Source organism: Galleria mellonella, unplaced genomic scaffold (assembly GCF_026898425.1).
Source record: "Galleria mellonella isolate WM207_F2 unplaced genomic scaffold, CSIRO_AGI_GalMel_v1 utg213, whole genome shotgun sequence".
NCBI classification, from domain to species: Eukaryota; Metazoa; Arthropoda; class Insecta; order Lepidoptera; family Pyralidae; genus Galleria; species Galleria mellonella.
The window spans coordinates 841099-913187 of record NW_026442039.1 but is presented as its reverse complement, the minus strand read 5'-3'; the positions used below and the strand labels follow the sequence as shown (position 1 = coordinate 913187).

Genomic DNA, 72089 nt, shown 5'->3' with positions numbered 1-72089 from the left:
ATCTAATGATAGTCAATAACAATTTCCTATACCTTATTGATCAAGAGATTCATCTCAAAAATTTTAATACGTCGAGTCGGCGAGTTCTTTGCGTCATTCATGTTCGTTCGAGTGAAATAAATCTTTTGAGGCGTTTAGTAGATAAAACAAATTAATCACGGGTAGATAAGTGTGTCTCGCGAAGTATAATATGAGGTCGTAGTGCGTTGCCTCCAGGGATACATCCTGAGTTTGCCTGCTCGTCGGCGCCTATAAAATTTTACGAGCACACCGTATGAACCATTACGGTCCTTGTCGATGTCACTCCGGTCTGTCTAACGTTGTTTGTAACGCAAATTTAGTTGCCAAATAAAAGTTTTCCTTTTCGTTTGAATACTCATAATTCCATCGTTTCCATATTTGAGTTTTTGTTTTTCACTAAAGTTAATGAAAAAAAAACTGGACAAATATGTAGCTACAGTAGTACAGGTGGCACTATTGTTATACTCGTATCTAGGACTAGTTATATCCCGCGGTTTTGTCAGCGTGAAACAGCTAGTTTTTGATATATTATTCAGTACATAAAATGTCACATGTACTAAGTTAGGAAAAATCTACCTGTGTACTAAAATTTATTCAAATCCGTTTAGTAGTTTTTGCATGTAAGAGTATCAAACTATCATCCATCCATTCTTACAAACTTTGTCATTTTCTACATGTGTTAATGACCCATGCCATGTGGTTCCAGTATAGAATGGACCACCCCTTTCTATCCCGAGGATGACCTAAGAGGCGACTAAGCAGCGTCCCTCTTAAAATACCATCAAAAACCTAACTATGGTTGCCAACTCGTCTGCCAAGCGTGGTAACTACTGGCTATAGGGGGAGGACTAGAAGTAGACAGTTAACGGCTGATATGACGATGACGATGACGACTTATATAAATAGTATTAATAAGATGTTACACATCCTAAATAAATTCTAAACATAAATGTATAATCTGAATAAAATTGTTTAAATATATTTCATTTATATAAATATTACTTATAGAAATTATTAGCAAAAATAAAGGATCAGTTTGTTAGACAGCTACGATGTTTCTTGATCTTAAAATCGATCTCGGATGTATCTGCTTCTTGCGATTTTCGCACAGGTAGAAATTAAATGTTGTAGTTATTAGTAGTTTTGTAGTAAGTAGTTAACGCATGTTAGGTACATCAGTTAGTTATAATCTTAATTTTTCGTCATGATAGACAGGTTTTAAATATGTTTAGTTGCTTGCAAAAAATGAAATAGCTAACTATTTAGTTCCTATGATGACGATAAGAAATGCGTTTTCAGTTTGTTATAGAACAAATAGTAAATTGGGTAATCTATTTAAGTTTAACTTGCTATGTCAGTATTGCACTTTTAATAACTTTAGCTTCAGTTGATACATCAGTTCAAAAGCGTAATGTGTTCGCCTCAGGGTAATCATTGCGAACAGAGTTAACGAACTCTGAATACAAATCGAATGTAGGAGACGAACGCAGACACCGTAATATGTATGGTACCTACGTATGTGTGTAGGTACACAAAGCAGCTTACGGCTCTACACAATCCATATAAATATTTTTCCTGCCTTGTAATACATCTAAAAAATTTGTTGATATACCTAATATTTGGTATTCACAATATGATATGCCTGACAATGTATAATTAATACATTTTTGTTGTTTTTTTATCAATATTGAAAACTATACCATAAGAGTATCTATTTAGTGTATTATTACTATTTACTCTATAGATTATCCACAGTATAAACACTATAATATAATGCTCCTTCTTTAGATCTAAGTTGCATAAAAATATGCAAATTATTTTTTATAAACTAACCTGTATCTGACATGTCTATTTTATGCTATGTATGTCTATAGTTTTTATTACAAAATTCTGTCGAGTACCAATAACATAATTATTAGAATTATAAGTGTCTTTAAAAATACCTATATATAAGAAAACGGTATCCAAAATTGTCCAGCGATAGAGCACTTTGCAAATAAAGTTACACCATGCCCACGGGAAATGCCGTTCAGTAGCAATTAAAACTTTCGTACTGATCAAACTTCAACAGTCACATCTTCGAGGACAAGTTCTCTGAGAGACTCTGAAGGAGCATAAATGTGCTACGTAAAGAAGCCAAAGAGCTGCGTCAGTAAAATAACTTTATTTACTGTGACTAACGATGACTTATCGATAAGATATAAACCATATTATTGTTACTTGGCGCGATGTATATTATTCTTTCACAATAGACATAATAAAATAAGTTGGGTAAATAACTAAAACACTTTATTTTATTAGTTTTTCATTATTTATATTTATAGCTCAATGATATCTATAAATGTATTAATTATAATAAAAAATGAGATGTTTCCTCATTCGACTGCTTTTTTATATTTACAATAAATATAAATATATGTAACGCCATTGCACACTTTTGTCAATTTTAATTAGAGTGATTACTTCAGATCAAAATTAGCAAAAAGATGGTAAAAAATATATATAATAATCTTCAAAACAGCAAAAAGAGTAAGTGTCCACTTATAAAATGCATATAAATTATAATATAAGTTTCTTTTTAATAAAATAGATATCTCTCACGTATAGTAAAAGTTTCACAAATATTTCTCCATTGGGCGGTTATAGCGAATATTCCTTCAAACTTTTCATATATACATATTTAACGGTATAGTTTTGAATCTAAATATTTCTGATTTTGATAAACAGGTATACTGCGGTTGATTTTCTTTGATAGAAATTTACAATTGATTTAAAAATAATAATAAAATTACGATTCGAATAATTTAAAAGGGTTTTAAATTAAAGAAATAATGTAAATAAAGCGTTTAAAATTATTAAATAAACACAGAAATAACCACAACACTACATACTCTTTGTATTAAAAATATTTATCCAGTAACACATAATAAACATATACAAATAAATATACAGGAATTAAGAAAGACGAATAAATGCAAAATCGTGGATGTTGACTTGCGGTGTAATATAAAAGAAAACTTATTCTCGTATAGCAATAGAAAATACAGAAGTCCAACAATACTCGTTCGTCTAACTTTAAATATCTGCATAATAGGTATTTTATTTTTCGTATCCAACGTGTCAACATTACAGTGTCAACGCCTTGCGTATACCTACAAAAGTATATGAAATACAAAGTAGCTATTTGTCACGTAATAGTCAATGCTATTTCGAATATATAAAATTTTTACTAATATTTTAAATGTGAAAGTGAGTTTGCTTGTTTGTTACTTTATTGTGCATTAATGGATAAAACAATCACTATGAAATTTAGTACACACATACATAGTGTAGAATAACTCTATGTAGTATATAGATATAGGCGTTTTTTACACCGGTTAGTAAGCATATCCCGGTCACGCAAAGTCGCTGGTAAAAGCTAGCATAATAAAAAATTGTGGGTATTGTTTTACAAATATTAATCATAAAAAAGACCTACATTATTATATTCAATATATATTCATTAATTCAATTATACACAAAAATAGAAAATATTTCTATAACATCCCATTCGATCCTTAAAACAAATATTTGTATGACTCGCTTAATAAAATCTTGATACAAAATGAATTCTTCTCCGTACTTGGGTAGGCACGTTAAGGTTTTGGTTAAGCCATGCCAGTTATTCGTAATGTAATGATGTACTTTAATTGTAGAATCCATAGTATTACAAATTGAAAACAGGCTAACGGTCCGCTTTCTGGAAAGTGATAAAAAACTTTTATTTGGCCAATTAAACAAACCATTGGACATTAGTGTTCTGGTATAAGTAATTTTTTTTTTATTGTTATTCAGGGCAATTTATTAAGGGAATTGTCATAAACATATATTATTATCATCATCGATTTAGTCAAATGAAAAGCCACCACTGAAATTAGGTATAAATCTCCTTATTCTATCGACTAGTTCGAAGTAATCTGGCTTTTCCTGCAACATAATTGATGTCGTTCCATTATATGAATATTAAAGTTATCCTAAACATAATCACATACTGACACTGTCTGTGTATTCTGTTCATTTCTACCTCGTACATCTAGGTTATGGAATGAGCTCCCGTCTTCAGTTTTTCCTTTACAATATAATATGGGAAATTTAAAAAAACGTGCTCACAAACATTTAAAAGCCTGGCAAAGCACAAACAACTTCTCTCGTGTTGCAGGTGTCTATGGACGACGGTAGTCGCTTTCCATTAGGTGAACTGTCTGTTTGTTTACCTCTCTAACAATTAAAAATAAATCTCGAATTAAAAATGACATATAGGTGTCATTATAGTCAGTGAGCATAAAATTATAAATGATCATAGATTAATAAAAAGCAGGTAGACATCCAGCTTAATTATGAGACAACAAAGAAACGGTCGGAACAAGACAATCAGTCAAGACGGATGACGGCGGAGACGGTTACTGCCTCAAATCCGTGTAAGCCGACGTCGCTTGTAAGGCGATGCGCCCTACTGACAGATCACTTGTCATTGTCATTTGGCGCTCCTTCTAAAGCCTGCGTGTACGTGTGTCATATGAAAACTTGGTTTGTTTGACAATACTTAGTTATAGAAAATCTTCATTTCAATTATACATACCTATCCATCGTTACTAGCAAACTGAAATATAAGTACAGTATTTTATTATTTTTTAAATTCAGTTAGCTGTTTATTTTTTATAAGGGAACAAAGAGTTATAAATCAATCATTATTTTTATAAACACAGTTATAATTTCGATCTTGTTTAATATTATGTAGAGCGTTATGATTATAATCATCATTGTGGTTATAGGTATTAGGAACATAATTTGCGCCTACATTGTAAATGTGAAAGACATTTAGGTGTTTGTTACTTAATTTGTCTTTATGGCTGATAGGATTTCAATGAAGGGGACACAGAATGATTGTATTTTATTTTTATTTATTCACTGTGTAATATAATGTTGTAATATATATGTTAATATTTTATGCTTATTTACACAGGTAAATAGACGCAATACAACTAACTTAAAATTCTTTGTTTGTCTGTATTTATAAATCCGTATCGACTGTAAAATAATGTTAAATAAATTAATAATCTACTACTGGCAAAACCCCTCAAGCTTATGTTCAGCAGTGGACAGTTAAAAGCTGATATGATGATGATGATGATGATGTAATCAATAATATAATATCATATTTGGTAACTGTCCCGTTTATCGGAATTAATATAATGCAATTATTCCTGTGTTCACTCATCAGCTTGTACCGTATCTAGGTAGCTAATTAAACAGTCTGCATACAATTTGCATTTCGTCGGATCCGAGTCGCGAACTTCTGATTATTTGAATAAGATTTCACAGAGTATTATTAAGAAAATTATACGTGCCATAGAGTATACTTTGTCCGCGATCTCGGAATAGTACAGCTAATCAAATATGATTACAATGTTTTAAATGAATTTTACGACCATAGAGCTCAGTGATTGGAGTATTGTACTACATTTATATTTAATTTGGGTATAAGTATTGTTTAGATTTGTGAAATCAAGTATCTAGAAGAAAAGCGAGCTAGGTCGTTGTGCATTATACTTTCAAATGGATTAAAATAGTAACAATACCTTTTATCTTAAGAAATCAAATAATGAAAGGATTGTTTACTTTCACATAAGGATGGATTTTTATAATTATATTATTATTTATTTATTTAAATTATCCGTAATCATAATGCATACTGTGCCTATATATTGTAAACTAAGATTTCGTTCTACGAAAATAGCGCGGTGTCGAAATTCTTCTCCTATTTCAAATCACTCAAAAATAATTTAATTTCCTATTCCGAATTTTTTGCATATTATTAACTTTATCTTGAATTAGCAAACAAGTTAACGACTGACCTGATGGTATATAGCAATCGTCACCTATAAAGAGTATCATGGACATTGCATAATACACTCTGATACTCATGGTGTCCATTAAACGTCGCTATTTCTGTAAACTTCTCAATCTTATCAATGCCTTCTTAAAAAATAAAATGAGCGCAAACTTTCAAGGGCAAAAGAATACAAGTTATATTTTTCTTGCCATTGGTGGCAATGTCTTGACCTATGTAACCATTCTCATGAGAGATGTCATCTTTTCTTCGTATCGAGTGACGTTCGGTAAAACTACGGTCATCCTCATTCTCACTCTTTGGATATAGGGCATAATAAATATAATCTTACTTAGGGTGACATTGTGTGTTCTTTTTTCACTTAATATTTTTCCTGGTAAAGGTCCCCGGAGGCGATTACATAAACAGGATTCAACCACGACCTTAATGCGCCTAATAAAGTTTTACGAGGGACCCTTGGCAAAAACGTGAATGTTCCAAGGCGACAATGCTTTTATCTTTCTGTTTTACTGATTGTTTTGTTCTTTCAAAATTAGGGCTAGATATTCTTAGACGCTTCAAGTATAAATATTTAAACTTAAATTGGTACTCATTACACTGCATAGAGACAAAAAGACATCTTCTTAGGAATGCTTGCGGATACGGAAAAATTTCACTAATATCACAATGTATATTGTAATGACTATGCTATTCATATTTATAGGCTATAGTTATTACTTTCTATAGGGTAAGAGGTCAGATTGTTTGCCATCCTACGTTCCATAAAAAAGATGGTCTCTCATGAAAATTTGTTTTAAAGTATCGTTTCGATTTTATGGATAACTGTATTTCATTTTATTAAATATAAGTAGTTCGTATGCATTTACCAATTTTATAATCATTGATACAAAAATATGTGAGAAATATTTCTGTGAAAATCGTTTAACATTCTTGAGCATCCGGGTTCATTTGAAAATCACTTTCGCAGCTTCGGTACGGCTTGACGTTGATGTATGGTATTTCTTACCAGAGGGTTTATATATAATCGATTTTATTTTATAGAATTCGATTATTTATTATCAGGAAGAAAGAAATTTTCTTATCCTAATCCTTACTCAATCCTAATCTTACTAATTATTATAAAAAGAATTTTCGTGCAAGTTTTTTATTCAATCACGCTTAAACGGCTGATCGATTTTGTGTAAAATTTAGTTTAGATATATGTTTATACATAAAATACTAACATGCTAAGACAAATGGATAAATACATAAAGTAAAGAAAACTTCAAAAACTATCATTTTGTATATATTTTTTAAAATATATAGTGTACACTTTTGTGAACCTAAAATTGTACACATTTACACATTACATTACTGTACAATAAGTATTGAACAGTTTTTAACCTTAGCATAAGTAGATATGGTTTTAAAGATGTTTATTTACCTGTAGGTATTATTATATGAGAACGTAAAGCGATTGCTATATTTTGGCAACAACAATTTCAAGACTACAAAGTCTGAATATAATTTACGTAAGTGATTAATATAAACAATTGTTTCTAAATTATTACAGCTTGGAATCGCAGAATTAATATGATAAATCAATGTCAGAACATGTTTACGAGCTAACAGAGTTAATTCCACAGTGAGATGACGTTTGTATTCCTGAATAATGTGTTGTACTTTGTTATTATGGCGATGGCCAACTTGTAATGCAATATACCTACTGACCATTATCTATATTACTATAAAACTAGAGGTAACAAGCAAATAGTGACGTCAAATACTAATATTGGACCAACAAATGAATAAATCGTATTCATAACCGAATGCTAAAATAATATTTTAATTTAAAAAATTGGTGAAGATATCGTGTAATATACGCACAAACAAGAACAAATAGCTTTTAAAAAATAATAACTTTTATTACAAATTAATGAATAAAATAAATATTAACTGTAATTATTTTAAAAAGAACACACTGCTAAACTACAAGATATTTTGTACACATTAAATCCTAAATATTCGACTTTAAATAACGGAATTGTGTATCTTCAAATAGATTTTATTTCTTAACAAGCAGGATTTTGGCAGATTTTTGTCAATCATCCTTAATTATTTGTGGATCAATATGTAAACTAAATAATATATAAATTTAGACATAAGAAAAGATATACCTTATAATACTTATAATGGTTGAACGGTAGAGAATGCCACCAGGCATTAAGTCCGCCATGTAGACGTATTTTAATTTGTGCAAAAGTATATATAAATAAATAATATATTTTATAATTATATTTCATTCATGTTCCTATAGATACCTATGCAAAATTCCATCAGTTCAGTTCAGTTCTAAAGTCAGTTCTAAAATCAGTTCTAAATCTTTATTATCATATATGAATACCATATGTAATAGCAATAATGGGAATTATTAAAAAGCTGAAGGCCTGTTTTATAAAAAGATACTCATAATATTATATCATAAAATATAATAAGCTGCTTCAAGACCGCTTACAATTGCTATTTATACATAAAAATATGATTTTAAATATTGGTCTCATTGCGCGCTCCTTATATCGTCAGCAATAATTCCCTCAGGACAAGCTCTGATGAAAGCGGGAAAGTGCCTGAAATAAGAATTAAAATCTTAATCCACTATTATCCGCCATTTTGGTAAAGATGTTTTAATTTGCGGAAAAATTATGCACTAATTAAATTTCTTTAGACGTATTTATCATCAGATTATAAATATTAAACTCATAGTAGTAGGTAGGTACCGGCGAAATTTATAACTACTTAGCAAAGCAGTTAGAGGATAATCCCCTTTCCTAGGCGCTATTTAATTCGTTTGTAGAAACTTTATGTAGCACAGCTCGCGGGCTTTCCAGGGATCAGGTGTTTCTCAAAGCCCAGTCTTGATCCTTCGAAGACAGCTCTAGTCACGACTATTGGTCCCTTAATTGCTGCACTTTGAGCTCTATTGCATACAAACTACATATTACAGTTAATCAACCTCGTGAGCTTAATCGTACTACATCCCATCAGGAAATCATTGGTTTTATGGGCCATGTTGTGCAGCTCTGAGCAATGCATAACGACACATAGGTATATTACTAGTTTTATATTGCTATTTTACCTTATTTATATTACACCATGTTGAATTTTGACATTATTTCGAGAACTATACATGAAAATTTATCCTATTACAATTATTCGATTGCCATATTGCAACCCTATTGCGGAATATAAAAATCGCGATTAGAAAACAGGGGTTGATCGTAAAAGAGGTGAAAATTTGAAATTGTATGTATTTTTGAACGCTAAATCAAAAAAATAAAATATTTAGGAGTGGGTCATCTTCATCATTGAGGGGTATGAAAAATAGATGTTGGCCGATTCTCAGACCTACTCGGTATGCACATAAAATTTTATAAAAATCGGTAAAGCCGTTTCGGTGGAGTTTGGTAACAAACACCGCGACACGAGAATTTTATATATTAGCTTTGCCATTTAAAATTTCAATCCTTATTCGTTTTAGTTGAGCGAATTAATCAGTTACAACTACAAACCTAACATTTAGATAGGCGTGTACAGTCTGGGTACAGACATCAGGTAACGTTTAATTGTCCGTCTAGTCTATACATAGAGGTCATTTTCCAGACAAGTAACTCAGGAATGCCTTTTACAATTTCAACAAGGCATGTGAGTACATAATATAAAGACTTATATATAATATAATTATATAAGTATTATATATTCATACTATATGAATTATAAGAATAATTAAGAAAATAAAATATTGGATGAGATTACAATAGCGAAGGTATTTTTATTATATTTTATTATATTAGTAGGCAAACAAGTTGATGGCTGCCTATATGAATTGGTTACCGTCACTAAATATATTATATAGGCATTTCTAGAACAGTTTTTCATTCTCAATAGATATAAACATTGTATCCTAAGTGATCTATTAATGTAACTAAATTTGAAAGTAGAAAATTCATAAATAGATTTTTCTTAGGGTTCTTTTTTTAAATAAATAGAAGGTATCAGGTTCTGTCCCGATAAATAACATAGTTCTTTCTACTAGATTATAGAGTTATTTATGACACCTGAGCAATGTTACTAACACATTTATTCAAATCGTCATAAAACTGGCAACGATGCTCTCGTAAAATTGATCGTAATCAAAACAGAGTTTGAGACACTTTTTAGATTCCATAAAATACTTTTGCTTTAACATTAGAAAGTTTGATGTTTTATACGTCCTCTCGTAAACTTAACGTGTCGTACATAAGTACCTTGTTAAATTATAGACATTATCTTCATTTGAACGATAACAACCTTGGTGCTTACTCATCAAAAATATCTTAGATATTCGCACACAGTTAATGTGAAGTATCTAATCTACGTGATTGGGCTTATTTTTAGTAAAACTTGGTATTTTTAAAATAACACGATGTGTGACTATACTTTCTCTAGCGAATGTAAGGACAGTATGAATGCGAATGTGAATAACAGAAGATAAGAAATTCTCCCCTCATCATTTGGTCGGAGTATGTCGACTCAGAAAATCTTTTTTACGTTGTACTTGAAGGACTCAAGAATAAAATTAAGGTTAATTATTTCAACTTAACGTTTTATTTAAGGAATAATGGAAGGTCTTTGCCCATCATTATGACAGTACAGGCTTTAGGTAATAAAATCAACATTTTATTTTTATTTTCTAACACAATTATGATTACATGTAGGCTAATGTAGAATTGTGCTAGAGTTCAATGCGTTAAAACTTTGTTTTTCCTTTATGTTTTTATCAAGTAATAAGACGAGACATTATCTTTAGGAGATCCATGGATTTTTGCAATAGAATATTTATCGTGAATTATATTGTTTATAACTTTTAACACTTTTACTTGTCTAAGCTATCAGGTTAAAGGCATTTACACAAAAAAATAGTAGCGCCTGTATTCATTAAAAAAAAAAACCGTTATGTCTAACTCTACCCTCGAGGGAGAAAAAGGTTTGTTAGTAATGAGATCTAATAATATTATTCCTAGTAATGTATCTTAGGTCTGTCTTCACGTGGATCTCCCTAGAAACTGTCGTGGGTAATTCTTGTAGAATTAATTACTATGGGCTATTTGACCTGCTTTCATCCTCGTCTATCATCTCTGAGGTGTCTTGTCTGCATATACTGATAGCGCAGGCAGGTTTATCATTTCATTTTCACTCATAAAAAAATCTATACCTTTTTTGCCCATGATTATTCAATGAGGGATTGCAATTATGGGCATGTTATTTTATTTATTTATTCATTAGTGCATGTATGTCCACAAAGTGGACTTAATGCTAAAATCATTCTCTCCCACTGAATTTTAGCAAAGTATTAGAATAATAGAAAATACTTTTTTTTTGCAATTATATATTGTGCAGTCACAGCTACTTAAAAAAAATATTCATGTTTCTCAGATACGAGTCAGGTACTCGTGTACGCCTGAAGATAATTTTCAATATGTATATAACTTTTATTATTTCTCTTTTGCTAGAGCTCTATGTCTCGGTTAAAAAAGTATTTCACTTCCTCCAGCTAGTCGCAGAAACTTCGGTTGCTCGGTATACGAGCATTTTCTCAATTTCAGTTTGCAACAAAATCAGTTTATTTTCCAACTGACAAATTGCATTGAAGTAACAAAGTACAATTTTCCTTTGAGAATAACCTGGCAAAGTTTTGGTAGGACTGATTAAATAGTATATAAAATAAAGATACGTAGTTAACAAATCATAAAAATCCAGTTTCGGTGAGATTCAGAATTCAAATTATTTTTCAATTAAGTGGTAATTTCCGTACTACATAAACGTTCTCCGTGGAGTAATTTGCTTGCATAGAGCACGTTGTGTTCAGAAATTTTTATTTTTTTTAATCAGAAAATAGGTTTTTCTGATTAAATCTTAGTTCTGACGAATGATAGTGTATGAAGATATCTCTCATATAAGCGTTTCAGTATATTCTGTAATGGATATACTGTTATTTATATCTATAGGCAACGATTACTATTTGAGATTAATTTTAATGTCTTTTAATTTTATAAAAAGGAATTAATATGATATTTTATTAAATGTCTCTTATTAATATTGCAAAATCTAATATTCTAATGGTAAATTAAAAATGATCAGACATATTTACTTTTATAAAAAAAAATACAAAAGACTGATTCTGAGTAGATTTAGTAAGTAAACAAGATTAATGAGTTTTTAGATAACAGAAAAATAATAATGCGAAATCGAGCTCATTGTAAAATATGTGAGACCTGTGTTAATTTTTTTTTAAGGTAAAAATTAAATTGTCTTTAATATAACTAAGCTTACAATTCATTTGTAATGGACATTAGTAATGTTTATAACAATATTAAAAGCTAATTTTAAATATATAAAGGAGGTTGGACATTTAGGAAATATTGACAACGATAACTGAAATTATAATGATGATAAGTAAATTATAAAAAAAAAGAAAAAAAATTTTCGGGAATTTCGTATGTCAAATGTTCTCTGTTTATGTGGTGAAAGCCTTTGCGTGACGATATACTTTTATTTTACCTTTGTATCTTTTACTGAGTCTACTTTTTATCTTATATGCATAATTTTTTTTTTTAGTCACGCAATTATAATAATATTGTAACTATTATCCATATTATATTTTAAATATTTATCTAGCATTAATTCTAGATTTTGTACTAGCCGTATACTCTGACGTCAAAGTCCGGTATAGGTCAGTTTCAATTACTGATGTAACTATGCAGTCGGATGTCATTATTTCCTGCACATGTTGACCTGTACGCTATGCCGCCACTGCTACGTATCTTTTAAACGACAGTATACAATATTATTATACTCATATCACGAAAACATAAAAATAAAAATTCTCATTTATATTTTTTGAAAGACAAAGTTCGAACACTGAAGTCAAAATTAAATTAGTTAATTTTAATAAAGTTTTTCAATTACGTTTTTTTTAAACACAAGCTTAAAATGCAATGGAAATTCAAAACAAAAATTTATTATTATAGCTATACTAGTATGTATGTTGGAGTAATAAAATATATGTTGACAGAGTAAAATATTTGATTATCATTTATTATTGTATTAGTATTATTAATGTATAATATTGCGTTTATAATTTTACTTGTATGTAATTTAGTCCGTTAGGAAATTGATGATGTCTTTCTTTTATTCTTTATCATGGTCACAGGGCTCTCAGAAGTGTCTTCTATTTTTGATGAACTCGGTTGTTGCAGCCTCTTTTACAACCGTTTGCTCCTATGAGGTTTTAGGATAGCCACGTCTTCTCTTGTCACCTGCCTGCTATTTAAGACTTTTGTAGATATGACTGTTTGGTCTTCGCAGTACATATTTATTACTAAACTTACCCAAACTAACATCGGACGGTGTTCTCTACCAATCAACCATTGGGTAAATATCAAATATCATACATATCCAATCCAACTCTATTTTCTTAAAAGCATGTGTTAGTCGATTAATTTTTGGTCAGTTAACTTCCACAATTTAATATTATGGTTTGTGGTCAGATCAGAACCTCAATATATTTTACAAATATTTACAAATACTTGTAATCTGTTGGTGGCGTCTTTTTTAACGAACCATTTTTCGTATCTATAGGAGAACTAGTATCTACAGGATACTTGTCCTGAGACTGAAATGAGTTACAATTTTAGTCACTGATTAATATTTTTAATGCCCTTATAATACATTTATAATTCATAATTGATTCGCAAATTTATAATTATTTACACGCAATATCTGCATAGAAATGGATGTAGTTTCTATGTCAATATTATATGTTTAAAAGTATTATCATGGACCAGAATTCACGTCTAAGGACCATAATCCCATTATAGATGTGTAAACAAAATACAAATTACTAAATTGAGTTTGTTGAAAGTTCACAAATTCAATAGGAAAGTTAAATTTTCAAGGTTTTTAGACACCTACAAATTTTATTTGCAATTACAAAGTTAATAGTAATGTTAAAGTCATGATAATTTATAATAAATTTAAAATAAATATTTTGGTATTTGATCGAAAACCATCTGTATCATACAGATGGTAAAATGGATGGTGGAATGGATTAAGTATACAATATACCATCAGTGCTTTTATTTTCTTAGATGTAGTAAAAAGTAACTAGAGGAATACAATACACTACACCAGTGCAAGAGATAAGAAACTCAACCATATAGGTACCAACTGACTTAGGCTGTCTAGAAACAGTAGTATAATAACTATCTACGACCTATGTTCAACATTGGGCTGCTATGGTATGTTATAGTATGTAAAAGTAGTTATTTATTTAAATTTAATTGAAAAATATAGATATCTATATAATTGTTTATAGTAGGGAAGCCCAAGTGGGGATTTTGCGCGTTACTCGAGCGCGTCAGAAAATCATATAGGGAGAAACCTTACACCTTGTAATGTATCCTTACCATATATGAACCTTTAATATAGGGGTGTGCGTTGGGAGCTGCCGATCAGATTAGTAAAAAAAAATTAATCCTAAAAAAAACGTGTCAGATTAAGACAAGGTAAGTTAAGTACATGGAGAAAAGTGTATATTTCAATAATCTGATGATTTGAGCGTGACATAAAGAAATGAACAGATCACAAAGTTGTAAAAAAAATGTTATCTCAAAATACTTGAGCGTGATTGATTTTTTTTTTTTATTCTGAAGGAATTTTTTTAATGATTACGGAAAAAATATAATCTGACGGTTTTAATGGGGCGATGTAGCTAAAATCATCAACAAAGTATGGAGAGTACAGCTGCTGACTGCTATGTATAATATTTCGCACTTCGCGCTTCTTTTTCCTTCTCACTTTCTTGCATCATCTGTCGTCATGATGCTATCCCAGCTGATCATAAAAACTTGTTCGTTCGAATATTTGACACGCATGAATAACTCTTTTTCCTTTTTTTCTACCATTTTTTACAGCCAACTCCCATTAATAAGTCGTCAGATTAATATCTCGGTTGTTGTTGGATGTATTGAGCGTATATAAATATCTAATGCGCTCATGTATCTCCATGTGACTATTATTTTTTTTTATTTTTGAAAATTTTGCTCGCGCTTTCCCTTTACTAGAATGACAAACGTTACATAAACTTTCGTTCGTTTTAGAACCTAATCTTCGCGATCCAACAGGTCCTCATGCAAATTTAGCATCCCGATCTCCCCTATTATCACAAGGAAAAGACATTGACAAAGGACGAACACTAAAGACCCTAGAAGAGATTTCTTTTAATAAACCTATAACTGATGGGGTAAATTGATAAAAGTAAATATAGGTAAAAAAACGTGCACAGATTACATATTACTTAGAAACAAAAAGCGTTAGTAATTTTGACTAGTAATATATTCTATGTTAAAACTAATAACGTATTCCCTCTTTTTTAAGTGACATTTATGTTATATATAATAATTTAATACTCACACAAATTATATATTTTTATTAATATTTTATTAAATTTAAATATAAAGCAAGTCCATAAATGATTTTTGATTTAATAAAAACAAAATATAATGTCAAATAAAACTTTCTTCCAAATTGTATTTACGACATGTAGTTGACGTGGTGTTAATAATGATGTTGGATATAAATACTCGTACTCGTAGGTGAATCTATCCTTACATCCACACCGCAGCCAAATTAGTCTGCTTCTGTAGTGTTGTGTTACTGTGGTGAGCCAGTTGTCATGGAGATTCTAGAGTAAGTTTTCTTCTTATATATGTACAGATGACTTAATATGTATATGTTATCGTACCTTATTGTATCAGTCGTTAACTGTAGAACGTTAAACATAGGCCTCCCCCATAAGGGGGTTGGCAGTAGTATATGTGATAAAATGATTTAGAATAAAAAATTTAGTACAAGTGGCCATTGACAAAAGGGGCTAGAAATAAGCAATGGGGATAAATCAGCTTAATTTTTACAAAATAAAAAGGATGTCAAAAAGACTAATTTATCAAAAAAAAATAATTTTTCTTTTAATTATTTATTGGAGCATAACACACTTTTTAGTTTCTTTTATAATTTTATTAAATACATGTTTTGTTTGTTATTTTAAAACTGACACAAGTTTAGTTTTTTTTTCGTTCGTTTTTTTTTGCTCCCTTGGTTTGCTTTGTATATTTTTTATATAATAATATTATCTTTCTAAAAAGTACGTGTTTCCATACCAGCATACAGTCCTTTCGCCGACAATATTATTGAATATTAAATTCAATTTTACTTAATTCAATTTTTAATTATATCAAAATATCTGATATAAAAGAAAGACATTTATTTGAAAAATATTGGTTGTTGTAAATCTATACATGTTTGTGTACATTCAAATAATTGTAAATAATTATACGATTCTAATCAATACAGAAAATCCAGAAAAATAGCGAGTAGTTAATTGTTATAAACAAATATCATTCTATAAAAATCCAGATAAAGATAAACAAAAACAATATAAATGTTATATTTAAAATAGTTTTCAATTAAAATAAAAAAAATATATATGTTATCGCAGGACATGGCATGAGAGGAGTTGAACATTTACCTTAAATAATGAAACTTCGTGTCCAATTGCATTTAAATAAAATTTATAGGAACATTTCAGCATATTTAACTCACAGGTTGGTTAGAAACGAGTGCATTCACTTTTATATTCTGATTATACGGGTTGTACATTTTGTACATTTTTATATAAATTGTTGGCATCAATGCTTATTCAATTTCAGAGTCAGCAGGGAGCATAATTATAATTATAATATTGTACGTGTTTACTGTATTAATACAATTATTGTCTTATTATTAGTAATTATAAAAAATACATACGTATAAAACAATTAATAAAATATTTTTTTTTAATACACATTTGTTTGTTTAAGATCTAGTTTATATAATAAGTATATCTTTGTTTCTCAAACAAAATCATAGATAAAAGGCAATTAATAATAAATAAATGCATGACACTGGACATGTTACAGATGCTATCTAGTCTTAATGAAAGTAATGCTTCGATCGGATTTCTTATTTCCTTGATCCGTCACGCAAAGCAAAATATTAAATCTCTGTAACTCTATATTTATTCAGAGACTTATTTTGTATAGTCACAATTATTTGTCAAACATTGGTACTCCTACTTTTGTTACTTGTGAGCAATGGTGCCTCTACATAATGCAAAAAGATAAATATGTCTGAAACACGCAGGTAATAACAATAAGTCGGTATAAAAGCAGGACGGGTTGTTGGGCTCCCTAAAATATGGTTGAACGCAATGATGACTACCATATCTGTCATGCTCGTGAAAGGGAGCTACTTGTAGAGGCTGGTTAACAATAACTGTTATTCTTAAATCTTTTTTTTTTTTAATTTTACGTTATTATTTTATATTGTTTATTTATTTATATTTATTATTTTATACCTAGCTGAAATTATTTTGCAGCTTGGAAGAGTGGAAAAAACATCATCGTAAGAATGTTACATAAACGAAGCTTTGTATACAAATTTGAACGAATAAGTTTGTTTGCTTGTTACCTTAGGCTACTTAACGACTGTCATGATATTGGATATACACATACTATATATAGGAAGAAAGTCACAAGTTACGTGGACGAAGATGCAAATAAAAAATTGTTGTTATAATTTGAATTCAGACCTTACAATAAACATTTAAATAGTAGATATTTATTTAAACTTTGAATACTGAAGTGAATTCCACCGTAGTCCGTTTCGCATGGCACGTCTCTAGGCAATGTGCACTGGCCTTTTCCAATTACAGAGCGGCAGTCATTATTTCCGCTGCCACGCGATGCCTTCCACGGCGGCACTCAGCGCTGCTTCGCTGACCTCCCAAAATTCACCTACGAAGATCCACCTCAATATAAACTACCCTGCCTCCCCCTCTTATATCATGTACAGATGACAAAGGGGATTATCTCTGGAGCCTGCAGGATCTTCATACATTTGATGATTTATATCTTACTATTGAATTTTCTGAGTAATTCGTTGGATTGGCTGGAAATAGCTTTTATCAATTTTACGGTCACTTCTACAGGAACATATTGATTTGTATCTACCACATAAAGTAATTTTAGTTAGTATATCATTATGTCTATCACGTAAATATGTTAGATACTACCTATTCTTTTTTAACAAAATATAAATAAAATTATCTTTCTTAATATTATTAAAATGAAAATGTTTAATAAAAAAATTTTTTTTTTGGCGTTAAATGGTTTAATGGTCACATAATTTGGTATAAACGTACTCTTTGAAATGAAGAAGGGCATAAGCACTTAATCAATATATCTCAGTCAACGTGAATTAAGTTATAGAAAAAGACTAATAAGAAATAAATTCAAGTAAAAATTTGAATCAGATGAATTTATCGTGGTGGCGAGCATAACTAAATATATTTTATTAAAATGGCACATTTAAATTTAACGTCAGTTATTGCTTTGAGAAAATAATGTTTATCTATTGAATTATCAATTTATTTTATTATTGTACAACAAGTTGTAATAAATAATACAAAATCACAACTGAATCACACCAAACTTACATTAAGAAATCAATCAAATGAAAAGTTTTTTTAACATGCTCATTTTATCTTCAGTCTTACCGTTACTTTTCATCAAATATGGTAAGATAGAGCGTAATCCATCAACTTATGAGAAAATGCATTTATATTTCGTTACCTATATTATAAATATGTTATTTGAAAATTCCTTTTTGTAGATTACTGATACTCGTTGTCGATCTCTACACGATCGTTAAGTTTTATATGTAGTTGTATTATTTTCGAATTTGAGTGTCATTAATTTTAGACAATAGCTCGATATAATTCACGTGTGCCTGAATACACACCTAAACTCATTAGACTGTTGCCGTGAAAAATTTATAATGACGGCGTTCACCGCAAACAAAAGATTCACAATAAGCGCCCACATACGCCATTGTCTCTGCTTTTATTGAATTCGATCCTCATTAAAAACTTTATATACCTACCTAGTATTTATTTGGTGTGTTGTATTAAAAGAGATTAAAAGCCGTAAGTTTATTAATTTTGAAATGAGTATAATCAACTTACTGATCAAAAGGTACTAAAAGTAGGTAAATATGATTATAATAAAATAGTAGTAAGTAGATTTACCTAATACGTATAGATGTAATGTATCCCTAATAACCTTATTTATAAACTTAGTTCGGATAGTCGGATCAAATGTTGTTCGAGCTATCAAAAGATTTTTAACATAATATTTGAAGAAGTGCATGGTTTCATATCTTTTAGTTTCATATTAGAAATGTAAAATAGTAGATTCGCAAAACGTTACAAATAGCATTTATAGTAAAGTTTCAGGAAAAACTATCCAAAAAAATCGTTGGTATCTGATTTGAACATAAATACCTCCGTACCATAAAACCTCAAAAAACAATAATCGAATAACAGAAATAAAACTGTAATATAGGGTGAAGTGGGCAATTGAGCAACCCAAAACAAAATCCGTTAAGTGATTCACGTAGAATAACTTATTAATGTTTCGATTCATTCGTCTGAAAGGGTTAACCTAACAACCGTTACGTATTTTGTTTGGTGCTTGTCTAATTTTATCGGTGAGCCGTGTTGAGAATAAATTCCGCTGAGCTTTCAAGTACAAATTATGTCGCTTAAATTGAATAAAATTAAAACACATTAAAATGTCATTGTATTTCGAATTTATAATGGAATGCTTCGTTTATTTCATTAAATGTACCGAAATATTGATTGTATTTTATTATTATTAGTGATATGAAGCAATCCTGAAGAATAACTTTCACATATTAATTTTAATAAAAATAATGTACATTGCAAATAGAAAAGTTTTTTTTTGAGCTCGGTATTATTACGGTTTCTTATTTTCTATAATATCACTAAAAAATATTAACTATTAAGAAACACAATACACGGTGTTTGGAGTCCACTGGAGACACTGTGTTGCCCATGGTACCCTTCATATATTGCTATTCTTGAGGATTATGGTGATGTGCCAACGTATATCCTGTAATTTCACTGCATATCTCACTCTTTCAACGAACACTCACTCCGGCACAGCTGCTTCACTGCAGGAATAAGAGTGGAACAAAGGTAATTAAGTAGACAAGTAAATTATAACCTTGACCACAGAGTAAACCCTCAATATTGGGGGAAAAGGGATTGTTAGTAATGGGGTTTAATTACCTGCTGGCAAATTATCCTATCAGATCGACCTCCAAGTGGTTCCTCGTCGATACCATCGTGGTTAATAATTGTTGAATTCGTCACGATAGGCCAACTAATCGGTTTTATCCTCACCTACCATCTACCATCCCACACTGGTGCCCCGTCAGTGTATACCAATAATAATAATAATAATAATTTTTTATTTGGAACAAAAACAGTGGTTACAATATTATTGAAAAACGATGATATCCGCAGAAGTATAAAACTGTGTGTACCAATGTAAGTGTATACCAATAACGCAGGCGGAGTCACTATTTCATTGTAATCCATTAAAAAAAACTCTATATTATTATAATTCCCCACTTATTAACTTTTTTTTACATTTTAGGACTACTAACGGGAATGAGAATTTTTACAAAATTATTTGTATAACCTAAAACATAAAAATTTGTTTAGTCTAAAAGACTTGAATTGTGCAATACTAGACTCTCTCTATTACATCTTAATCCTCAGAAATGACGTAATATAAAAAGTACATAGGATACCATAGACTTCATTGTTTTCTGTGAATATCTTTTACAACCAAGTGGTATAAAAAAATAAAGTCTGAGTATTAGCATAATCCCTAGTTTTTTTTGTTATTGTTGATGTATATACCTAACATTAGATACATGTTAGTAGTGGCGCTCGTTAGACGGTTGAAGCAGTGAAGGGCCATGTGCAAGGGGTAATTAGGTCGCTTGTACACGGCCTCCGCACGATTTCCCACAGTGATTTGTTCCACACCCTTGTTAAATACTTTGACGACGTGTCACGGAGTTGTAATTAGTACGCTCTTAGTCTTCAAAACAGCAGAAATGTGTCGTAATATTCAATTTAGATATGTTATATAACATGTACATTTGAGTTTTCATTCAAATATGAAATTTATGTAAAAATTTTAAAGTGGATGAAAACAGATGGGGCTCAATGGTACTATATGACTCTCCGTAATTAGTAATAGAGATAATATTACAATTTGTTTCTAGAGACATCTTTCGTAGAAGCACTTCATATGTTAAATTACTGTTTAAACATGTTAAGCTACAATTAAATTTTCACATTTTAAATTAATATTTAATTCAGAATGAACTAAAAATTTTTTGAGATGTTCTTTGTTAGAGCTTGTAAGGACTATATGTTTACAGTATTTTAAGACATTAAAAATTTTTGTCCTTATACTAATTTTCAACGAAACCATTGAGAACAACAAAAGGATAAATTTCAATCGTAAAAATAGGTTGAAATTATTGAATACTTTGACACCGGTAATAAAGGTCAAATTAAAATTTTGTAATAAAAGTGAAAAAGGTAATGACGTCATAAGTTTCTACTTGAGGTGACTTACGAGTACAAGTGAGCGTAGTTCATCAGGCAAATAAACATCAAAGAGAGGGTTAACAAATATTTTTTGCTTTAATTCAAGCAAGCATTTCATCGGTTATTTCGTGATTCGTGACTCTTGCAATAAGGTGGAAATAAAGATCCACTTATATAAACAATTAATCGTTGCGAAAACCCTTTAGATATGCATATTATCAGGTATATTTTTATACTATATCCAAACAATGTAGTTAGCTATAATATGTATATGTTACTAGTTTTTGCCCGCGGCTTCACTCGTGGGTGTTATTCGATTTTTCGCGGGAATCAGTTTTCCATTTCAGTCTTATAAATTATAGCTGTTGCTCGCGACTTCGTTCGCAAGGAATTCAGTTAATATACTCTCTTTACCTACTTAGAAGAATAGTATTTTAAATTTTTTTTAGTTTTATTTATTTCTAATCAGAAGTCAAAAACTATAGTTTCGTATTCCAGCTTTTAAAATACCAGAATTCCGATACAAACTTTGATCTCCTATTTCACCCCTTTAGGAGTGAACTCTTTAAAAACCAATAAACATATTAATGTTTGTTTTGGACTAAGAGCCTAAATCTAAAATTCCAAGTATTTAACTTCTAAACTGACAAAATTCCATACATATGATTTCCCGTTTTACCCCCTTAGGGATCGAATTGTCAAAATTCCTTATTTCAGTTCAGTATTGACACTAATAGTGCCACATCTTGTGGCTAATATTAAATTTATTGTGGCTAATATTAATAACATTAAATAATATAAAATGTCAAAGTTTATAAACTTGCTTAAAAGCAAGTTAAAAAAATATTATTTTTCTGCAAGAGCCTATTGTTTTGTATGTTACGTAAAATTTTCACCAAGATTGAACTAATTTTGATATTTTTTCACATTCAATAAGATTTTACTTCTGTGTTATATAAATGTCATTACAATTGCAATAGTTTTTTGTCAAACAAAATTTTAATTTATTTAAATTAAATAAATATAGCCGAAAAAGATAATTGATTGGCACTCCTATTGTTCCGTATTCTGACAAGACTCAAAAAATGCTACCAGCAATATTCATTCATTCATTATGATTACATACTGATTATTATTACATACTGTAGCTCAAATTCACATTTAATTACTAAAACCACAGACCAAAGCACTAAAGTTAGCTCTGATGCAACCTCTATTTTACTAAGTAAATGGGCAAAAGCGAGCGCTGGTCCATTTTTATTGCAGTCACTCCCATAGTTAACGAAGTCAGAGACGCGTAAAGGAGCTTTGAATTTAATGACGGGGTGTTTCGGGCAATCTAGACATGTGGTGCATTAAGAACTAAACACAGAGCGCAGCATGCTTTGTTCTTTGCATTACGCTTGTTAAATATTTCAGCTTTAGAAGTCACTGACAAGTACGAAACACGTTAGTGATATACATGCTTAATCCATTTCACGTGTTAATATAAATTACTTATGAAATGTAAATTGTAATTTAAGGTATTTATTATTATTTTTAAATCGATTATCATAGTTTTCGGGTGAATATTAAAATTGTTCTAAATAAAATAAAAAGAGTGTATAATAAATTCAATAGTACGGCTATGTAGCGAATGCGACATAGCGTTGCATCGCCGCGTCCGCGCCGGGCCGTAGCATCGCCACGCGGCCGCCGTCGCGCGTCTTAAACGTAGCGGTTACTCGGCACGTGTTACCGTCCGAGCTACGTTCGAGATTATCTTTTTCATCTCCGCGGCATTTCGTTACCCTTAATGAAATCCAGTCAAAGGAAAGAAAGAATTTAATTTAAGACGAATCAGAAAATATTCAGCTGCCGCTCGCTAGTTATAAATCATTTGAATGCTAATAAATTCGACTAGCCCCCAGGTGGGGCTTGGTGGGAACAAAATTTCTTCCTGCTCCATCTTTGTTTTCAGGAAAAACTGAATAATATTTTGCTCTTTATTATTAAATTCTTTCATAAAGCCGCCAACGGCTTTGGGGATTTTCTTTAATATCGTAATGGAATTTCATTTGTCTGGTGAATCGACGTTGTGATGGAGTCGAACATGGTCGTTTTCCATTTGTTCCATATTATTACCTCATGCTTCGTTATAATTGCCTATTAGCTACTCAGAAAGCTTTGTTTCCAATACAAAGTCCGCCGGGAATCAATTGCTTTTTGTGAAATACCTAATCCTTTTCGATCCTTCGTAGCGGGCCAAAATTTATAACAGTTTAAATTGTAACAAATTGTATACACACGCGATTGAACTGAGCTTTACAATCTAAAAGGGAAAATACGATATTCACAATTTGGTGTACAATGTAATATAATAGGTAAATTGTATGTGTGATCTGAAAAGTCTAGAAGTACAAGTAAGCATCTTAAAATTTTAAAGGAAGTAATTTCTTTGTATTGATATTTTTTTACATGTATAATAATAATATAAATAGATTTCTTATTACTCTGACTTTACTTTTTTAAGACTTTCCTCTTGTTAGGGCAACTAATTAATGTATTCACATCCAACCAGCTCTTTTCCAGGCCATGTCTTTGACCTCCCTATACGACATGATATTACTTGATACGATTTTATTTATGTCGCTGTATACATGTTTAATTAATGTCTTTAAATATATACATACGTTAATCCCACATAGTCTTAGTAATTGAGAAACACGAGCTTCTCTATTCGCTTTTAAAATTCATAATTCATATTTAAATTAGATCAAATATTTCTATATATCAAATATATATATAAAATTAATAGGTTAAGTAGCATTTGTTTAAAAATATTACAATATTTTTTTGAAAATTTAAAAGTGAGACTGTTTATTTATTGTATTTATTCGGGACTAACTGAATCTGGTACTATGTGATTTACATTATCAAATAAAGCTTATTGTTAGTAAAGTTTTTATAAAGACATTTTAAAATATCATCTATATGATATTGTAAATTTCGCAAATTACTTTTTTTTTTTTGGAAGTATACAAGTAAACTAGATTTAAAATTATAGAATAATGATAATTACCAATATAATATTATAAAAGAACACTAAAACAGATTTATTCAGTACATTGATATTATTGAAAATAAAACATTATACCCTACCTTATAGTATCTTGACATTATTTTAATGCAAACACTGTTAGTGTAAGCTGCTAATACTAACTTCATTCCAATTCTAACACAAACCCTCCTAAGTTTCAAGAGTCTCTCAAGGGAAATCGATATTAAAATTAGCTTTAAGAGCTGTGGTTCAGTTTTAGATTATATTGTAAAACTTGGAAATTATAATCGGATCATAAAAAGAATCAGATCCCTTGCATCCGGCCAGACGCTACGGGCGATATCGGAGTGCAATACCTAGTTCAGTTGGTGTCGGGAGCTCGCAGGAGCGTAGCGTCCCGTGGCGTGTTACCGCTGTCCCGTACTACGAGCGTGTGGTGCTCTTTGAACTTAGTGTTACTCGCCTGTTGAAATCAACACGTGAAATATTAGTGTTTTGCCATTACCTGGTTTATTAGTTTTAGTGTAGTCCGAATTCGGATTGAAAGAGGTAAGTTGTTATAAATAAAAATAATATTATAAATTTTAAATAAAACTTTAATTAAACATAAAGTATATATATTAATTACAGTTTGTATATTACATTTTCCTTTTAATGTTTTATATTAACATTTAAAATAAAATAATATATTTTTGTGATTAATATTAACTCTATGGCGTCGTATGCTACAACCACCGTAGCGCTTTAGTTTTACATTCGTTAATAATTAAGAATATATCACAATTTGTTAAAAAAATAAAATTATAATTGTTAACAATTATTTTTTTAATACGCTCGTTTTTTACTCCTTATTCACATAAAAATATGCTAGCTCTTATCCACGATTTTGCGTGACAAGGTTATGTTGACTGGGATAAGAAGTACTTTCTCTATCCCATGTGTGTATATTAGATTTTACAGTGACTAATTAAGCCATTAAAATACTATAAGGCAAACAAACAAATTCATTTTTATATTTATAATATTGAAAAGGATTATTTATTCATATATAGACTTAAAAGATATGCTTTATAATTCTATATAATCAATTTCAATAATATGTAGATATAATCTTCTTCTATCAGCTAGCTAGCTACTAGCTGTTGTAAATATTTGTAAAGGAAGTCGAAAATCAAATAGCCAGATGTAGATCACAAAGGAAATAATAAAAAAATATAAAAAAAAAATTAGTAATAGTTGAGGAACAAAACATCGAGTGAGGCCATTTCATACTAGCGTTCTTCCGTATATGGAGCAACAACATTACAAGAAGCCGATGGTTACATGCAATGTTTACTTTTATATAAAACACGGTAGTGTTTAGGGTAGGTTTTTATAGTTTTATAAATTTATCTAAACAAGTTAATTTACTATAAAAGTTAATAACGCATCAATAGAGATGTGAGTATTAGGTAAGCATATGTCACACTATCACAGCTGGTCCTTAATGAAGATACTATTTGGAGACCATAATCCAGAATATTCAGAAAATAAAAAGACAAAACACCAGACAAAAAGACAACAGTTTTTCAATATCTCGTTCCTTTAGATAGTTAAGGAATGGTCTAATAAGATTTTTATTTATGATTCTAAGATTAACATTTGATAGTGTAAGTAAGCCATTAAACAAATGCAAACAAATATTTTTAGAAAAGTATTCTACTATCATATTAATATTGTAAATGTCAAAGTTTGCAAAAATATTTACATCTTTTTAAATCAATCATGTAAAAAGAATTTTTAACGTTTGGTGTATAAATACACTACTACATCTATACATGAAAATATGAGAATATTCTACATTTTATCCATATTTAAAATATATATTTAAAAGAAATATTAATATTTTATGATTATAAAGTCTGAGATATTAATGTTAACAAGTATATAATACATACTTATAATATTACGTAATTAGAGAGAAATACCGTGCCTTTGACCATGCAGAACGCGTTTACTCTCGTTTCGCGTTGGAATTCCACATTTTCTTAGTGGATGTTTGTGTTGTAACGAAGCTTGGAGCAAAGTTTCAAATTCATAAGGTTTATGGGGCCGGAGATTTTGTTATTAGACAATGAGTATACAATTAATGAATTATACTGCATTATAAGGCACTCTTTTTTATACCATTTATTATAAAAAGAGCGTAAAAAAGAGTATAAATTATTTTAAACACGAATATTAATAGATCCAAAGGAAATATTCTTTAATATTTATAAATAGGTAAGTACACCAATGTCATTCGTGTGATGACAGAGGAAGAATACTTTTACGACTGAAGATCTTCAGTGCAAGAGAAAAAGAAATAGAGGTAAAAGTCGCCTATATCCTTCTGTTAAAATACCATTTTCAGGAGTAGGACATTATTGAGTTGTTAAGGAAAAATTAAGGAAGTCACCGCATTCAAAGATTATTGGAATTCGTTCGCCTCTACAATCAATCACAACGATCTTTAGGTGAAAAAATCTGTAAATTAAAATGAATCATGCATCCACCGAATCACATTGAAACTTAAGTTTCACAAAAATATATTGAGGTACTTACTCGTCCCTTATGACAGACGACTACAACGTATTCATTACGTTTAATATTTTAAGGTATCCATCACTCCTTTATATTCTTTCTATAATTATGTATTGTTGATATTAAGGGATAACCCTTTATTTATTATTCGGAGGATTTAGTGAATCTGAGTACCCTTTGACTATATTAACCATTATCTTTACACATCAGCTATTAAAGGCCCACTGCTGAATATAGGCTTCCCCCTTGGCGGTTTTGCCAGTAGTTGCCACGCTTAGCAGGCGGGTTGGCAACCGCAGTTAGGCATTGGTGATATTTTAAGAGGGATGCTACTGCCCATCTCTCGACCATTATATTTCCTTAACCGCCTCTTACTGTAGTAAAAGGGAAAAGAATGGGTGTTCCATTATATGCCGGGACGATACGGTTATATTAACTAGGAAAAGGGTAAATAATCATCAAATTAGTATGGGAAAAGTCTAAAAAAATTGGGATTTTTCTTACAACCTTATAATATATCAAAGAGAAAATCACACAGATTCTTTGATTAATATTTACACAATAATTAACTGCCTTTATATTTATAATGTAGTCTCATTTCCTTTATTTCACAATTTACAATTGAATTCATGAAGCATTGTTATTAAAATTTAACAATACAATGTATTCATTTTATTGTACAATGTTGGAGCGAATATTAAATTCAAATTATAAGCGGTGTGTGTATATGAAAGTATTACAGTGAAATAAAAATAAAATTTTATGAATAAAACACGATTATACTTGTAATATAAAACATAATAACAGAAATTTATCTCATATTAAATTTATTAAATATAGATAGATATGCACTTTGTTATTACGAGTGATCTCATTGTGTTTTCTGGTGTAGGTAAACATGTTATTGATAACATAGTTTATCTATAGACATAAATAACACTATGACACTAAGATAATTTATCGTATCACGTGAAACATCTCACGTGCATTGCTATTTTTATTTATGTTGTTTATATCTGTATCAGATAGTCCTAGCAAGTTCATTCGTTGATCACTTTTATAATTTTGATGGACGGTAAATTCCCATTTCTTTAATTTTTATGATAAAAAATATAGGTGAATTGAGAGTATTTTCTTTTTCCAAATCTAATTTAAAAGAATAATAATAAAGCTATTTGTTTTTTCTTATCAATGACCTTTAGACAATAATACCTCACATACTAGAGCGAGAAAAACGATTCAGTTCCTTTTCAAGCAACTTTAAAAAAAAGAGGAGGATCACAATTTGATTGTATTTTTTATTGTGTTGTAAAATCTTTATTGTACATAATTCATACTGAATACATTAAATAAATTAATATACAAATTTATCTTTATTATCTCAGAATTTTGTCATTTATAAACCAATCTGAAAATTTCTTTTTTATTTAAAAGGATAAACTTTAAGATTGATCTCAAAAACATTATCAATATCAATTCAGTAGTTTATTTTTTGTGAAACAAAATCTACTTGTATAATATTCAACCTGAAAAATTGCATTAGATTTCTAATTCAATATTCGAATGTAGGTCAGCATTCCACGCAAAATGTACAAATTTCAGATATGTAACTCATTCTGTTTATAAACTAGACATACGGACGGACAGACAGTAGAATGATAGAAATTAAGGGTTTTGCCCTTTAGGTTCGAAACTCATATAAATATCTATATATTATAAACATTTATAAGACAGACTTATAGTGTATATAATAATTACTATGCGTTTAAGAATAATTATGTCAAAATCAGTTTTTATTTATTTACTTGATTTATATAAACTTTTTAAATGAAGGAGAAGGTGATTTGTAAGAAATGTAGGTAGATTTTATAATGTTAATAAAATTTAAAGCAAAGTGAAGTTTATTAAATTTGCAAGAGACTTTTGATCTTTTTAGATAAACCGAGCGAGTAGGTTGTAGTTTGCTGGTTGCTTTAGAATAGCTGCTATAAATCAGACAAAGGATTTTCAGGTCACTCGGAGACTTGTTTGTGACATTTAAATCTACGGACTTGTTACAAATTAATATAGCTACGATTCAAATGAATAGCTCTTATAATGTTTGACTAATAAAAAACAAGCAATAAATGATTATTCATAGAATATAATACTTGATTGATAATGATGAGTTGTAATATATTAATTTTATATAAATGACATAAGTTTTATTAAGGGGGCCCCTGTGTGGTAACGGAGAAATAATACAGATATAATGTGTTATTATACACGAAATAAATAAGAGTTAATTAGGGATACAGCATACACTAATTCAAGTAAAGTAAAATTCTATACTGTATATTACTGGTTATTAGTATGTACCTATACTAAGTCGTCTAGTCGACATGGTAAAGTGACATAGTTATCTATGGAGAAAGATTCCTGTTCAGCGGTGGGATAGCAATCAGTATGGAATAAAGAAAAAATCTACGAATTGATAAACTACTTTTGAAATAGTGACACTGATACATGTATAGTATAGGAATAAATGAGTTAATAACTTGTCACCACCACACCTTACTTCATAATGTAATGAAATGCCTTTATGACAGGTAAATTTGTAAAAATATTTGAATTTAACACAAACGTATACTCTACATTTACATTCTTACGTTTTACTACACTAAAATTAAAACTGAACGTTGATATAAGTAACACACATTATATAGGTTACTAGACTTTTTATAAAAATATTTTATATTAGTGATGTAAAAAATTGATGGTAAAATTTTAAATATACTTTTCATCTAATACGTGAATACAACTCGCACACTATCCGTTAATGATAACGAATATCGATTATCGATAATCTAATTATTATTCACTAGCTATTTCCAGCTAAAATAATTACTATTTATTTGAAAAACTCAGGTGTTTTATATCAATAGCATGATCCTCATAAAATGTACAACATTCTATGTATTATCTAATATATTATCCGTTTCTGTTTTATTTGTCAACTTTATTGATTGGTTGAATAATGGAAACTCGAAATGACATTTAAATCGCCATTCAAACTTTGAATATATAAAATTGATAATAAAACTAATAAATATATTCGCTTCGATTCACTTCGGTTAACCAATATCATAAACTTTTGTTGTGAACTCCGTCAATAACGGATCAAGTGTCATATACACATACATAAAACTATTATTAACATAAGTATTCAAATTGAAGTACATTTTTAAAATTTTTTTCTTTATTTTATATTTTTCTCTCATTAATAATCCCTTATTTTTATGGTTAACTTTAGGATAAAGGCAGGAAGATGATAATGATGAAGGAAGCAATGTTATTGTATTTATAGAGACAATAATTTTATATTTTACATCTAGTTTTTTTAACTTTATTGTTTCTGCTTATTCTATAAGAAGTCTACTAGTTTTGTAATATAATAATGGATATATATTATACTCTACCATAAAATGCATAGGACAATATGTAGATCATATAGAATATTCAATTTTACAATAGCTTTAATAATAAGCTTTCACTCGTCATTATTAGTAATCTAATCTAAGCTAATCGGTTTGTCATTACCAGTAAAAATATATAGAATCTTTGGTAGGTACTTTAGATATTAGTTCGAGATATACATATACATTATATTAAGTACGAGTGAGATTATTTATTATTTCTACGTGCACGTATTTAAGTCTAAAAATACACATGTAATCTCATATATGACTGTACAACAACCGATTATTAGAGTCGTTACTTTTGTTAAAAATAGAGTATTAAATTGTGTATAAAATAAATGAAATCATCGAATGTTCATTATACGCTTGTCTGTCAAACAGTTGACGCGGCAATACCCTTCATTTGTGAACGTCAACGTTACGGACATTACGCGAATATCCCCCAAATCGGACCTAACGCTCGGAGTTAAGAAAAAATAATAGGCCAACCCGACGTTAGATAAAAGAAAATGGAGATTACTAATCTGTAACAAAGTTGCTTTTTATCTTTTTCTCAACATTCAGCTCTTATTTGGAATGAGCGTTACAACTTATTCTTATGTAACAATGGTTTCTTGTAATTTTGTGATAACTTGACGTATGTAGAGTCATTTGTTTAAAATGCCAGACAAAACAAAAGTCGTTTTTGGGTACCTCTGACCTATTCACATTTGTGTTTCCGCCGCAAAGCAGTTGTGTTTGTACACCTATGTTTCATGTTAATTCTCAAGAATGGTAACGCATGAAAGGTATCATGAGCGACACAGTATACTCTGTTATGTCCATAGCAATAGGTGATTGTTATCACTTTTCATTAGTCGAACTGTTTGCTTTAATTTAAATTTATTGCTATAAAATGTTATAAGAAAATATATAGTTGGGACAGTGTTAGAAAATATTGTATATTTTTATTATGTAACACGTAATTCATATTATTATTATATATCTTTAATTTGGATTGGTCTGAATGCATTTTATTGGTTATATATTATAATACGGAGAAAATTACGCAGTAGTAAGAGTAAAAGTTAGTGCGTGGTGGAGGTGTGTTCATTTGAGAAATGATTGAATATAAATAAAATACTTTTGTATATTAAGACATGATTGAATATAGACATAATATTTCCTTATATTATTCATTAATTACATTAGAGAAACAATTAAATTTCGTCAAGAAAGTTATTTACATTTAAGGTGTGTCTCTGATATTGCCACTCCAGTGCTGCTAAATTCATTTCCCTTCTTCCGCTCTAAGAAATAGACAGAGAACTTTTACCTGATGCGTACTGTTATCCCTAACAACTCTAATGAATAAAGATTGGAACATTTGATTCTAATGACTGGTTTAAGTGCCATTTAATTTATTGTTTAGTTTTGTCAATAGTTTGCTCATCTGGCTAAAACTAAATATAATTACTATTTTTATATTTGTATATAGTCAGGTTTCATATAGTGGGATTTCCTAATATAACAATTTGTATTAGCCGTTGGCTGTTCACTGCTAAACATAGCGTCTCCCATAAGGAGGGCTTTGCCAGTAGTTGCCACGTTTGGCAGTTAGATTTCGGTGATATTTAAAGAAAGATGCTGTTGCTCATAAATCGGCCACTACATTCCCTTTAGTCTCCTCTTACGATATCCATGGGAAAGAAAGAGCTGGTGCATTCTATGCCGGGACTACATGGCAAGTAAAATTACGTTATTTTATAGCTATTAGCTATTATTCAACAAAGCTGAAATCGATTTTTAAAAAAAACTAAAATAAAATCATTAATACATCGAGTAACAGCATGTGATTTATTTTTATTTAAAAATTATTTATATCTCATGGCTTTGCCTATTTATGTCAGCATGTAAAATGTTCTGTACGTGAACTTAACATATAACATATCCGTTCTATACAAAATTTCTTTCAAATTAGTTTAGTAGTTTTTGCGACAAAGAGTATCAAATATTTCATCTTCATAAGTTTTATAGGTGTTCATATAGTATTAAGAAGTAAGATTGTTTTATGCGACCTTCAAAGGTTAATTCAGAAGTTATGTTGTTTAAGAAAACCTAAATTTAAAATGGCGATTATAGGAGAATATTACAAGTAAGCATGTAATTTGTAAAATTATCCTGTATTTTATGTATGTTAATACTGTTGAACTTTGAATTTAAAAAATTAAGTCTAAAAATGTCAAAATATAGAATTAATATTCCGTAATACTATATTCAAAATTAAACGAAAGTAGTATAAAGATATATCTAAACATATCTTAATATTTGTTTTTTTTAATAACCGCAATGATAGACCACAGAAATTTATGAAAAATAACAGTGTTATTAATTGCTCAGGCATGGAAGAAATAAAAATATTAAAGAAATAGAAATAAAAAAAAGAATGCAAAGTTGGTAAAAACATTAAAAACTTAGATATTTACTTACACTACAGGTAATTTACAGGAAGTGTGTGTTAAAATGGGCGTATAATTAAGGTATACCAAACAGATCCGACTAATAGATCGAATAAATCTCCTGAAGTAGTAGGATTAGTATCGAAGGGTTTATAAATAGAAAATACTTTCGTTACGGAAGGTCGACCTTGTTTGTTGAATGAAGACAATAGTAGTTATATTTTCAAATATGGAGGTAGAGAAATTCTTACCGTATATTGTCAACTTATTGATCAATAAAAAGCAGTGAAAAAGGCGAGCTTTGTATTATTGGCATATTACACTAATTAACCTTTGGGAAGTGTAGAGACACACAAATATGGTCTAGTATAAAAAATGTATAAAAATTTTATATACACTAATAAAATACACACATATACATAAACAAACTATATTCGTATTATTTGAAATATGTTTTAAATTATTTATATAAATATTAATACAAAAATATAGCTATTATATAGGACGGTAATCCATTTTATTATGCGGTATACAAAATCATTTAAAAAAAAAGTTGTACAATTAAATATAATTATTCTAAAAAGATGCTACTCAAAGAAGACGAAATATGTTTTACTTTCATGGTTTTACCTGTTTTCAAGAAACTTTAATGGACAATGGCGGCACAGACTTTTCTTTTATTTTTTATGTTATGAACTAGAACCGCAGCTTGCAGTCGGAATCCAATTTACTGATGCGAGCTTTTTGCCTATTCTATCAGGTTATTTCGCTGTTGAAACTTTCATATCGTATAGTTATCCTGTATATGTCAATGATTGAGTTTTCTTTAATAATTTTATATAAATAAATATAATAAACGTCATCTGATTCCTCACTTTGTTTTGAAAAACCGAGCAACGAACCTTTAAGGGTATAAAACAGAATATCTAGACTTTAACCGATTCAGAAAAGTTTTGTTATTATGGTTATTATTATTACTTGCACTCTTATAATGGTACACATTATGATAAAAACCTACCTATTATATGATAGATTTTTTAATCCAGATCTCTTTAAAACATGTTTTTTTTTTCTTTTTTTTTGTACAACTTAGAATGGCAAACAAGCTGACGGCCCACCTGATGGAAAGTTGTAACCATCGCCTATAGACATGAGCAATACCATGGACATAACAGAGTATACTGTTTCGCCCATGATACCCCCCATGCGTTGCCATTCCTGAGGACTCGGGTGTTCCTCTGTACCCAGTAAATTCCAAATGTCAAATGTCCAATGTTCCAATGTCCAATTTGTTAAAATTTTATTCAAACATCCACATATAAGACAGCATTCGTTTTCATTATTATATTTTCTAGAATAATATTCATTAAAAAAAAAACTACTAAAATATAAATAAAGATTTTGTTTATTAGAATTTTCAGTTTTGATTATATTACCTATGGTTTAGCCCATAGATATGCTTTTATGTTTATATAGACTGCTTAAGTTTTGATTTGATGTTTAAAAGAAATTGACACAAATTGTATTAATTTTTTTTATTAAAAATAACCAACAGCTAGAAAATTTCAAATTAAAAAAGCAAATATTATAGATGATATTTTCACAAGGATTGAGAAAAGATTTTTCTTTACTGTCGATAAATAGCTTTTGTAACATCAAGGCAAACAGTTTTTAAGAAAGGCAATTTTTTAGAAATTGAAGTACTAGCAGCGACTATTTCTTAATATTTCGACTATTTATTATGTAATTTAATCTTTAGAAATGACAGCGCATATAAAAATTAAAACGCACATGCCCTGTGCGTTTTATTTTACTAGTAAACTACCAAAGGGACTTTCCTTTATTACTAGTAGTATAATCTTTTATCTCTATATTTTCCGATCAGTATCGAAATTTTATCGTAAAATCTTGGCTTTCAAAAATATTATTGTCGATTTTCAAGACAGTCGTCGGGTCATTGAAGCGTGAATGGAGCAATAAACTAAAGTGTCGGATGAAACGTAGTGCGGCGTCGTCGCGTGGCGCAGCCCAACATGGCGTGGGCTGTCGCCGAACTCGCCGGAATGTTGCTAGGTTGACGCATCGACGAGGTGAGCGGGGTCGCTACCACCACCTATTTTTCTAATGGCTGACATTTGCGCACAACGGAAAACAAACGATATTACGTAATAACACACAGGATCGAGAATAAGCTTTATTGCTTTCTACTTTGAATACGCCGCATTTGATGATTTTACGGAAAAAAAAGAAAAATATGGTATTGAATAATTTGTCATCGGAAAAGTCGAATCCATATGGGGCATATTACGCTATCAAATATATAGGATTATTATACATTAGAAATTTGCCTCAGTTTTGGAAGGGTCCAATTGTATTGAAACCCATATCAAAATCTGTTCCGTGATTTAGATAGAAGTAAGCAGATAAATACTCATACACGCGGATAATTGACTTGAAAGTGATCATCATTACTTATTATATATTCATGAACAATGTGAAAAAAAATAAAAGAAAGGGGATGAATTGAGATTATTTCTTCTAGTAATAAGTTTACCGCTGTATTATTTAATACCATAACGACGCCTTATGTTCTCTTTTTTGCATATAATAGAGTTTAAAAACTTTTAAGCAAACAAGCAAACGCCATGGATATCACAGAATACGCTGTGACATTCATACGTTGCTATTTCTGAGAACTATGTTATGCCTCCACACCAATGGGGCATTGTTAGCAATATACTCGATTAGGCAGATCTTCATGCGGTCTCTTCTGGAAGTCATTCTCCACGGTAGGCCAAATGACCTGTATTAATCCACACCGTTCCGTCTTCCACCGTTGTATTATATACTATTAGTATAGGCGAGTGCACGATTCCATCTTCATCCTTTAAACAAAAAAATACGGTTTAATTATATACTTATAGATATAGCAAGTTTTCGTGCAACAATGAATCATTTATGCATATATTCGTTAACTTTTTTTACTATCCGTTAATACTATCTATATAAATTTATATGTCTAGTTCGCTGGTAACTGTAGCAATTAGTTAGACAGCTTACCAAACAACCTGAGGTTGTTTGGCAAGCTGGAACTTACAGAACACGTAAGCAGCTTGACTGTTTGCATGCATCTCACACGTCCTCTCAACCTATAAAGTCTATATGCGCTGCTCAAACATTCGCTTACATAACGTTATCTCAATTTAATACGAAGATATCTCTTTCAAATATCGATCTAGTATGATGTTATAGATAGATATATTTGGAATTGTATCACTAGATCTGTGAACTGTTCATTGTTTAGTATTCTGTATTTTCTTTTATACTTTTGCAGCTGAATATGGTTTACTTCCGAGTTTGTTCCTTGCTTATTTTACCCTGATAGTTCGTAGAGTTAAATTTTAATAATACTTAAATATATATCAAGATGTAGACTCTAAGATTTGATACGAGTATGAAGATCTGCTTAAGTAACCAGCTATATTTGTACTCAGCGACAACTCGTTGACAGGTAGACAACCACAATGAACATTTATTGAAAGTCGTAGAAGCGTGTGAAGCCATTAGTCCTATCGTTCACTTGAAAAAGTGTCGCTTTCCCTGAAACATTGCGGTGGGGTGCTCTATTCAATTGGTGAATGTGTTTTATTCGTTACCAATCGATCTCTAGACAACAAAACGCACGCCGTGAATTGAGTGTCTCGCGAGACGATAAATCACCGTCTTTAATATGTATAATATAAAAGATCTATTTATACCTCATCTATGTTTATTTATTTTTTCAGTTTCAGCAAATTATAATATCTGGAACAGGAATAATATCAGGAACTGCAAAGTAAACTTAGTACTTACTGCACAAACTAATAGATATTCTGTGGTCGAACAGCTACTGAAGTTTCCGACAGACCATGCCGTTTATTTGTACATAGACGCTGTTTCGTTTAGTTCCGATAAGTCCTAATCAAAATAAACGATGCTTTGGACAGTACCAAAGGAAATAGTTATAGTTAGTTTAATTTCAAAGTTCTTTGTTAGTTTTAATAGGATTATTCTTGTTTCAGATTGGTTCCATGGTTACTTGAAGATAAAGTGCAAAATGTTAAGTCGCAGACGGCACGTTTTATAAATAACTCAATTCCGATATGACAGGAAAGAATCCAATATTTGGAGAGTCGGTTTAAAAATGAAGGAGAATGTAAGAAAGGCGCGCAAGAGCCGTCACGAGGCGGTCGTGACATGACGTGTGGGCGCGACCTATCTCCACACACATACAACATGGTTTCTCGACTCGTCGCCATTTTACTATGGCTTGGAAGTAGTAAGTATTGACTTATCATTCAACTGATTTTATTTTTAATTGTTTTAATGAAATTTTTATTTCTATTCTATTCGTATGTCGTTTGCCGTCAAACAGGTCCAGTATGGATTTAAAGACTGCAAAAGTTATCTTACTAGATATTTTATTGTATTGGGTACTGTATTTGTGACTTTAAAGTATGCACGTACGAGTATATTACTCTGTATGTAATTGAAACTATTATTTATATTTTTGGAATTTTGCGCTGCATAATAATTATATTTTTATTTTCTACAAAGAATTTTAGCTGGATAAAATGTTTTAAAGTTGAAATCCACCTTGTGAGCCATGCGTTTTTGTAAATGAAATAAAGCCATAACTTATGCAGGTCGCATAGTCATAACTTATGCAAGCAAAGTTGGCAAAAAATACGGTTGTTCCTTTACTATTCAAAGAACTGCATATAATAAATAGTTTATTTTTTATTTGTTACTCTTTTAATAATGACATTAATAGCGACAATACATTTCAAGATCATGGGCTTTTACGTTATTATTATTTTAACAGAGAACAAGTCTTTTCAATCAGACCTTTCATCTTGTTAGGCGAAATAACTGTACAGAATTGATGAATTATTAAAATCGCTCCGGATACAATCGAGTTTTCGAATCCAATCCCTTAAGTAAAGCTGATTATCGGAATTCCCTGAAGACCGCACGGCTCTCGAAAAATTCTGTAAAGTGCCAATCTCTCTTGGCACGGGGCGATCGCTAAAATTATTGGTTCGAAACACGCAAGACCATTCATTTATTATACATGGACTCTAGAGCTATAGTCGCTTTACGGAAAAGGTGTACCGCTCTTTTGGCGAACCGTTCTCGTCGCCCCATGTCATTCCAGAATGTAACTTCGCGAAACTTTTAGTGAATTATTTGCCTCCTTGACATTTATAGCCAACTAAGAGAAATCTATTTGGAAATTAAGTAACCAGACTACGACCGCGGTTTTGTTGATGATACGGAAAACTCGGCACCATAAAACGTATTTTTTGGAACAAATTTAGTATAAAAGGTGTTTTATTGAATTTTATAACTTAAACAACGTTTTTGTTATAAAGATAATGCCAGTTTGTATTCTATTTTATTATAAAATATCTGGAAGTCCAAATATGGAATTAAAAATTAAAATATATAGCATGTATGTAACAATAATACGTTTTAATATTCATAATTTCGTAATTCTAGTTTTTGATCCTAAGCAGTTTTTTTTATATCACAATAGTGGCAAATAAACATGCTGCTCATGTAATGGTAAACGGTCAATCTGAAATCTAAAAAAGCCCCTACAAAAAATAATTCATTAAAAACATTTAATATTGAAAATGGTGCCATGTCATACTCTTTTTTTCTTATAAATAGAATACCAAAAATGCGCTACTATATATAGATATTTTTATGGTATAAGCGAAGCGAGATTTGGCACATTTTTTAATGTGATGTAATTTTAATGTAATTTAAATTGCAGAAACATTAGATAACATTTAAAATACCGTTGGCATTATATTATCTTTGTCATCTACTAGATGTTTTACTGGCTTTTTTACCACTTCCAATAGTTAATGAAAACAATTATGCAGTTTTAACAAAAAAAAAAATATCTAAGTGTAAAGTAGTATGCTACTCGTACTTATTTGTATAAAAGCTTAAATAAATACAAGTCACTGTAAAATCTTAGGTTATATAGATAGAGCATGCTCGATGTTCTATCTATATAATATAAGATAAACAAGTCAGCTAAATGTCAAAGTTTTTTTACCAGTATTCTATATACTTACGTGTAAAATGTATCTTGACGTATTATTTAATAAATGGAATTAGTGTTTACGTATTAAAAAGATGCAGAATTTATAAGTCAAAATAAATATAGAAGTTATAAAGGAATCACTCATAACTTTTTATCACGCGAAATTGTATGAAAAGTTGACCCGTTTTTCTCGAAGCATTTCTATGGAGACACTATCTATATAATCTAAATGTAAAATTTATAAATAAATATATTTTTTTTTTCTTTTAACGTATTAAAATAAAACGCTAACTTAGAATAACTTCGCTTTCCGATTGCTATAAAAATATGTATTGTTATAGTAATAAGTAATACAATATAATTCTTTGTGCGACTAAAAATTAAATAACATAAGTTAGTTAGATAAATGTTCTTTATTGTTTCCTCTAAAAGATTACAGTAGTAAACTTATAGATACAAACAATTACATGTAATGATCACGTTGAAAAAACAATGGGCGCCCTATCGCTAAAAGCGATTCTTCCAAGCAACCTTTCTATCTATATAATAATCTATATAATATGTTATATATATTATCTTAGTTTTTATATTTGTATTTAAAGTGGTGATGTAGGTAATTCTTTCAAATATATTCATACTTATCTACCTGCCTATGTTAAGATAGTAGGAAACTACAGAAACAAAAAATACTAGAAAATTAATTAGGTTTCATATCTATAACACAAAAAAAAAAAACATTGAATAACAAATAAAATTCGCTCATGAGAAGAAATATTGTGATGTGGTTGAAACCGTAAATTGAATTTGGTTATATTGTAATGAGTTCATGTCGACGGGAATTGTGTATTAGGTTGATCTTGAATTCGATCACGTACCCTTCTTGATTTATGTATTCCAACCACCTTTACTACAGCTGTAGGCCAGGATTTGATTACTTATATCCCTCGGACTGGAATTTTGCTCTGCGGACCACTAACCATTCGGCCGCGGTCGGCCGGAGAGGATAACTTTACTTCGAGGTTTAGATATATTTTTTAGTTTATCTTTTGGAAAAGTTGCAATACAACTTTCTTGTTTGTTATTATTATTAATAATAGAATATTCTTTGTATGTTTTCTTATTTCTATTTGTGCTTTTATTTATTTTATAAGTAAATATTATATTATATATATATTATTAAGTAAATATGTATCTATTTACTTAGAGATAAAGTAAAACATACTCGTAATTTGTTATTTAATCCATGAAATAAGTTTTAATATACTTTTAAAAAAATGATTCCAATCTTTCTACCTCAATCATCCTTTGTCTTTTTCTAATAGTAAATGGTCAATATTTGCCATAAAATAATTAGAAATTCTACTTACAAATTCTCATCTATTAATTTAAACTCAGCTTTAAACCCACTGCTTCGCAAACTCAATCCAGATTGAATTCATTTCCATTGCTAGATTGATCACTGAGCAGTGATGTGAAACGTGGGAGCAGTCGGCGGAGAAATAAAATGTAATAGATTCTAAGTAGGAGGAATAGAGTATTTTAGCAGTTTAGAAGTAAATTGCGTTATTTATTCTTACTAACACAATAAATGTAAAAGTAAGTTTGTTAGTTTCTTACTTCAAATCGTCATGGAATTAGGTACACTGTTAGTATTTGGGATGGATATATATATATATATATATGTTCATAGTTATGTTCTAAAATGTATTCCTCTACATCTAGTCTTCCAAAGTACACTATATTTCTCATATTATATCTCCTATTATATATCTGAAATATATTTCAGATTATATTGTATAAGTTTTAAAATCGTACTTAGTTATTTACAATGCATTCGTGTCAACTAGCATTTAAAAATGTTTTAAAACATCACCTACTCAATTTGGTACCTATTTTAAATTATACATTAAAATTTATTGAATTTTCGTTATTAAATTATTTATGGAGTCTTCACGGTAAATATCAATTAATTAATCTGCTTGATTAATTAGATAAATAATTATGTTTTAAATGGTATGGATTTTGATAATGGTTTTAAAGGAATTCTTATTAACTATATTTATTTGTAATAACATTGATCTTTCTAAATAGTATCCTTGATTACTAATAGTTGAGAATAGTAGTTATGTCATAACTAAATGCCATAATAACAATAATGTACTTGGAACTGGCCGAACTTCCTTCAATACTGTTTAGTCATGAATTCGCATTTATCTCGTTAAATCGAATTTTCCCTGAGATGACATATACTGATGAGATGTTATTAGAATCTTCGCTTTCGATTCATAATAGAGGCCATACAATATAGAACAATATCTTGTAAAGTATGTAAGGGATACTAAATTTTTATTATTTACTGCTATGTTCATAGTTATGTTCTAAAATGTATTTCTCTACATCTGGTCTTCTAAAATACACTATAAAAGATGTATCATGTAACTTAAAAATTACCTGTAGAATACGACAGATAAAATTTTAGTTTAATACCGATAAAATAATTAACTTATTAAGATAATGTTTTATTAAATGCAACTGTTCATTTTTATTTTTGGGTATACTTATCTATTTTATAATATATTACATACACCAAAAGATAAGAAAGAAGTTCTAAAGATTTTATGTACTTTTTAACCATAAAAGTAAATTATTATTATATTTTTTTCAATTTTGAACTTGAACTTGCTATAGTTTTTATATAATGCTTCATTGTGTAAGTGTTCTTAAAATAAGACTCTCATTCCTGAGTCTGTCATACTAAGGACATAAGGACGGGTTAAGTGTCGAAGTTTTCTATGTTCTTTTTTTCCAACAGTAAAACGAATTGTTTTCTGGAAGTCATGCATTAGTGCTCATCTATATTGACAGAATTTCGCCATAATTTAATGAAATGTAGGTAATTAAATGTAATCAATCACTTTCGTCAATCTGAAACGTATTAATTTGGAAGACGTTTAGAGTAAGTGCTATTATATACTGGTAACTAAAGTAAGTATCTACTTAGGTAAATAGAAAAATACATATAGAAAAATATATACATATTTTTTAGTAACTTATAAAAGATAAACCATTGCATATTTGATTGTTATTTTTTTGTTATGTGATTATTTCTCAACTTTAATCCATTATTGTTTATTATTTTACAACCAGTAAGCCTTCGTACTATTGGTGCAGTATTAATTTTTTCATGATTGAATTTTTTTGCGAAATAAAATCTTACAAATAATTTAAATAGTTATCTTGCTTATTTATACAAAAACAATGGGTTTTATACTTGATTGTTACTATCATAGCACGATGTAAGGAGTCTTCATATATAAATAATAAGCATCAATTAATTATTTAGATAATAAAAAATATGTAACGTATTATGTTATACCAATCTGATATAGGTATATACTAAACATCTTTCTCGTTTCTATATATCTAACTATATAAGTTATTTTACCCGTGACTTCATATAAATATTCAATTTTGATTTAAATTGTATAAATGTGTAATATCAGTCTCGGCATTCGGTATGCAAAATAAATGTCTTCATATATGTACTTTGTTAGACTCCATCAAATTATACTTACAAATTCTTGAAAAACTAAAACAGCACGAGATTAATACCACTACGAAATGAAATTATACAGCCTACTTGTAAGCACTTCATTATTACACTCTTATAATTTTTATGTTAATTATCATGGAGAGGTATCTATTTTTCTATTGTGGAGTGAGACATTTGCTCAGCTATGAAAATTTCATGGGTTGTTAAAATATAGTAAGGTATACTTAACTAGTCATAATCCGCGGTATTGCTTGTATGTATGAGAAAAAATATCATTTAAACGTCGTTAAATCAAATCAAATATCATTTTAAATCTGTAAATGTGATTCAATAACAAATATCTAAAAATGTCTAAAAACATTCAACATTTTAATTTAATATATAATAGGTTACTAGGATTGTTCATTTCGATACTGTATTGTAGTTTATGTATAATACATATATCGTAGTTTTCTATGCCATTTATTGATAAACTATTACGTTAAACGTCTGTCAAGAATTTTGAAATGTAATCGTCCCTACCGCCAACAGCTATTCAGTTGAGAATTGAAATTGTTTATAACAAGGCAACTACTGTAATATCCAAAGTAATAAATACTATCTGTAAGTCTAACATGTTTAATATATCGTATATTTATCAACTATTTATATTATAACGAATCAAATACATCACTTTATAAAATTTTAACTCTTATATGGTAAGAATACAGAGAAGTAAAAATTGTTTACACTACGTTGTTTAGGAATCGACACTGTTCTTAAAAAATAATAAAAATTCTAACTATGTATTAAGAGGGCCATATTCAAATTCAGTAAAGTAGTTACATAGATTCCGTAAAAACGGTTTTTGTGTTCGAAGTGACATGGGCATATATATTTATATGTTTCGTAATGCCTTGTAATGACGATATTTAAACAACTTTTTTTTAACTCAGGTGTGCTTGGACTACGTGATATACAACTAAGCGTACCAGAAGCGGTCGGCATAGGTTCCAGCGCGACCCTCGGATGTCGGTGGTCACTAGATGCTGGAGAAACCCTGTACACGGTCAAATGGTACCACGGCGCGCAAGAGTTCTTCCGCTTCGTGCCTAAGGAGCTGCCTAACACACGGGTTTTCTCTCAAACTGGCATCAGTGTCGATGTGAGTATTTTTTTTATTCGAAAATTAAATATTCATTCTAGAAGTGTCCATTCTTAAAAAATCTTTAACTTTTATATATTATTCGAGATAAAGGTATTGTTACCAGATAACTTCCAGCGTATCCAATTTTCTTTTCTAACACTCCATGTTAGTTAAAATACTAAAGGACATGAGCAAATAATCACTACTTTATTTGAGTGTTAGTATAGGTTTTATATCGACAAACTACAAAATTAGGAATATTTACAGAATTTACATCGCATAAATATATAAATATATTTTTTTTATAAATGTCATCTACTCTTATTGCTTTATTTCCGACATCTATTATTTATTTAAAATTGTTTATTTTCTAAGCCTAAATAATGAGAAAGTAATAAGTAAATAAGAAGAAAAGTAAAAACTCGCTATTGCTTATTACATTTACTTATTTATTTTTTACTTTGTAAATTTCTAAGAAACGTAATTACGAACCAAAATGTTCGACGTAGGATCACCGTTTTGGCTTCAAATTCGAATAAAAAAAAGTTATTAAGTATGTTTATTTGCGCAGCTAATATTTTTTGTAAATAAATTGATAAATGCAAAAATTAAAAGCTGGAATTTAATGTTGAATTTAAATACATAAATGTCAAATAGTGAAATGAAAATATTTTGGACACATCTCAGTTAAGAAAAAATGGTTGAAATAAAATTAAAGATCATAATATAAGGAATATGATTTACTTTCGACAACTGTAACAACTTTTGACAATTAACTATTTAAACATTTTTTAAATATCTCGTTAATTTTTTATAGATTATATTATATAAATAGGATATAGGACAACTGGAATCGTCGTCTTTAGCTTTAACGTCGATGAACTTATCCAAATATCTTTATTATGCATTTCTTAGGTACTTGTGAAAAAGAGAAATAAAAAGAAAAAGTATACGTATATTTCTTAAGCAAATTGCTCACTTAGGTACGTCGCTACGATAAACAACTTCATAACTGTGATTATATATGGGTCAATTGCTCTGCGATATCTTGCTAGTTCGTTAAACTGCTTCGTAGTGTGCTCTGTAAAAAATCACTTAAGAATCTCGACTAGCGGCGAGCACGTTAATCCTTTAGCTGTTGGCACCTCGCCACTACTGAGCTGTAACATTGCGCTAGAATAATACATTAAAATCCCTATCAGAGGATAACGAATAGTCAAACTTTTCACCGAAGAGTAAGTCAAAGCGCTTTGGAATAAGTACTGAGAACGCAGCGGGCCCTTAAAAATCGGGTCAGACGTCTCGAAGCGCGGGACGAGCATGATTTAGTTTGGAGGTTTCGCAAAGTGGACCGACTTTCGCAAGATGGATCGAAGCTTTTAGCTCAATTTAACTCGCTACCAGCTGCGTACGGTAAAGTGCACAAGCCGTCTTGTAATGGGATTATGCTGTGGCTCACGTATAAATTACGCATGAACACATTCCAGCGACTACCACCTGTAATCAATGAGAAATTGGTTGTAGAAATATATTTTTGAATATTTCTCAAAGGGTATCGAGTATATTTAATGTCTAATATTAATGAATTTACTGTATAAAAAACATTTTATTAAATAAGCAATGTCGCTTATTTAATGCACGAATCACTTTTGCAGACGAATTCAATCAATCATTACTCTAGAGCCTAATCGTGTCTCCGTCAATAAAAAATGTAGAAGATGAATGACCTCATAAAATATTCTATATATACTGTAATTAACATAGATATTTAAGTAGATGCATATATAATAACCACTTACCAATTAAACATCTAATGTTATGTTACTGAAATAAATTTTAGTACAACACTGTTAAATTAAAATAATATACTTGATATGCACTTTCATGATACAGTATCAAGTACGTTGCCTTACGTATTTGAGACCCTGAGTTTGATTGTCGTTCAGATTAATTAATTTAAGAAATTTACTTCTCTGAATAAGCTAAGATCAGTATTGTGTCATTGTTTTCTAAAGTATTCTACCTTAAGGAATAGGTATAATTTGGTATAATACATGTAACTAGTTTCGGGTTTCATTAAATTTTTAGAATAGAGATGCAGTATTTTGAGAGTTTAAAATTAGAATCAAATTTCACATCAACCTTACGAGTAGTTGCGACTAATTTAAAGCAGCAACTAAGATGTATTATATATATATATATATTATGGCTTATCTTTTTGTTAAAACATGTTTCGTAAAAAAGTTTTATATACCTGCAGAAATAAGTGACGGGATTTTAGGCTAATACAAAAAAAAGTTTGTACGATTAATCAATATCGATATTGTTAAAGTAATTGCGTAACATAGGTATCGATATATTAATAAATTGTCTTGAAAAGCCAGAAATGAAAAAAAATATACTCGTTTTAATTTCGACAAGTTCATAATCTAATCGATATAATTTTGAAACGATGCCAAAGAGCCATCATAATTCAGATTGGTAATTTTCCTTTATGCATTTGGAGTTTCATCGGCGGTTCGAATCACCGGAGTAAATGTTTTTATTACATAAGGTTATTTTTTTCATTACATCATATACCAAAAATTCTCAAATGATTAAGTTCTTCTGGGATGTTCCTCCAAATATTTGTCGCCTTGTTCTTCAATGCACAGGATATTCTAGTTTGAAAACTGGGCGATTGGTGCGATTGTGCGGCGCTTATTATTACTGAATAAACAGATAAATATAGTTACATGAAATATAAATTTATGTGGTACTCACGTACTCAAACTTTTAAACATTAAATACCTTTTTGTTGCAATTAAATTTTGGTATCCCAATAGTACCGTAGGGTCAAAATTATTCATTAAGAAACTTTTGGAACTCCTAACGCACTATTCGTTTGTTTGTGGTTGAGACTGGTCCTAAATATGAGGGTTGTTTGCGATACATTATGTAGATATTTGTTACATTAATTTATATATATATATATATATATATATATATATATATATATATATATTATAATACATACGAATTTTTAAAAATTCTAGTTCAGATAAATGTGAAAGTTAAAGTAAAACATTAATAAAAATGAAAAGTATATTTTAAAATTGTAATTACAAGCATTAAGCCAATAATTTTATCAATTTCATTACTATATTTAAAATAAAACAATAAACGTAAATAGAATTAAAAATAACTAACCCAATACTATTTTAAAATTCATAAAATGATAAAAGTAATTAATGTGAATAGATATGATAGTACTAATACTATATAACACTAGAATATATGTATATACGAGTATAATAACAATGAATCAGTTGTTTATTTTGGTGCAAAAGTGATTCATTATTTTTTTGTAATGTTTTATTATTAATTCTATATTTCAATGCAATAATGAAACATAAATATACTCTAGTAAATAGTTCTTAATATAATTTACAACTGAAAAAATCACTTTCTTTCTTATAAAATTGTAATCTCATTATGTATTGGTTCAGTTTTGCATCACAGAAATATACATACATACATACATATATATATATATATATATGTATATATATATATGTATATATATGTATATATTTTTTCTCTTACATGAGTTTTTTATTTAGAGCGTATTAAGTTCAAGCTTTCGCTACTTATTGTTTTTTGTCAGGTTGTCAATAAAAAAAAAAATACTTTTAGCAATAATATCGTCTTCTGTGTTTCGTTTTGTACGTTCTGTAATGACATTTTACATTTAATTTTGTATGATAAAGAGTGTGTTATGTTGTGTTATCTGTCTTATCAAATAAGTAAAGAAATAATTGTATCCTATATTTGCATTGTGTTTAGATTTCTCGATCAGGCGCACAACAAGTAGTGCTGCACGGTGCGACGCGAGGGCTCAGTGGCCGCTACCGGTGTGAGGTTTCAGCAGATGCGCCTTTCTTTCACACCGTCTACAAAAGTGCTTACATGCGGGTTGTGGGTAAGTGAATAAGTAAAATAAAAACTGATAATTATATATTTATATATCTATACAGTAGTACTACTCCAACTGGTCGAGAATTCAAACCAGGCTGACATCGAAAATTTTATGTCAATTTAAATTTTCGATTAACTCGATATAAATACACTGGTAAGAAATAAAATTTATCCATGGATCCGCAGTAGATTTTTCATTAATTTTTTTATTTTATTTTATTTTATTTCAATAGGTACACATTACAGAGAATTAACATAGTTACATTAATTTATACAGTACAATAATGTTTTCTTCAAGCTAATCCTCCAAAAATTTTTACATTTATCATGAAAACAATATACTTAAAAATTAAAAAATATAGTTTTTAAATACCTGTTTTACATGCAACGTTGAAATTATTTATAAATTATTATCATAATCTATTTCATTCATCTCTATTCTCATAATAATCGTCTCTCATATTATCCATCTGTCTATTTTAGGTATCTCTCTATTTCTTCACCTTATATGTAATATTTATTGTAACGAAGATGTGATTGTGATATATTGATACGTATGTGTCAAATTTCAATCGTTCAAGCAGTTAGAAATAATGAATAAATAAATTCAATGTAAGTTTATATATAGGTTCAGAAAGGATGTTTAAATTAATAGATTCTTAGCATAATCCTAGTTATCGTAAGGTTCGTTCTACAATCGCAGCAATTCCGTGAAGACGATGGAATTTTATACAAAACGAAATCCGTTGGATTATGTAGGGTATTCAAGATTTATCTTGTGCTCGAGTATTTTAAGGATGTATCTCGATTGATTGATAAAAATAACAAGGGCTTTTAAATACAAAGAGAACCACCAAGGGATCGTAATTTTGTCACCAAGAAACTGTGCTTTAATGTATGAGTATAATTGTATTTCGGCTCGAAGCTTAGATACAAGTATGGCAATAAAATTATGGATGCTCTTAATTTTAATTAGCTTTTAGAGATGAATAGTGTCTGCCATGAGGACTGCTGCTTTTTTCCAACAATGAGTATTGTCATATTGTTAGTAATTCATAGTTACATTTACAATATTTATTAGGATACCAACTGGAAATATGAATAGCCACACTTTGTTGTAAAATGCAAATAAATATTTAAAAATGATTAATAATGTCAATGTTTGTGATGTTTTTGAATACAATTTCATTTAGCAATTCTATTATTTCAGTTCGTTTTTATAACAATTTTTTTTCACGTACATTAGCATTAGATATTGTATTAGATCCTATACATGCATCTAATAACAATAGGAATCTTATCTGCACTTTGTTTCCTCTGCATTTAATGATATTTATTTAATGTGTTACGTGATTTAATTAATAAAAAGCAATTCCCAGTTCTTGTTTTCCAATTTAAAATTCAGTAGAAATTAATAAAATTCATTAGATTAAATGGTAATTCTAATTATATTAATATGTGTTTTATATTTTTTACAACATACGCTTTTGCGGAAACTGCAAACCATTACATAACAAATTGTTTTGGGACATATACAAAATACTTGTATACATCCCAAAACAATTTGTTATGTAATGGTCAGTTATAAATCCAATCACCAAAGTTTCCGATTGAGTTAGACATCCGTATTGAACCAGATAAACTAAATTACATCTCCCATTTGATTACCACAAGAGGAAATTAAATTTGCATTTATAAGTTGTCTACGTCGACAGTTTCTGTTATCGATTTACTGTTTAGTGCTTAAACTGCGAACTTAGTTCTGTAACAATCATACTTACAAATAATATGAACAATCCCATGGCGAGACTGCAATAGTAAATCGTAAATCAGAACTATTGTTGGGCAATAAATGCGAGAATCGAACACAAGGGATGTTTGATTAAGGTTTATCTCGGTTAATTTACGGTTATTGTGGCGGTTGCTACTTCGCGAATAGGTGTCGGTTAGGACATGTTTCGTAGACATTAAGCTGAGTTCTCTATTGTTGTGATGTCATAGTCTAGGCCTGTAATAAACCGGTAAATTACATATTGTATATTACTATATTACTATCTATAGGTTAATACAACTACTGATGATAGTTGAATGTATTTCGTAAAGTTTCATTATTGTTTCTTCGCTTTATTTGTTCATTTATTAAACATATATATTAATTGTATAAGTAATAGGTTAACGCTTTTCAATCGCTATATAGCAAGGTAATGCAGCCATACTCTTAGAGTGACGATGACCAGAAATTCTTCACCTTAATAAAGTATTTTAAAACCTGAAAATATCTATATTAGATTATTTTAGTATTAGATATCGTCTACGAAAAAAGGTGACAACTTAGGATTCCACTTTACATTAGTTATGTATTATAAAGCTACTCAAACAATTATTTGATTTCAAGTTAGACCCTAATAATTAGTTTCAAGACTCTATTTAACATGAAAATGTTACGTGATCAGACTTAGATTCATGTAGTAGAAATAAATGTTAATGGAACTGTTCAGTAATTGATTAAACAACGAAACTCGTCCTCAGGATTATTTGATACTGGTGTATATACCTACAAAAGATAAATACATATTATATATATATATATATATATATATATATATATATATATATATATATATATATATATATATATATATATATATATATATATATATATATATATATATATATATATATATATATACATGTATTACTATATGTTTTTATGCATGTATTTAAATTAGTCAATTATCTTTTATATATAATATTTACTTTTTTCATAAATAGCACAATTAATATTGGTAAATGCCATAATCAAACATTTATATTTAAGTTTTCGTATATGTTTTCGGAATACAACAAGGAAAGTCATTGTTGACTTCTGATGAAACCTTTAAATAAACACTAAAAATACAACCACGAAATCCAAATTAAATGAGGTGCTGCAAAACTCCCCGCGTTCCCATTAAGTAGAATTGGCAAAAAGCGACAGAACAGGAATGTAAACACTTAAAACTTTACTCGGCGTAGAGTTCTGCCGCTTCGCTGTAATAGAGGGCGCTGCTGGCAAACAAAAGCGCGCCGAGTTTTAGTTTAGGCCGCCATTTTGTCTGTTCGGTGTTTTAACCGTTTCCTACATAATTCTAGAGCAAAATGGAATGGGCGCGTATGAAAGATGAATATGCAACGTTGACGTCGCCTCCGCCACGCCGCGCCGCGTCGCCGTCAACCGTCGCGCTCTAAAACGCATACAGACACGACCGAATGTAATTTATTGCCATCAGTGTTTTGTTGCTTCATTTCGAATGTAAAAGCTGAATGTAAGGATCTCAGATACTGTTCTTCAAACGAGATTAATGATTGCAGGCTATCTTGTTCGGTTGAATTATAATCTAAAATTGATATCTACGTATGTAGTCTAGAACTTAGCTACAAAAAAAGTATGTACAAAGAAGTTTACAATAATGCAATGGTATTGAAAATATTGTTTTTCGTTACCACCGGAATTTATAAATTAGCGAAACTTTAAATACACATCTAATTGTTAATTCTCGCCTAGTTTTGTATACCATAGTATATATATATATATATATATATATATATATATATATATATATATATATATATATATATATATATATATATATATATATATATATACACACCCAACATAATATTGAAAATATAAAAGTTTGTAAAGATGTTTGTATTTTTATTAAAAATGGTTGACTGGATTTTATATATATATATATATATATATATATATATATATATATATATATATATATATATATATATATATATATATATATATATATATATTATAAAGCAAACCTATCAAACTGTTTAGAAACATGTGGGTAGGATTACATTGCCACTTAGGTATTACAGGTAGGCGTAAAAGTCGATTTCATTAGAATGTTAATAACAAACTTTTCCTTCATCAATGCTACGACTAGAATCTAGATTATCTATTTAATACCTAAAACTTAGTATATTAATTAATACAAACTTTCATTCATGTCTGTCTGTTTCTTTTTATATTGTGTAGACATTTAGTAAATAATTACTAGTATTCTTATAGTTACGAGTATCTGGACAAATTGCCGGTAAAAATCAACCATATATTGGTAAAAAATTAACAGATTAACTTTATTTTTACATTATATCAATTGTAATTGTAGAATAATAAAATATTTAATATCTTGGTACCTTAAGTTTATAAATATTCATGTTTGTGAATATTTTTTTGTATATTTTCATTCAATTAGTGTTAATGAGTGACAAACATCTTTATAAACTTTGTATATTACTTAATTTTATTTTATAAAAAGTTTGTAATTTTTTATAATTTTCTTTTTATAATTTTGTTATAAGAGGATTATTGAGCAGTTTAACAAATAAGTGAACATAAATATTTAAAAATATGGAACACTGATTATATTGATCTTTTGGAATACTAATTGACGAAAATTTTCTAATATTGGTACTAATACACTTTCTTATAGCGGTAAGTAGTTAACCAATAAATTTTACTTCTGCATTTTCTGGTCCAGTATCTTTATATACAATAGAAGAAATGTTAGGTCAACCTCCACACCGTTCTGCCTGGCAAGGCTCGAAATTAATTTTTGATAAATTTGTTACGATGATCTAACATCTATAATCTCTTACTAGTGTTTTATTTGAGTATACCGATAGTGCAGGAAGGCAAGGTTATAATTTTATTGTCATCACAATAACACTTTATTATATAATAATTTATTGGTTGATTGACTGATAAGAATAAAAAATAATTCATATTCTTCTTCCAAATTTGATGTCAAATTTCATTGTAATTAGATTCGATCGATAACTCAATTTAATTAATAATTCAATTAATTCGTCAAAATGTAAGAAATTGCGTAAGTGCTAAATTCACTTTCACATTTATAACATTATTAAGAGTTTCCATTTAACAATAATGATGTTTGAAATGATATGAATGATGATAATTGCCTAATCAACAATGACAATATAAATTTTATAATCCTTTTTTTTATAATAATACCCGGTTATAATATACAGGTTTCCCTAGTGTGGAGCCCAATGTATCTTGTCATTGTAACTTTGTGTTTTTGTCAAATAATAAATTTCTATTTGTCATTTTTTTTTATTTTATCTATTATGAGTAATTTAAGTAAATATTGTGTTCTATAGAGTTACCTGACTCGCAACCAAGAGTGCGTGCGCAGAAGAGTTGGTACTCCGTGGGGGATATGTTACGAGCGAATTGCACGTCTCCACCTGCCGACCCGCCTGCTAATCTTACTTGGCTTCTTAACGGTCAAGAGGTATTATTTTCTTTTTCTATTATTTTATTTATAACTGTTTAATCATGATTACATTACATTGACTTTTTAAGATTATTTTCCGGAAGAGTGGGTGGCTGAATAAAAAGGTACATTTGCACTCTTACATTTGTTTGAAATGGACATAAGACGACTTCCAAAAATTTTTTCAGATTTCGTACCTCTTAATTTTCAGCCGTCCTTTAATTGATTGCATAGGAAAGAACTAAAGTAAAATTAGCCTTTGAGTATTACTTTAATGGTGAAACCGGTCAGGAATTTATTATATTATAACACCATTTCGTGGAAAAGTACAAATATTTACAATTAGTATAATCAATTCTCAGAAAATTCTGGGATAGGCTAAGTCCACTATATATTTTCATCCAGCCAATCCCATGATTGTTTATCAAAAAATTGTTTACTTAGGGCTACAATCATGGGACAACTTTTTCGTGAATAATGGTTATTGTAATTTAATATTTTGTTCCACAAAAGTAATAATCAATCATAAGCACCTTCAATCATGTCATAATCAATATTAGACGTAGATTATTAATTTTCAAGGGACTTCTAAAAGTAGGAGGTTTGAAATTCGTTTGTTTTTTTTATAGCTATGTTAGCTGATTACGTCACCGTCTCTAAACTGGTTTTAATGATTTGTTTGTCATCGAAGTGTTTACTTTTGTGTTGATAACATGTTAATAGAAGTTGCTATTCTTGTTTGCAGAATAAAGATTTGCTCCTTACGATACATTATTTACTTATGTAGACACGTGACTCCGCATTAAAAAATAAAATAAAATCAATTTAATGTCTACGAAAAATTTTATCTTTTATAGACAATTGATACAATTGAAGTCATTGTGTTATTGCAGATTCATTATTGTATCTACTTTTGTAATACATAAGTAAATTTGTTAAAAATATATATTAAGATTATTTAATAATGATACAAACAGGAAAAATACCTAATTAAATACTATAGAATGAGAATACGTTCTATCCTAATAATATTATAAATACAAGTACTATATAATAAAGTTTGTAAGAATAAATTTATGGATGGATATTAGTCTTTCAGAAAAAAACTTCTGAACGGATTTGAATGAAATTTGGTGTACGGGTAGGTTATATTTTAACTTAGAATATAGAATATGAGGATATCCGCAAAAGAACTAAAATAACCGACATAGCCCGAAGGATAAGCAAGCTGAAATAGCGATGGGCTGGTCATATAGCTTGAAGAATCGACAACCGATGGGGAAGAAAGGTTCTTGAGTGGCGACCACGTACGGATAAACGCAGTGTAGGACGACCCCCCACTAGATGGAGTGACGACTTGAAATGCGTTTCAGGGAGTCAGTGGATGCAGGTAGCTCAGGGCCGTTCTTTATGGCAGTCTATGGGGAGGTTTATATTCAGCAGTAGACGGATTGTGGCTGAAATGATGATGATATAGGATACGTTATCCTTTATTACTGATTCATTCAGGCGAAGTTGCGAGATACAGCTAGTCTAAAGTATTTCTACAATAAATATGTTTTGTAAAGTGAAAGATAAATATTTAACAGTATCTATGAGAAGTTGCATGTACTAAATAAGTGCTTATTATATATACTCAGTCAGAAGCAGCTTCAAAGTTTCCCTTATAATAGAATAACCGGGAGAGGGGGCGAAACACGTCGAGAATGGCAATGTTTGAGGAGTACCATGGGATTTACAGTATATTCAGTGGTCTCGAGGTTACTATTCATGCTTATAAGTGATGGTTATTACTTTCCTAGTTAGGTGAGCCGTATGCTTGTTTGCCATTCTAAGTCGTGTATAAAAAAATGCATTAGGTCGTATTTGATGAAAAAGGCACAATGATTTAAATGTTAGAAAATTAATTGTTAAATATAATGTCACCAGGCTGCGCCTGTTTGAAGTTTAAATATAAATAAACCTATGAAATGTTTATTGGTATTGCAATTTTGAAACTCATCCTATTTGTGATTTTAAATTAATATGAAACGATTACAAATACAGGTCGAGAAAATTATTAAATTTGCGATGTGCATGTAATTTATTGCGAGCCTAAAACCTTTTTGTTGTATTATGTTCTTAAAATGAAAGTGGACTAAATTGCATTTTAAAAAAGAAACAAATTTATTGTATTTTAATAACAGTAAATTTGTTTCTTTTTTAAAATGTTTAGATTATTTATCAATTATATCTGACAATATTTGTGTGATTGTTACGACAGGTTTTTTTATATGCGATGACGGTTATTAACAAAAAGTATCAGATTCAGTTGGATTTGTTCAGAGTCATATTTGCAGTACTATTATATCACGAATATTATGTAAGAATACTTATAGATTTTCTACGTTAATATGGCATACCCTTAGTGCTCTGTTTCTGTTTGGGAGGAAATGTCTTCTATGGAGGTCTGACCAGAGAAGTATTATTTATTCCTTGGTTGAAATATTGTAAATATTTTTACTCTCACATTTTAATTTTTAGAACTTTGGAGAGACGTGCCATGTCATCGTAGACAATCTATACTTAGGGGTATTTTTATATATTTATTAAAGTTACTTTATGAACCAAATGAAAATATGCTACAAAAAGTAGACTTAAAATTCTATGCCATTTATTTTTGTGATAGGTAAATCAAGAATTCTTATTAAAATGAATAACGGTAATAGCATGCACAAATAATTTATATATTATGTTTGTTTAAAGGTAAAAGGGCTGGATATCCCATTGCACGACATATCGTATGTGCAGAAAAAACCTGTGATAACTGACACATCGCTGGAAGATGCAAATAGAATTATATTCAGTCCGTGGGACGCAATCTCAGGCTTCGAAGAGCCTGTGACCGATAACGTAATAGACATTCCAGGCAATATCGAAAGCATAGTGGGCATTCCCGACATTTATAGTAATCGGAAAAACAAGGAAGAAAGCGCCACCCGCATCACGCCGAGATCCGAGCAAATAGCAAATAAATTGAACATTAGTACAGAAGAAGAGAAATCTAATAAATCATCCTCGTTCAGCCAGCTTGTTATAAGAGTACAGTCTGTACATTTTCGCAAAGTAAGTAATACTTTTTTGTATGTTATCGTTCTTTTTGTGATATATTATTATTTTCGTACAGGTTTTTAATGAATCACAGAATTTGTATCATGAAGATTATTTTCACAAATTATGCGTTGGTCTCTTTAATGTTTCGATACAAAATATATTTCTGTGCCACTTGCATTCATCGATACATTATGCAACAATTTGAAACTGTATGCTTGGCTGTAAGGTCTCTACTGCCTCTATTGAATAATTTTTCTTCTCAATAACTAATTCTGCTCAAGTTATATGATCTGTTCCCATTTTAATTCTCAGATCCCTCGGACTATATTGGCCACTTTAGTTCTTCAACAGATATTTATTTTAAGTAGTTTCAGATTCTATCGCTCAGTTTTACTACGAACACAGCCAAAATATTTTAGCAAGTCTATAATAAAGTATAAAATACACTATGATAATAATATGAATGCTACAAATATGAATATTAAATATTTCATAATCATTTCAGTCGTTTGTAAATGTAAATAATTTTAAAAATGTTCACAATAAATTTGTTTTATAAAACGAGCAACATTAGGTACTTGTGTATTATAAAAGAGGTCAGTTAGCTCAACCTTAATTAAACAGGCTTTTAAATTATGTTACGGGATCTAAATTCATGTTTATTACATACGTCTATATACACGCAATTTTATATATTTATTATATTTTATGAGCAACATGATATCGATGATTATAATTACTTCTACCTAAATTATATTCTAAGTAATTACATACTGGTATCAACCACTTTTAATAATGTAATTGTAAATACTAAAGTAATGAGAAAAATATTTAGGTATATTATTATCTTTCAACATACTTCTATATTAAAATATAGATTTATGAGCAGTAGAAATATCATAGTCCTTAATAATAGACGGAATACTAACGCATGATGGGTAATATGAACATCACAGTATATTCAGTGCCGTCTATGGTGCTGTTCAGTATCTATGGGCGACAGTTACCACTTTTCATCAGGTGGGCCATCGGCTATATAGCCTGAGTATACTCTGAGTTTCATAAAATGAAAAATTTGCATAGGTACCCACTTCAAATTTTGTAGCAGGTAAATACAAATTTATTTTGTATAGTTATGGTTTTTATCAGAATATTGGTACCTAATAGTATTTATATTGTTCCTTGAGTTTATTATTTACCCAACAGCATGGTCAAATTATGTGCAGCTAATTTCTTTCATATAATAATTATATTTTAATACATTTATTATTATTATACTTGTTTTTGAGTATTTATTTATAATGCATTCATTTATATATATAGGGACGATTGAATGTGACGTGCGTGGCACGGGTACTGACGGTGTGGTCAGCGAGCGGAGTTCTACTTCTCGATGAGGAGAGACCACAGATAGCTCCTGTCATGGGCAGCCGGGACTCAAACTCAGGTAATATATTTATTATTCAAATTACTCATATACTGCGGAAATTGAAATTATGATCATCCTCTCTATGAACCTAAAGATTTTTCTCTAAAAGATATTGGTGAAAAGTCGACACAAAGTTATGTGCGAGCCTCTCATATAGTGCATCCAATTATCGAATTAACTCATGTTTTTATAAAATAAAAAATGTAAATTGTTTATCAGTTATCTTGTCAATATCTTGAAAAATGCTAATTATTTTGTTTTCATCTTAGAGTTACTGAATGTAAATAGTAAAAGTAATAATATATATATTAATATAAAGATTGTATATCAATTTGTACCTATTTTGTATGAGACATAAAAGTAATCTTCGATTCCGAAAACTTATTTCTCTAATGTTGCAAAAGAATATTTTTTATTCATCATTTTTATTATAATTATGTACAATGCTTTTTATGTAATAGATACATGATATTACTTAGAAATAATGTAATTATTCCTAAAACAATTTATTTACATACTAATTATACACTTTATTTAAAACTTCTTATACATGTTATGAACCATAAGTATATATATATATATATATATATATATATATATATATATATATATATATATATATATATTATATATATATATATATATATATATATATATATATATATATATATATATATATATATATATATATATGACTACACGTAATATCATGGAAAAAAAAAACAAAATATCACTTTCTATGCTAATACAAGTACGTATGCTCGCCATTCTTTTATGAAGTTGCATGTTTTATTTAGAAGTCAATACAGTAGTTGCGTGAGTTTGTGATACTCGAACATCTTACGATTGCTAAAAATATCGTTTGGATCACAGGCAATAGAGAGGGTTCAATTAGGTATAAAATTTCATGTTGCCTTACCTCTGTCATGAACCAATACTTATCGCACGATGACACGCCGGTTACCGGTGGCACGGGACGCTTGTCACATACTCGTAATGTAGTGAATACGTGTCAGAAATAAATATTTTTAACATTCTGCGTCCTGATGCCGAGAAACTGAAATCGTTAGGGATATTTAGTTGTTCATTTTTGCATAACATTTACTTAATCATTATCCCATAAAGTAGTATTGTATAATTATTTCTATTTTATTATGTCTATTTTTTCTATTTTATTTTAAAATTACATAAATGTGAAATATATTTTTTTTATTTAACTATTATCTTTTTATGTTAACTATTATTTTGTCACTAAAGAGAGACTTTGTACAAAAGTCGTTTGCTTGGGCACCTCTGTCCCATTCGTGTTTCTACCGTCAAGCAGTTGTGTTTTCATATCTGTGTTTCGGTTTGAAGGGTAGGCTAGAAGAGGCATAACATTAACATATGTCCACGGTACTGCTTATGTCTATAGGAGACGGTTACCACTTTCTATCAGGTTGATTGTCAGCTTGTTTGCCATTCTGAGGAGAAAAAAATAATTGTTTCATAATAATTTAAGTACGCTCTTAATGAAAAGTGATTTTAGAGTTTTCTATTTATTGCGGTATTATTCAGAAAGTCATCATTATTATTTCAGCCAATCATAGTAAATTATAGAAACATCCTTCATTGACCACCATAAAGAATGATCTTGAGTCTCAGTTTTGGTTAACTTGCAGTATATTTTGTGATATCTATTGTACTTTTCACGTGGCACCGATTAGTATTCAGCAACGTATATAAAAAGTGCATAAATTATATCGATGTTAGTGTCTTGTCTCGCTTGTACTTATGTATCAAATCTTGTTATGGTTGGATAACATCATAAACATGTAGGTACCTTGGTTGTAAACTTTTCGCTTAAGGCACCAGTCTCTAAAGTAGACCCTGGGCGGATAATGCTGATATCTGTTTGTTGTTATAGGTCCCCAGCGCAGCGCCACTCACGTCGGCGCTTTAGCGTTGCTCCATTGTATATTTTATAGACATTGGTGAGTATAATTATTTCATTAATAGTTATGCTCTTAATTGTGTTTGCATGACAGGAAAAAATCGATTGACCGAGATAAAGAGCCTTTGCCCATTTCTATGTTAAATATTACGTTTACAAGTTATGTGCCTATAATATGTGTCAATAATATAATTTTAAATGCATTTTAGAAACATAAAATAACTAAGTTGGATACATCAACCTAGCTTGATCCAAGAAGATTCGAACACGCATATCTCATTTTCAATTTAGATATTTAATAATTATAAATTATAATTTCTAGTACTACCACATAATTAAATATTTCTTAGTAAATTCTTTCCTGATTTTACTTTTCATTTCAGGTCAAACCGATGATCAGAAGACTAAGAAAATATGATAAAATGTCATTTTCTTATCTAAAATCCGTGTTAGACTCATAAAAAGTTTAGTGAAAAGTTTAAGAACACGCAGATAAAGGTGTTTTATCAGCAATGTGAGTTGAATGTAGTGAATTTTATACTTGTAAATAGTTAGTTTTATATTAGACTACAACTTCTATGAAAAATAGTGATGTTTTTGCTTGATGAACTTTATGTACGTACATAACTGTTACTTCAACATAAGAACCGTAAAATAAAGGTAATCCCTGTTTTGTAGATAATGTTTTATTTACTAGATCCGCTATACGAATAGATATACCCTTGACGCTGTTCGACGCAACGAACCTACTCTCTAGGGAAAATACATAAACTTGGTGATTTTGTATTTTACCATGGGTATAAGGCATTTTCCCGTGGTAAATTGTATACTATATGTTTATTTAAGCGATAATAAAATTCTTTATCACATTAAATTTCATTAATTTGTTAAGAAATCTTGCGAGTTCATTTACTATTTATTTATATATTTACTAGCTTTTTCCAGAGACTTTGACTGCATGGGATATGTTTATAGACCAAGATAAAAACAGTCTATAAATATAGACTATATCGCATTCTCTAAATCATATAGTACGTGTATAGAAAATTTCACACTGATCGTTGAAGCCCTTAAGACACTATAGGGTAACAAACAAACAAACTCATTTTCACATTTATAATATTAGTAAGGATGAGTGCATAGTTTTATTGTATAACAAAAGCATCATTTAAAAAAGGATTTTAGAAAATTTCAAGCTAAAGGGGAAATTTGACATTAAGTGTGCAAAACCGCATGTTCATTATTTATTATTAGGTATTAAACGCATCCAGTTTTTTTCTATGCAACTTAGCATGACAAAGAAGCTGACGGCCCACCTGATGGGAAGTGGTAACAGTCGCTTATAAACATGAGCAGTATCATGGACATAACAAAGTATACTGTTTCGCCCATGATACCCCCATGCGTTGCTATTCCTGAGGACTCGGATGTTATTTCTCTATACCCTAAGCATAATTAAGCGCCTAACAAACAACACAATACTCTTTGGAATCAACTTCCAGCAGTAGTATTTCCGAACCGATACGATAACATAACCTTCAAGAAAAGAGCATATTCCTTTTTAAAAGGCCGGCAGCACACCTGCAATGCCGTAGGTGTTGTGGGTGACCATGGGCGGCGGTAGTCACTTACCATCAGGTGAGCTGCATGCTCGTTTGCCCCCTGTGTTGTACAAAAAAAAAATAACAATATATAATAATAAATAAGATATATAGAATAACCAATGAGATACCAAAAGTTGACATCTATTATTTTGTAGTCCGTTTTATTGTAAGTAGGTTATATTGAGTTGTTTCTAATTTATAATTATTATCTATTTTAACTTAAAATTTAAAATCTAAAAACTGGTTGTATTTTAGTGAAAATAACAGTTTTATTACATTATTTATTTGTGGATATTTTTAAACAATATCGTTATTATATTACATATATGTATCATATTCATATGATATATTACATATATCATATGAATAATATAGAACAGCGTCGATATATTTATCCGTCAATAGATCATCGTAAGCGGCACACTGACAGTAAAATGAAATCTATTTGCATGATAGAACGCCGGCATATTATTACGAGTATATAGTGCAATAGTGGTCCCACGTTCAATATTACATTTTGATATATTGATAGCATTGGATTATCTATGGATAAAGGCAATATTTTCATATACTTATTACAAATTGAAACTAGGTAGTGTTTTTTTTTCTAAGAAATAAACTTCGCAGTAAAGAAAGTAAATGTACAACATTTTAGAAACGCGACGAGTCCCTGTTTCACACGGTTTTAAGAAAATAAAATACAGCCTATGTTAGTTTTTTTTTTACAACACAGGGGGCAAACGAGCTTGCGGCTCACCTGATGGTAAGTGACTACCGCCGCCCATGATCACCCACAACACCAGCGGCATTGCAGGTGTGCTGCCGGCCTTTTATTGTTATTATTTTATGTTATTGACAATGCTATCTATAGGAAATTTTTTTTTTTTTATTTATTACGTGCTTTTTTTATTTTGTCCTATTACAAATATAAAATCACATCTAGTTTAGCTTAACAAATATTTTAAATTAATTAAATGCAAAATATTTGTTTATCAATATTTTAAACGTATGGTGAGATTATTCTTTGTTACTAATATGATATTTACCGTTACAGTTATTCAAAACCTATTTAAAATGGAATTAGAGTTGCGTAATGAATTTATTGCCTCATTTATAATATAAAAATGCGAATATTTATAAGTTTTCTACAATAATGTACCTATTTATAAAAATCTTTATTCATAATAGCATTATAACGTATTTATATAGATTGCGTAGAGAACGTTTATGAATAACGCTCTATTATAAACGTTCAATGATGTCATTTCACGTTTTAGCTAAAAGCTCTATAAACATTATAATAGGATTTTTTATGAATAAGATGGTAAGTAGTTAGTCTTGTTGTGGGACCGTTTAGGTTTATTGTTATCACGGCACTATCAAACGTTTTTTGTAAATATTTTGATACTACTAATAACACAAGTTATTATAGTTAGTAGTATTTTATATGATACGATCTGTTTTTTTTTATTTCATAATTAATTATAAAATTATTTTTTTAAATATATATTGAATTTGATAATTTAATTATAAAATTTAAAAAACTCATTTGCTTATTGAAGTTTTTAATTACTTCTTATTCCACTTAAAATAGAAGTTTTTGTTGACTTGTATTTTTTTATGTTTTGATGTTTTATTTTGCCCTCATAAGGGTTTACTCCGATGCTGGTACGTTATAAATTTTGTTTTATTTGCTTAGTCGGTTTTTTTGTGGAAATAAATCTTAAATTATTATAAAGTAGAATGTCATATAATTTTCTTTACATTAACGAACATGTTTATAAAAAGGTTTAATAATAATTCACCTATTTATTATAAATACATTATAAAAAAGTTGAGCCTTAACAAATTGTATTCATATTTAATATAGTTAGTGCTCGTGAATTCTCGTTTATGGAAAAAAATAATCTATGCCTTTACCAATTTTTAAAGTACATTTATGCCAAACGTAACAATTAGTACAGACATTAAAACACGAAAAGGTAGTTAACAAATATATATATGCAAACTTATTTAAATTTTATAATTATTAAAAATAAACCATATATTCGGCTGAGCTTTAACAAAAGGAATTCACCTAAGGTTTCAGTTCGAAATATCTTCGTTTGCAGTTGAATAAAGTGAGCTCTATATATCCAACACTCGACCTCTTCTAGCGACTAAGATCAGTCGAGGTGATAAGGTCACTGTTGGCTTTATACATAGTCGTATCCCTAATGATCTCAAGCTGAATATATTCCAGTTTGATTATGTGTAAAAACTAGTATATATTGCATCACAAATAAGCGACTTAAATCGTGAACTCACTAAAATGTATCTCACTACAAAAGCTTGTTTGTAAATATTCACATTGTAAATATTGCATGTTTGTATATACATATAAGTAAAATCTATATAGATTTTACTTTGCAACAAGTAGTTTTATGCTTTGTAAAAAAACCGGTCTGCTTTGTAAAAAAAAATCGAACTCTTGCACCGATGATTTCGTACAAAATATATCGCAAAAGAAAATTTTTGTGATGTAATTAAAAATTTACGGAAATTGTTTTTTTTTTTTTTCATTTATATGTGCTACGACATTGCATCTTGTCAAACATGATTTTAGGTTAACGAAGTACTTTATAGCATTTAATTCTCTTATAAGTGTCAAAATAAATGCTACAAAAGACCGAATCATTTAATTGCGTTGACTTAGAAGTTAAATTTTTGTTTTAAGTGGACATGAGTTTTCAAATTAATTTCAGCTTTATATTCCCACGAGCTCCTGTGTAAAAGGTCTAAACAGACGGTCAGACAAAGCGATTCCATAAGGGCTCCGTTTCAAGTATGAAACCCTAAAACGGTACTTCCATCGTTACAAAATTAAAATGAGATAAATACAAGAGTAAAAAAAATCGGAAAATCGGTTTAGGAATGCCGGCAATCCTTCTTCATTCAAAGTCGCTAAAAACAAATTGATAATATTTTTATCCGTAGATTAAGTAGGTATAATATTATATCTGTACCATGGATTCGACCGTCTATATTTAACAACATATTCGTTAAGTCAGGTTTTCTTTAATGGATGGCAACGGAATTGTATACCCACCTACGCTAACGGTCCACGCTGGCGGGGCACCAGTGAGGGATGATAGGTGAGATAAAAAGGCAAGTCAGTTAGCCTATCGTGATAAATACTCCTGGGATTTAGCACGATTGTTTCCAGGGAGGACCACGTGGAGGTTAACCTGATAGGCTATACTGTTAATAATGTGACTGCTACTACGCATTATTAACAATCCCTTCCCCCCGTTAAGTCAGGTTAGTAGGTAAGACAACAATAATGGCTTCTAATATCCTAGTATATTCGTATATATCTAATTTCATCTACTTCATAATATATCTCACGTCAATTATTTCGCTCATCTTTTGTTCTTTTCGTCCTAATTTGTTAATTAAATTTCCTGTTGAATATCAGTCTATTGTAAACCTTATTACATTAAATGGACAATTAATGGGTGGGTATGTTAAGTTCATATATACACAGGTATATTTAGAATATTATGTGGTTTATTTATTTAATAAAAAAAAGGTAACGATGTACTCGTAGATTGAAAAACAGGGACGAACATAAATATAGGGTACCTATATAATGTCATCGTAAATTCGATATAGCGGATACTAGATGGTGCATTATGTTTTTATAAAGGTTCTATGGGTGTTCTTTATGACTGGTATCAAATGAAAGGTATTGATGACTAGAATATAAATAAAACATGTATATATACATATATATATGTTTTATTTATATTATTTGTTATATACATAAAAATTAGATATGAATAATAAAAATAAAAATTATTACGGTTATCCTTGTTTTAGGTTGCAATATCCCATTAATATTATTAAAATGCTACATTATTTTTATTGCAAATTGAAAATCAATAAAAATCAAAAAATTATAAGTTTAGACAACAAATTTCCCCGACTGTAATGCGAGATATGATAATCACTGACAGAAAGCTTCCACAATTCTCAAGCGAATTTGATGAATTCCTTTTAACAATTTTCTTATATTAGTATATTATATTATATTAGTACATTATATTATATTAGTATATTATATTAGTATATTAAGAAGCCAGTTATATTTAATAGAATAAAACTTCACTTCTTGTATAATATGAGTATATTAATTAGCAGCAAAAATTGTTACTTCAATGAACAAGAATTACCTAGTTAGAGAAACTAATTTTAAAGGAGTTTAATACCAAATTTTCAACTTAAAAGTTTAAACAATGTACGTCAATTTTCAATCTGGTACCTTAAATTTAACTTTGTAAGGATGGGCAAACTGAAAACAAAGTTTCTAGTTTGACCGTGGGTACAACTCATCACTTAGGGTAAATATCAATCCATTAAACCTTTTTAAAATAGCTGAAAAAATAAGTTATAAATTTTTTGTAGTTGCCAAATTCGTCATTTTAACCTACTTCTTTATTTTTTGACATAGTAGAACACTTTAATTGTCTTATGTATTTTCTTATATATAACTAAAAATTATACATCAGCTAAGCATTAGTAAGCATTTGTGATTAGCTTAAATGATTTTGATACTTTTTTAAGAAAAAGAAAAAGAAAATTTGAATAGGATGACATCTATTGGGTTCACTAGTTGAAAACATTATACTAGTTATTTACTTACTGTTATACATATACATATTACTATTTTAATACGGAAATCTGAAAATAAATATAAATAAATCAGATATTTTAACAAATGATGCACTTAACGTGTACAAAAATATTAAACTTTTTTTTTTATCACTACCATAATTACTGTATTTCCTATTTTTGTAACTGGTGCAATAGAGTCAAAATGAAATAAATAAACTCACTAAAGTATGTACTTTTGGAGACGTTATTGTTAGAATTCCAAAATGTATATTCTTAATGTACCTTAAGAATCTATACAGATACTTGTAAAATCGATGTCCATACATTATATACACATTAATTACTTTAAGATATAGCTCATATATATTTCACATTTTATTATAAACATGGACTATGTAAGTATCGGCACAAAAATGTTAGAGAGAGCTCAAGTACTCGTACTTACAAAGCGATTGTGGAATTACCAGCAATGCTAGAGCTATGGACGTAGCCTGATCAATAACATCCATACTTATTCTCGTAAAAGGACTGTGAAACGTGTAACAGATCATTTTATAGTGGAAATGTATTGAGTAAGTATCAGCAAAGCAACTTCGAGCTCAGGTTATTACCAAGTTTCACTTCGGTAATACGATCCAAACCTTTGTGGATATCTATTTGAATTATGAGTTGAAACGAATAAGTATCGATAAAAACAAAATATAGATTATACGAAATATTTTTTTATTAAAAAAATGTAGTTAATGGATATCTAGTCTGGTTATCTAAGTTTACAAGATTACAAATGTATTTACTTTTTTCATTGATGACTTTTTATACTGAAAGGCTTTACGTATGGGTTTTGATTTTTTATAAAATTTATTTAATTAGTACGGAAGCTATGGGTTATCCAGCTGATTAAATGTGAAACCCAACACCAAAAATACTACAATAATCGTTATTATTTATCATAATATATCTTGTATTACTTATTTATAGGTTACTACATAACTCAAGTATTGAACCTTTTCTAATGGATATTGTATTGAATATATTCCTTCAGAAATATTTACTACTGCTACCAAGATGTTTTACCATACCAAAATATAAATTTAAAGCATAATTAATAGTCTTATAGAACAATTTAACTTCCCGGGAAAACCTTTTCATTGTGATTTATGTTAAATACATTTCATCCATTATTTATGTTTTTAGCACATATATAATGTGATAAGATAGACTTAATGCTATTTTATTGTAATTGTCGTCGTAATATATATTATGATTATATAACAAAATACACGGCATGGTATGGACGGGATCGTTGAGTGCGCTTAACGAATAGCCAGTTGCGTTTGCAACGCGTACCCTAAAGCGGCTCTTAGCTAACTGAAAGCAAACATCTGATGTAAAAGCAAACATTCTCCGAACTCGAATGGCTTTAATTTAACAAAATGTACATAGAAATAATATGAATATTCAACAAGGCTGTTAATTAAACATAACCACAACGCAACGAAGTGCAATATGTCTCATGATGACTATGTTGAAGGTTACAATTAAAACTAATTTCCAGGGCAATAGATTTGTGTTTAATTTAAAATTTCTTACATAAGTATTTCATTCGTCGGAGCTACATTTTTATTTATTATAAGGGAATATTATGCAACTAATTATTCTCTAGTAAAACTATTATGTTCTTACCCTAGATAGATTGTAATAATATTTACTTGAGATTTTCTTTCGTTTAATTATTAAAACTAAAAACCACTAAAAAACGACTAGACTAAGTCGAAAATACCTAATAGTATTATATAATTTTGTTGATGATATATATATATTTATTAATGTATATATTGCTCACTATATATAGATATATGTCAACCGATAACATCACAAGTTACCTTTATTCTGCAACATAAAGTCATATATACCAGAGGGCAACTACAAAAGTCGTGGGATATGGCGTGAATTTACAGGGTACAGAGGAATAACACCTGAGTCCTCAGAAATGGCAACTCTGTTATGTCCATGATACTGTTCATGTCTATAGGCGACGGATAGCACCACCACTTTCCATCAGGTGGACCGTCAGCTTGTTTGCCATTCTAGTTGCATAAAAAAAAATATTCAAGCTCGAGCATTGATTTAAGAAGGAACCATTTCCAGTAGTATGTTGCTCGAAATGGAAAGAATACAGATATAATTATTTAATTTTACATGTCCTCTTTTCTTGACAATGTTACGCTGTCCTTCAGAAAATTTAAGTTTTATTTCTAATTACAATATCAAACAAATATTTGACGATAGATATCCAAAAATTAGATAGGACAGCCTGGAGCTCTTTCCAAAATTGTACTGTCTATTAGTCTCGAAAGTTATCAAGATATCATTTATAATTTAGATCAAACAAATATGTAATAGTGACTTACAATGAAAATAAAGAAATATGTTATGATTTAATGTCATCAGAGGCATTTTATCGATTATCGCTGATATGGTGAATGTTACACAGTAGGTAGATAGCTAACGAAGTTTTGTACGAAGTTTATAGAAACTTTGTAAAAAAGTTAGGTAAAAATTTTTAAAGAATCATTACGAATTTTTTATGTTTTTTTTTTTCTTAAGATTTGTCACTATTCCTAAAACTTAGCGGAACCTGTACTACAGGCATGAAATAGTTAACAGATACTTCAATCTTTGTTTAGTAAATACATACCCGTAATATAGGTATATTATACATAGATATACACGTAAATACAAACATTGCTATTGCATGAAATCGAACCCAAGATTATCAAGGCGAGGCAAAAGGTATTAAACTACTAACACTAACGTAGTGAGATTTGTAATTTTTTAAGTGAGAATCAAATCATATTTTATAATATTTGTTTACATAAAATGATACCTATATAAATGACTTCAAATCGCCATGTGGTCCGGGCATAGAATAGGTCACCCCATCCTTTCCCCTGGGTGTCGTAAGAATCGACTAAGGGAGGGCGAAGGATGGGCAGCAGCGTCCCTATTAAAACATATCCAAAAGCCTAACTGCGGGTGCCAACACGCTTGCCAAGCATGGCAATTACTGGCAAAACTTCCCTTATGGGGAAGGCTTATGTTCAGCAGTGGACAGTTAATGGCTGAAATAATAAATATGAATGACTGCCATAAGGAATCTCCTAGTCAAGGAAGCAGGTATGTACTATCTTATATAATATGTACCTTAGAGGATATAGAACATGCGAACTACTTCTATTTGTGGTTTGTTACCTGGAATTATGTTCCCTGAAAGAGACAGGTGTTTCGGTTCAAGAGAATTATGCTAATACGTCGGGATACCTTTATTTTTATCTCTTAAGAACCGCCATAAATAATGAAAGATTAGGACAAGAGCCTAATAATTTTATTGCGATTTAAAACACAGAATGTTATTGTGTTGTTGTTTTATACTATATATTTTCATATAGGTATACAGTATAAATAGAACGATTGGTCGCCGTTATTATAAAAACAACCTTTTTTTAATTGGATGGTATCTACTTGTAACAGGATGACTATAGGTATACGTCGACGGGGTATCAGTGAATGTGACAGGTAAGCAAGAAGTCAGGTCATTTAGCACAACGTGATAAATTTACCAAGAATTAACCACAATGGTTTCCAGTGGGCCATGCAGAGATTGATCTGATAGAGTATGTTGCTGGCAGTGGGTCTATTAGACCCCATTACTAACAATTCCTAACTTAACGTCCCACAGCTGGATAAGGGTCTCTTCATATAAAAGGTGGTTTTGGTCTATTATCAAGTAATATTAAGTCAGTACTAGCTATTCGGTATACTGGTGCCTCAGTGTGGGATTTTATATCGAGTTTTCGGTTACCCTTGTCATAATAGCAGGAGTTAGAGATAATATTTGTAACAATTATGTTTTTAACTAGTCGGCTAACAGTTTAATAACTCAAGTGCTATGATATAATTTCGAAAAAAAAAGAGAGCGATTGAGAATTTTTACTAGTGCTGTAGCCAATGGAAATAAAAATAAATATTTCATAAATATTGACTTGTATGTTAAAGAATAACACGGGCACGCTTGACAAGAGTGGTATTAACTCGACTTTTATCAACAGACTTCTTTTCAATTTTCTCGAACTATTGAGGAACGATGTGTGAAACCCCTGTCTGAAATGAGATCTGATATTCGGAAAGTGGATCTATATCCACTATACGAGTAGGTGCCTACTTTATATCAGATGTTGAAGCGTGCGGGGAACGTAAATTGAAATATTGTGTTTTATATTCCCATAAACATTTTTGGCGACTAAACTATATTTTAAATTATGAATAATAAATAGTTTCTCTTTTGAAATCACAATTAGACAATAGACTGCTACAAAAATGCGTCAGAGCCTCCTGTTTACATTTACTTCGGTAACTTTGGTAGAAAATATATTACAAAGAGGAGATTTCACTGCAGTTTTGTATTTTCCTTTTCTAACGTTGTTCTTTGGATGGTTTAATTATCCCTGCCCCTTTGTCTAATTTGGTTCTACAACGAACATTCTCTTTTTGGATCCCCGACACCCAATAAAGACAAATAGTTCTCTTGTTGAATAATAATATAGTTATAGTCAGATATACTATGAATAATTAGAATGATCGTCTTCATAACTCATTGAATAGTAATACAGATGTGTGGTGCAAAGTAAAATTCTTGTAATTATTTATATTAAAAACTGAAAATAATTGATTGCAGTATGTTATAATATTTTTTAATAATATAATATGATTTCCAAGGAATAGTTTAGTAAAATCGTGTTTGAAGTAACGTCGTCTTTAAACACAAAATTCTAGTTAATAAACAAAATTTACTTAACAATATCGTTTAAAATACCTAATCTGTCAAAAATCAAGACAAGCATTAATGTGAACCATGAATCTTAATAATCTCTGATCTACCCCTTTCTATTCATATAGTAGTAAAAATATTTAATTTTTATTTTTCAGTTGACGGCCTTGGCTTCACACAGTTTTATTTTAAGTAAACTACAGCCCACATATCTATAATCATGTATAGTAAATAAAAATACCTAAAAAAGTAACTATAAATATACCACACTAATTTTAAATAAACCAACGTACAAATAATTATATTAAGATATATGTATATTGTACTGAAAACGAATTGTCGACTGTTGAAAGGTAAGGCAGAATTAAACCGCTACAACCTTTAAGTTGTTAAAATAATAAAATATATGAGAAAATACAAAATAAGGTAGTTAAATATAAATTGGATAATATCTACATTAAAATTGCATTTTCAATCTGTATTAAACCTTAATATTATATTAGTATTCGCTGAAATCAGCTACACAGTTATAGAAGCGTGAGCGAATTGGTATGAAAACCGCTTCAATTCTGTACGAGTTATCGCGAACTCTTGTGCAAGTGTTAGGATGGCAAACACGATAACATTAATGAATTTGGGTTCGGGAGTCTTTCATTTCCTAAGTCTGCCTGTGAGTTGTGCCGGCGAGGATTACGCTAAAGCTGTTATCTCTCTCGCGCACAAACTATACCGGTTTTATATCTCTTTTCCCCTCTCACATTATTTTCTCAATTTTAGATAATTGTATCTATTTTAGTGACAATTCTACTTGAATGAGATTATAGTCTCTTGTGAATTATCGATTTCATAAAGTTTGTTTTCCAGCGCAGGAAATAATAGGTATGAAATCAATGAAATAGTTTATAAGTGTATTAGTATAGATACTTTAGTAGAGAAACTATATTTAGCAGTAGATATTAGATGAGTTAAATAACAATAATAGTAATTTTTAAAGCTAAGATTAAGTAAGTTATGGGCTATTTACAAAAAAAAACCTATTCATACTAGAGGGAGATTTTGTACAAAAGTCCTTTGTGAGGCTGATTCTATTCCACTCGTGTGTCTGATCACAAGAGTATCCAAACACCTGTCTTTGTATACCTATATCTTATTATGGAATGACGTTATAGTTCCCAGGAATGACAAAGCAATTTTATCATGGGCGTTAGAGTACATTCTATATATTTTACGGCTATAAGCAACGGTTACCAGTTTTCATCACATGGACAATTTAATTGCTATCCCAGTTGTATAAAAACCATTTATATTTAGGTATATAAAATTAATAGTCAAGTTACAATGACTTACATAAGTGTCTACCTTTATAAATTCCTTTAACATAGGGAAATTTTCGCAAATTAATAACTGTTTGCCTTGGAGTCGTCGACGTACGGACGCAGGTATTTATGTAGGTACCAAATAAATTATTCGAGCCTCATCGAGCAATTCAACGCA

The 72089-nt window shown here is 29.6% G+C and overlaps 1 protein-coding gene across 1 annotated transcript; it reads left to right on the top strand.

Annotated features, from left to right (window-relative positions):
* Positions 1-24924: 24924 nt before the first annotated feature.
* On the top strand, positions 24925-60189 carry LOC113511664 (uncharacterized). Its single transcript, XM_026895340.3, has 9 exons — positions 24925-25107; positions 37078-37334; positions 43605-43813; positions 47621-47756; positions 52937-53070; positions 55798-56157; positions 57469-57592; positions 59481-59547; positions 59891-60189. Exons 2-9 carry the CDS (start codon positions 37253-37255, stop codon positions 59901-59903), a joined length of 1125 nt encoding a protein of 374 aa, XP_026751141.1. The 5' UTR covers positions 24925-25107; positions 37078-37252; the 3' UTR covers positions 59904-60189.
* The last annotated feature ends 11900 nt before the right edge of the window (positions 60190-72089 follow it).

What these genes read in the sequence shown, in the direction of transcription:
- LOC113511664 (XM_026895340.3), top strand. Translation starts at nt 37,253, where the DNA reads ATGACGTGTGGGCGCGACCTATCTCCACACACATACAACATGGTTTCT. An exon ending in TTTACTATGGCTTGGAAGTA is followed by an intron (nt 37,335 to 43,604) that starts GTAAGTATTGAC and finishes TTTTTAACTCAG; the next exon opens with GTGTGCTTGGACTACGTGAT. An exon ending in AAACTGGCATCAGTGTCGAT is followed by an intron (nt 43,814 to 47,620) that starts GTGAGTATTTTT and finishes CATTGTGTTTAG; the next exon opens with ATTTCTCGATCAGGCGCACA.